The sequence below is a fragment of the Neofelis nebulosa genome, chromosome 15 (assembly GCF_028018385.1).
Source record: "Neofelis nebulosa isolate mNeoNeb1 chromosome 15, mNeoNeb1.pri, whole genome shotgun sequence".
NCBI lineage: Eukaryota > Metazoa > Chordata > Mammalia > Carnivora > Felidae > Neofelis > Neofelis nebulosa.
Genome location: NC_080796.1, coordinates 41,308,293 through 41,379,441, shown reverse-complemented (window position 1 = coordinate 41,379,441; position 71,149 = coordinate 41,308,293). Strand labels below are relative to the sequence as shown.

The window sequence follows — 71,149 nt, the reverse complement described above, 5'->3', positions numbered from 1 at the left end:
TGCTCTGTCTCTCTGTGTCTCAAAAATAAATAAAAACATTAAAAAAAAATTTATTTTGAGAGAGAGAGAGAAAGACAGAGAGAGAGAATGCCCAGGGGAGGGGCAGAGAGAGAGAGAGAGAGAGAGAGAGAGAGGGAAGGAGAAAATCCCAAACAGGCTCCGCGCTGTCAGCATGGGGCCCCACTTGGGGCTCAAACCCGCAAACCTAACCATGCGATCATGACCTGAGCCAAAATCAAGAGTCTGCTGCTTTACTGACTGAGCCACCCAGACGCCCCAGCATGCCTTCACTTTGAATTTATTTTTTTATTTTTTATTTTTTTTAATTTTTTTTTTCAACGTTTTTTATTTATTTTTGGGACAGAGAGAGACAGAGCATGAACGGGGGAGGGGCAGAGAGAGAGGGAGACACAGAATCGGAAACAGGCTCCAGGCTCCGAGCCATCGGCCCAGAGCCTGATGCGGGGCTCGAACTCACGGACCGCGAGATCGTGACCTGGCTGAAGTCGGACGCTTAACCGACTGCGCCACCCAGGCGCCCCTTGAATTTAAACATCAACTGTGTTACGATTAAAATTTCGAGGTAATCACCGACGATGATTTACGGATATCACTGTAACTCGCGCTGTCCGCGTAAAATAACCACATGAACACATCATAAGGTCACACTGGTGTATAGAAAAAAAAGAACTCATTTGAATTGAATCAATAGGTGGCCATCAGCTGCGTCAGTGAAACGCTTACAGGTAATACTAGAAACAGGGCACGTGCTCGACATGAACACTCTCAGGTAAGAGGAATGTTTCATGTGTGGTCCTACCAGGGGTCAACTTGTGTGACGAGAAAAATACTTTGCACGACTTCGGTTTTTACATGCAAATTATTACCGTGAAGCAAAATTTAAAAATGCGATGCCGCAGCAGCAGCAGTCACATTTTGAGTGCTCAGTGGACCCCCGTGGCTAGTGGTCACCACCCTGGATGGTGCAGTCTCGGCTTATGTACTAACCATCCCTGGTTAGACTCCTAGCTGAATCTAAAACGCCTCTCTCAAGGGGTTTTGATTCCGTTCCCTTAAGTGAATATTCAAAACCACACATGCAGAGATATTTGAAAAACATAATTATGCTATAATTCAGGTGGCTCCTTTAAACAAGGATGTAATGAAAGAACAATATAAATAAAGATTTTTAAAAAGTTCAACTTTCAGAAATCTAGCTTTTGCAAGTTCCACATTTTTGTTTATTACATATTGTATTAAAAAGGCTATCCCATGTAAACCATTTAACATAATAAAACATAACAAGCAACGCGCCTGTTTGGGTTTTTTTTCCCTGTGTCATCTCATTGCTGGTTATTTTGAGCCAAAAGAAGTTGGTGCTGTTGTCCTTTTGCTGTTGGGGTGGGTCGGGGGGAGGGCCAAAGGTGACTGATGTTGGGGAGTTGAGGCTGGGCTTGGAAGGTAGGAGATGTCCTCGTCAGCATCCCCCTCCCCAGCCCGTGCCCCCATCCCTGATTGGCGGGGAGTGGGGCTCGTTCATCACAGGAGCTCATGATCTCGAGCTGGGGGCTTGCTAGACCCCCTCTTCTCTGACCACAAATACGGGGAAGGCTGGCCACTGAGTGGGGGACCTTACCCAAAGGGGAGCTTAGAGCTCACTTTCATGCACAGCAAGTTCATGCAGCTATTGTTTTGGAAATGAAAAAAAAAAAAAAAGAGAGAGAGAGAGAGAGATCGATCTTCTTCCCTCTCTACCCTGATCCCTGTGTATCCTGAGCAACCTGCAGAAGGAAGGGAGCTGCTATGGGTTGGCCTTGAACTCCTCGTCCACAACCATAGCTGCTTCTGCCTGGCCAGCTGTGCCCATGAAAGATCTTCATATGTTCCAGATGACTGGAGTTTGAGTGAGGCATTATTTACAGGAAGTACAATTAAGGACTCTTTGGTCTTTAGCATTTGGGGAAGATAGCCCATCCCATCTTAAAACATGGAAGCCTATTGTTCAAATTGGGGATACAGGACTTAGAAACACTGTCAGGATATGTTGTCAGGAACACTTAGCATAAATGAGTAAAAGAGAGTTGTTAAGAGTAAAAGCTAGCATTTATTGAAAGCTCGCCATATCCTAACTATCTCATTAATCCTCAAAGCAACCTTTGTTGGGAATATTTTTACCTGTAATTGTGAGATGATGAACCTGAGGCAATGAGATGATAAATAACTCGTCCGAGAACATACAGCTGGTAGAGGATGAAGCTACGATTCAAACCTAGACAGTCTGAGTTATGCATAGAATGCAAAGAATCTGATATCTTTGCATATATATGTCTCTATAAAAATAAGTATGATAGGGGCACCTGCGTGGCTCAGTTGGTTAAGCATCTGACCTCAGCTCGGGTCATGATCTCTTGATTTGTGGCTTTGAGCCCTACGTCGGGCTCTGTGCTGACAGCTCACAGCCTGGAGCCTGCTTCAGATTCTGTGTTTCCCTCTCTCTCTGCCCTTCTGCCACTCGTGCTCTGTCTCTTTCTGTCACTCAAAGATTAATAAAAATACTTAAAAAATTAAAAAATAAGTGTGATATATGAGATATGTATCTACATATCATGCCTGTCTATATATCTATGTATAGGTATATGTCTCTATCTATATATTATATATAAATATATAATATGCGTCTATATTAAACATCTCCAGTATTGGAGCACCCTGGTGGCTCAGTCTGTTGAGTGTCCGACTTCGGCGCAGGTTATGATCTCACAGTTTGTGAGTTCGAGCCCTGCGTCAGGCTCTGTGCTGACAGCTCAGAACCTGGAACCTGCTTTAGATTCTGTGTCTCCCGCTCTCTCTGCCCCATCCCCACTCGTGCTCTGTCTCTCTCTGTCTTAAAAATAAATAAAACATTAACATTAAAAAAATTTTTTAAATCTCTAGTATTTTTTACTTATTGCTTCTATTTAACCCTTTCTGAACAGAAATCTTAAATACTATCCGGTGATTTACTGACACTTATTCATATTTACCTACTATTTTTGCTATTATTGCTATTGTTGAATCAAATGAACTATCTACTTTTTTTCATTTAAGGTTGAAAATTGTACTGCCCTTTGTTCAGAAGCTCAAGATAAGGTAACTAACAGGGGCGCCTGGGTGGCTCAGTCGGTTGAGCGTCCGACTTCGGTTCAGGTCACGATCTCACGGTCCGTGGGCTCAAGCCCCACGTCGGGCTCTGAGCTGACGGCTCAGAGCCCGGAGCCTGTTTCAGATTCTGTGTCTCCCTCTCTCTGTGACCCTCCCCCGTTCATGCTCTGTCTCTCTCTGTCTCAAAAATAAATAAACGTTAAAAAAAAAATTAAAAAAATAAAAAGATAAAGTAACTAACAGAAAGTACACTCGAAGGATGCAAGGAGAGTAAACAATTAGACACTTAAAGGGAACGGATTGGCACATATGGGCAATGAGCTGACTATCAGCTTTCTGACAGTGAGAACAAAAGCCAAACACATTAGATTTCATAGTTTTCATTTTCTGACCATAAGAAGAATGAAATTCAGCTGCAGACAACTCGAGAAGGAATTAATGTATGAACCTTTAAATAAAGGGAGATAGGCAGCACTGTGGAAAATACCTAACTCTGTTTTTTTTTTTTAAGTTTATTTATTTTGAGAGAGAGAGTGTAGTGGAGGGACAGAAAGTGAGAGAGAGAGAGAGAGAGAGAGAGAGAGAGAGAGAGAATCCCAAGCAGGCTCTGTGCTGTCAGGGAGAAGCCTGATGTGGTGCTCGAACTCATGAACCGTGAGATCATGACTTGAGCCGAGATGGAGTGGGACACTTAACTGACTGAGCCTCCCAGGTTTTTATGTGACACAGGAGAGTCAGATAGTTGATTGTCATCTTGAGAGCCGCTACCCTTACATACTAACCTCCTACTTGTTAAAGCATCTCCACAGGCTGAAAAAATGTGATCCTGTATTTCCTTCAAGGCTTAAGAAGATCACATGTGTAGAACCTGGGGAATCTCTGATGGGTGGTTTATATGCTTTGACCCTCTCCAATCCCAGATGCCTAAGCAATCGTTGGGCACATGCTAAACACCTATAAATAACGACCCAAACCTCTAAACGATATAGATTTTTCTGGACTGAATGAGAGCTATCCAATTTTGATACAAGATGGGAAAGCAAGAAACATGTCCTTCTATGTTGCAATATTAAGATCTGGACTTGACAATCCTTTTCAGGGAGGCTACCCACTGCAGAGTTGCAGGAACAACATGGAATGGGGCAGGGGAACAGCTTGGAATAATGCTTGAATGATGTGCTGGGCACCGTTCTAAATAGCTCGATGAAGGAGACACCATTATCATCTACAATCTTCCAAGAGGAAGTTGAAAGCCCAGGGAGATCAAAGGTCACATATAAGCATCCCTGAGTGAGGAGACCCTGTTCTCGACAGAGGGCGACAGTGATAGGACAGACTTAGGAATTCTAGTCCGTACTGCTTGGGAGAACAAGACTTTCATGGGACAACCTGCTTTAGGCGGTGACCACCTGTCTATACCTTCTCAAAGCGAACTCCTCTATTATTCTGTACTTTTTGCTGAGGAAGGCGTCTATTAGGCGCCACAAATAAGTAATAGTGTGGAAAAGTAGCTTAAATAGCAGAATGATTCCATTTAACCAGTGGGAGAAGATTGTATAAAATTGTTCTTTTTAAAATTTTGATGAATGCTTACTTATTTCTGTGATTTAATTATGCTGTAATTTATATTAATTAATGTTCCTTCTGGCAATAGCTAAAGTACAAATTCAATGGTTGCTTCAGACCTTTCCTAGGCAAAGACAATAAAACAATGCCGCTGGTTCAAAGGAGAAAGGCTAGCCTTCCTGTTTCCTAAGGCAGAGGGACATGCCCCTAATTTTCCTAGTATTATGAAGATTAAAAAAAAAGGAGCAGTTCTAGGTCATTGCCCCATTTGGTGCCATTTAAAGTTGGTGCTGTTTCTGCCTTGAGAATCTAACTAGTCTCACAGCGCTGTTTTCCCAAAGGTGCTGGAGAATGAGACACTAGCCTGAAGTCTGTGTTCCGTATTAAATGACGTTGAGTGGCCTGGGTGTCCTTGATGATTTCCCAAAGTGGAGGAAAACACTCTCTAACAGAGCTTTGTTCTTACACAAAGCACTTTTTAAGAGCGATCGTAGGAATGGGAAAGTGGGTGTAGATAGGAGGTCAAATGAGTGCCTGAGGGACTGTGGAGATCTGAGGGGCTATGGGAGAGTCAAGGATGAAAGGATTTTAAGTTTGGTTAGCTCAGGTGATGGGGCCACCACCGGTACAAGTAGGAAAGTTAAGAACCAGGTAGGTTTGGATGGTGGAGGGACTGAAACCACAGGTAGGAATCTATTTGCACATAGACAGTAGGGGCTAGTAAGTTTCTAAAAAACGAACAGTTGCCCACCTCCCTTGTTTAGGATCTGTGCTGTCACTTACTATTTTCCGTTAATATTGACATAACGTCAAGCGTCCATAACGGTCTGATAAAGGTCTGAAAGAGGCCAAAGGCTTACAGAAGCTGATGTCGCCGTCTCACCCCCTGACGCAATTTATAGAACCAATGCCAGGCCATTCTTCCCTCCGTTCAAATTTATTCATCCATTCCACCAGCATGTGTCTCCATGATCCAGGCACTGCAGGGACTACGCTAGGTGCTATGGATAAAAAGGTTGATAGCAGAGGGAGCTTAACAAGAGACGATAAGAAAACAGGCAATAACAGCAGAGTGAGTACGCAGTGGTAAGGGTAGTGGGAAGAGCTCATAGGAGAAGCATCTAACTCAGCCCTGGTGAGCCAGAGAAGCCTGCCTGGAAGAGGTGAGGTCCACGTGTTAACCGAAATGATGGGGAGCAGAGAGCTGGGGCAAGTGGCAAGGTAAGAGCTTTCCAGGCAGGGCAGTAAGCAGGTCTACCCGGTTAGAGCAGAAAGGGGTATTCAGGAGCTGGGACTGAGTTCAAGAGCCGTGAGATGCTCTCTACTGAAAGATTAGAATGATCTCTCTGCCTACAGTAGGAAGGATGGAGTGGGCTTGGGCAGTGCTTCAAGGAGTACTTTGTTGTCTTCTGATCAGCTGGGGACAAGAGCCAAGGGTTCCCACCCCAGGGAGGAGCATCTTGGGAAATCAGAATCGGAACTTTGGCCCCAGCACTGTTAGACTCCCACTCTGATGCTCTCACCTTCCGCTACCAGTGTAGCGGCCCTTGTCAAGGAATCGTAAGAACCTATATTTCAGAAGCACTTTCTTCATCCCAGCCCCGTTGTAAGCATCTCACAGTTTCCTCCAAACAAGCCTACGGGGTAGGGATTATTTTTATCTCCATTTTGCATAGAAGGAAGCTGAAGCTCAAACAATTTGAGCGGCTTGCCCCAGATGGCACAGGTAGTAAGTAACAGAGGGAGGGTTCGAACCCAGGCGAACCGTCTCGAGAGCCCACACTTGTGACTGTAGGGAATAGGAAAAGGCAGGTGGCATTCATCGTTCTAACTGGGATGTTGGCGTATCACAGGAGAAGAGTCTGAAAGATAGAACCACGCTTTTTTGTGGGAAAATTATATATAATTTATTATATATAAAAAATGCCATTTTAACCGTTTCTAAGTATACGATTCAGTAGCATCATTCTTGTTCATACTGGTGTGCAACCATCACCACAATCTGTTTCCAAAAACATTTCCATCATTCCAAATAGAAACTCAGTACCCATTAAGTAATAATTCACCTTTGTTTCTTCCCCCAGCCCATGGTAATCTCTACTTTCTGTTTCTATGAAATTTCCTATGTGTTTCTATGTATTTCATATAAATGGAATCATACAATATTTGTTCTTTTGCCTTTGGCTTATTTCATCTACCATAAAGTCTTCAAGGTTCATCCATGTTGTAACAGGTAACAAAACTTCATTACTCTTTATGGCTGAATAATATTCCATTATATTATGTACCATATTTTGTTTATCCCTTATCTGTTGATGGACACTGGGTTGTTTCCACCTTTTGGCTACTGTAAGAAAATGTTCTAATGAAAAATGCTCTAAGTAACCGTTTAAGTCCCCACTTTGGATTATTTTGAGTAAACACCCGGGACTGGAATTGCTCGATTGTAGGCTGAGTCTATGTTTAGTTTGGTGAGGAACCTCCAAACTATTTTCCACGGCGACCGCACCATTTTATATTCCCATCAAAATGTACAAGGGTAGAACTGTAAGACTTTAAAAGTGGAAAGGATCCTCAGTCTATTTAATGAGCTCCTTTACAGCTGGAGGGGTATTACTGATTTAAAAATTAGTCACCATTTTTGATCGTTGACCATATGTCAGCCATTTATGTGTAATATTCCACTTAGTCCTCTCCAAACCCCTATTATCTCAATTTTACAGACAGAGAAACTGATGCTCAGAGAGGCTGATTTAAATGCTCAGTATCTCCCAAAGGATAAATGTGGAGCTAAGCTTTGAACTCAAGCCTGTTTCTAGTCTCAAGTACACTTAAGATCCTAAACACGGGGCTCCTCTGTGGCATGGGGTTACTTCCTGGAATTGGTTCTCAGTTTTGTCCATTCTCTAGGATGACTGCAACATGTTGTGTGCTAGCGAAAGCTTTTAATTATGCCTGTAAATTTATTTACAGATTTACCTGCGTGCGTACGTATGTGTGTGCTTTCGTATTACCTGGGTTCATGTTTTTCAAATGCAGCTTCATTGTCAATCAACAATGGAACAGGCAGGAAACAAAACACTTTGTTGGTATTGTTGACTAAATATAGCACTGGTGCTGGTTCTTCCTCTTCTGAACCTTCTCCAAAGTATTCCTCTGTGTAGCTATTGTAGTCTGATTTATAATAAACATTCTGCTAATTTGGATGCTGTTAGTAGTGGGAGAACTCATCAGCTTTTTACATCTGTCTTTTTGTCCTTCATGGGCGTGCTTATCACCCATCGCTTGTCTGATTTTCTTTGTTATAGATTGAATTTCCATATGCTGCCACGCCGTGCCTGTAGCCTTTCTTTCCAACCATCTCTTTACCGTGCAAGACGTTTCACACCCTATTGTGAAGCACAGGCGTGTGTTATCTTTAACCAACGATAACATTTCCCCCAAGAAATGTCCTTCTGCTTCTCCTCTGCTTTATAGGTGTTTGATTTCATTCATTTGTTCTGTTTAATGTCCTCATTACGTAACGTATTACAGGGCGGCTTCCTTTTTCTCTTTTGCTCTCTAAACAACTTGGTCAGCCGTTCTGGGAATCATATTACTTTTTTTTTTCATCTAGGATTTTAAACTCTGTTATTAGTGATACCGAGAATTAGTCTAGCCTGCTTCTGAGTCTGTTCTTTTTTTACTTGAAGAATGAAAGCACAGCCAAGAGGAAAAATAGTCCTTGCAAATGGTCCTCCATACTTTCTTCAAGGGGCTCTTCTCATTAATGTTCTCCTATTAGGTGTCTAGAAATTCTAGCTGGGATTTTCACTGTCGCTGGCTCGCCCTGCTGCCCCAGGCATCCTGCTGGTTGCTTTGGCTTTACAGAAGCAATTGCTTACATTTATATAAAGCCTTATACTTCATAAACCACATTGGAATACACCGTGTGAGTTGAGTCTGACTTAAATGCAGTAAGTAAGCTTTATAAACCCTGTTTGTGATGAGAAACTGAGACACAAGGAGGCTAAAAAAATTTTCCGAGGCCACACAAACTAAGTGGCAGAAACAGTATGGACTTTACATTTTTTGCATATTTTTCTTATATATTATCAGCACTTAGGTATATTTAAATTCTTATTGGTTCCTAGTAATCAGATAAGTGAATTAAAAAAAAAAAAAGTATGAAGAAGATAGTGGTAAACAACAGGTGGAAAGAACCAGAGTCGAAACGAGGCAAAGATGGACACATTTCTAAGTCTTCAAGTTTGAACTACGTGTTCTTCATTGACCTGTATTTGCGTCCAACGGTTGCACACAAAATCGTTACAAACTGAACAGCTGAAAACAACACCCACTTATTATCTCCGGATCTGGGTCTGGATCTGACCGGGTCCCCTGCTCAGAGTATCCCAAGGCTAAGGTGAAGGTGTTGACCAGCCTGGGCCCTCATCTGGGGGCCCTGGGAAGGAATCCATTTCCACGCTCATTCTTGCTGTTGGAGAATTCAGCTCCTTGTGGGTGTAGGACTGAGATCCCTCTCTTGTTTCTGGGAGTCAGCAAAGCTACTTTTCTTAGAAGCCACCAAATTTCTTGACAAGTGGCCCCTTCCCTCTTCAAGCCATCAGTAGTGACTTGAGTCCTTCTGCTTGAGATCCCTGACTTCCCCTTCTGCGACGAGCTAGAGGAAATTCTCTGCTTCCAAGGGGCTCTTAGGATGAGGTCCTACCCACCTGGATGACTCTTCCTATTTTAAGGCCGACTGGGCATTTTAATGTAACCTACGGATGGGAGTCAGACCCAGGCTCTTCACGGTTCTGAGGATTTTGCAGGATGTGCAGGGGTGGGGTGGGGGCGGGGTGGAATGAAACACCTTAGACTCTTGTCTTCTGGAAAAAATTGGCCCTGTTCCTCCCCACCATCTTAAATAACACCAGTGTCTGGTACTCCTATCGTGTGGCCTTCAGGGATCCCTAAAATCTCTCCAACACTCACTGCTGATTTCCTCTTTGAGTGTGGCCTCAGGCAGCCATTCCAGACTTCTGAGTGCTCTCAGACGTCTAGTTGACCTTTCTCGATGCTAGGCCCGAGAATTCCTAAACATCTTTATCACTCCCCCGAAGACCCTTTGGCTCCCAAATCCCGAAAAATCCCATTCTTATTCCTGACCCATCTCCTAATGCCCTGAGTGGTTTGCCCTGGCATCATTCACTGACTGGTAACCGTGGCTTCTGATTCTTTCCTCGGAGGCCTAGCTGGTGTCAGGCCCGGGTCCTGTCCCACTTCCCATGTAGCGTAAAATGATGAATGACACCTGGGCTCAGCTCTGGAAGCTACTTTGGCTTCCTCTCCATTTCCTGGTGGGATGAACATGAGCGAAGCTGTCTTCTTCCCAAGATCCCACGATCCACTTGGCACTTTCCAGCCACGGCTCGTTTCTGACATCGCAGGACTCAGTCAATACCACGGTCTAGAGATTCAGACTATCTGAATAGTCTGAATTCAGACTCAAAGTCATCTGATAGCCCACCTGCCCCCGGGAGGGGGTCTTTCGGAATTGCAGCTTTAACATATTATGACGTTAGGTGTTCAACATCTTCTCAGGTGCCTCACTGCATAGAAGGAATACGGCAAGCCTGCGAGGGAAGGAGTATTAGGCGCATTTTACCAACGAAGACATTGAAGCTCAGAAAGTTCAAACAACTCGCCTGAGGATAGAGAACTAACAAGTGACAGAAACACTCAGTTTGCGCCTCTTCCGTTCCTGTGATTGCTTGCTCTCAAGGAAAGAATAACACATGTCCGATCAGGATGCCACAAACACAGCGGAAGCGAGGTCGTGCTCTCACACTTGGGCTCCTTGTTGCCGGTATCCCCTATGCTTTTTTAAAGCGTGGCTTTAGGAAACATTCTGCTGCGGTCGTTTGCTGTCCCTTCTACTCTCAGTTCCGTCAGCGCGGCGGCTGCGGGCACATCCCAGTGCAAGGCGGCACCGCGAAGGCTTTCCTGATGCGGCACACAACAAAGCAACCCTGCAGACAGTTGCCATAAAGTGCCATATGGAAAAATCATGTGTGGTGTGCGCGTTCGGGGCAGGCAGCAAGGGCGCCTCCTTCCTGCGGGGACCCACCCGGGGTGGGGATAGTCTCTGAGCAGTTCGACTGTGCGTCTGGAGGCAGATCGAGGCACCCAGGCACACGTTTTGGCCAGACCCCCCCGGACTGTCGGGTGTATGACAGATCAACAGCGGAGGGGGGTTGTGGTTGGAGTGGATTCCTTTGTTCTGACCCTGGTTGGCTCAGCGCTGCCATTTCATTGTTCCCCGAGAAGGCTGTGGTGGCAAGTCAGTCTCAGTACCTGCCAAGGGCCTTGTTTACTTGTCAGGGAGGCTTCCCAGCCCACGGCCTCTGCCTCGGGCTGAGTGGGGCTGGCCACGTTCCGTATCCACCCTCCTTCCCAGGAGCAGGACCCTGATTCAACGACAGCCAATGCACAGACTGACCAGCGACCCAGGAGGAGGCCCCACATGAGAAGTCCTTCCCCATCAGAAGCTGTGCTGCTCAACGAGGCGAGTCCGTTTCTCATTGTTGAAAATCTGACCTGGAAACCGGCAGAAAGTGGAAACAACAGACACAAAAAGGGACCGACAGCGTGAGCAACAGAGCCGGAAACTCTTGAGACAGACAGATGCGGGACACCAGCCGATCTAAGGCCTAGCGTTGTCAGAGCCTCTGAACGTCCTCCTGATAACCCCTCTGATGCCGCATGGGACTTGCATTTCTGCTTGTGTATCGCAGGGAGATTCTGGTCTCACTCGTTGTACTCGGAAGGTTTGGGCTGCAAAAGAAAACCGCACTTGAAGTGGTCTAGATAAGAAAGATAATCCATCTCATTTAACAGGAAAATCCCAAGACGCGCCCCTCCCCCACCTCTCCAAATCCATGAACCTGGTGGCTGAACAACATCCTGAAGATACCAAGTGTTTCCTAACTCTCTTCTCTGCCACCCTCAATATGCTGCCTGCGCCTCTAGTCCGATGTGTCACTGTCTTTTCAGAAAGACTGTAGTGATTCCGGGCAGTGGCACCTAGAGATAAAAAAGGAAATGCATGTTTCTTGTGACCCTGTCAGACAGGGAGGAAAATTTTCCAACCGCTCCCCAGCAAGCTTCCCTGCTCTGTCACTGGTTGGAATCATACCTGGTACCCATCCCTACATTAAGCACTGGGGAGGAGTGCAGCCTGCCCCCCCTCCCCCCCCCCCTTCCCGGAAGCACAGGCTGGCTCTACCCTTCAACTGAGTCAGGGTCAGCTTCCTGTCAGCCAGGGAGAACAAAACAACGGTGTCCATTTCACGTGTTTCCTCGTACCTAGCAATGCTGTTCCACTGCGTGACATGACCTGGTTGCACCTGTTTCTTCCAACTCAAAGAATCAGTGAACATCCAGATCATCCTTAGCAAGTTGAGGGACTGGTCCACAGCAGGAACACTCGGTGTGTGAGTCGAGTGGGTGTGTGAACGCAGTATTGTGTGGCGCCCTGAAAGACCCCATTTCTTTCCAATCTCTTATGTGGCCCCAAAGGTTTACCCACATATGCACACGCGCACACACACAAACACACACACACACACAGAGTTAACAGAGAATCTGAGGAATGGACCCATCACACTGCTGCCGATCGCCAGACCAGTTCATTTCTTGCCTTCTCGGACCTCCTCAGCAGTGCGGCAGTCAGGCTCTTGGATTCGGAGTCTGCTTCTGCAGAGGTTTTTCTAGAACAGTGGTTCCCAGAACTTCAGCATGTATCACAGAATCCACTGGATGGTTCCTTAAAACAAAATTGCTGGGCTCCGCCTCCAGAGTGTCCGATTCAGGAGGTCTGGGGTGGAGCAGAGGCTGCAAATGGACTTCTTACAAGTTCCTGGGTGGCGCTCCGGCTGCCAGTCTGAGGACTAGACTTTGAGAACTACTTGCCCAGGGCAAGGAGTGCTGATCCTCCTTGCAGCTGGAAGGAAAGCATCAAGAAGGCCACTCACAGAATGTGTCCTGCTGTAAGGAGAACCTGCTTCGTCATCACTTGCTATCACCACCTCTCCAGGCAGCAGAAGACTAGAAGGCCTAATTTCTCAGAGAAATAGAGGCCACCGTCTTCAAGAATGTTGCAGGGGGTGGAAATGTGGCTTCCCGCTGAGGGAAGGAGAAAGAGAGAGAGGGAGAGAGAGAGGGAGAAGGGGGTCAGCCTTTGGTTGACAGAGCTCGGCTGGGCAAATGGGCACAGAAACTCAGGTCTTTCTCACTCCTACGACTTCTCACCTGTAAAATGAATAGGTACCAGCTCTGTCTGCGTCACAGGGTTGCTGTAAGGATAAGGAGGAAAGATGGGTTGAAAGCGCCCAGGTAAAATACAAACCTGTTTATGTTTACAGTCTTGTTAATGACAGTAAGGGGATAACAGGGCTGTGTGAGGCCCCTTTGTGGCTCACGACAGGTGAGTTTCAGGGTCTCAGCACAGCTGAGTTTCAGGGTTCCCCGTTCTTGTCATCTTCCCAAAGCAGGTGCTCACTTTCAGGAAGTTCTGCGCGCAAGCCATCTCAGCGCTGGGCCCCAGGGCTGTCCCGCCTGGGAACATGCGCGGGGCGGGTGGACTGCTTTCGTGGGGAGTGGGCCCGCATTTCCTGTCCTCCCACGATCTGCTCAGGGATCCCCGGCACGCGCCAGAACAGGGAGACCCGAGGGGCCGAGTGGGGTTGGAATCGCCTGCTGCCCGCCCTCGGGGCAGACGCGGCGGTGGCAGGGCCCGCGACGGGAGCGCTCCCGCAGCGGAACGTGCTGCGCGGGCTCGGGGCAGAGGCGCCGAGGGAGGCCGCCCGCCCCTTGCGCGCGTCCCCGCCGAGCCCGGGGGCTGCGCCCGCCGTCCAAACATTATTCAGCACCCCGCGTCAGCCTTGGCTCCTGGCGCTGGCGCGAGCCGGCCGGCTTTTGGCTTCCTTGGCCCCGTCTGAACCCTGCAGGCGGCGGGCCAGGCCCCTCTCCCGTCGCCTCCCGGCCGCCCCGGGCCGACTTCGCGAGGCCTCCCCCGGCCGCCCCGGGTTCCTCCCGCCCGGCCTTCGCGCGAACCCGACACGCTTGCAGAGGGAGAGCTTTGCGGACGGGTTTGCAGATGTGCGTGCGCCCTGGCTCCGTGCGCTCCCGGTTACTCCCCGCTGCCCCAGGCTGCCCCGGCTCGAAGCGCTCGCACCCGGGAGCGGAGGCGCGCGGGGAGCTTCGCCAGCCAGGCTGTGCCTGGCGCCGCTCCGGGGTCCGCCCTGACCGCGGGCTCAGTGCCCCTGTGCTCCGGGGCGGCGGTCGGGACAGCGGCCGGAGGGAGGAGACGCACGCGGCCGCCCTGACGTCTCCCCGCGCAGAGGTTTAGGGTCGCGGCGCCGCCCTTCGGGGATCCAGCCGGGAGGGTTGCCAGTTGTGTGCAGCTGTGCGGCGCTCAGCTTCCAGCGGGTTCTGGGTGGGGGCCGCGCGCAGAAGCAGCCCCTGCTGCTCTCTCTGTGTGAGCCGAGCTGGGAAGATTTGTCTTGGGGGGGGGGGGGGAGGGGGGCGGGGCAGGGTGGTTGTCCCACGCCGGGCCACAGATGGTTGTGGGAAGTGGAGGGCCTTTGGATGAGAAACTGAAGACTTGGGTTGAAAATGGGGTCTTGATTCCGTTTATCAGCTGCCCAACTTTGAGAAATCCACTTCCCCTCTCGGTTTGTTTGGCTGTAAATAATAGAGCTGTCATTTGAGTGCTTCCTATTTTCCATGTATTATTTTTATCCTCCCAGCGATTTGCAGGATAGGTGTTACCCACATTCTGCAGAGGAAGTGCGATCCAGGCAAAGTGACTTGCAAGCTTCAGGGCAAGCTTAGACCCCTGATATATGGGGACCTATGGCCCGAAACCGTCTCTAACCAGAGACACGGCTGTCTCTGGGAGGATGTGGATGGCATGCAAAGAATTATGGGTACCGCTCTCTTCTGACGCTCCCTTCCGCCAGGCCCTGAAACCCGGACCAGAAGCATGCCCATCCCTCCTGCCTGCCTTCACCGTAGAGCCTCTGTAGGACAGTTGGGGATGAGGAGGGGGCTCAGACTGGGGACCCCTGACAGTCAGCCTGGCCTGCCTGCCCTCCCCTGCCCCGAACCAGGGGTTGACCTCTTTTCTTCCTATCCAATTACTCCACGTCCTTGAGAAGAACAGTGAAAAAGGTTTCACCGTGGTGCAGTTCCCCGCCGCCCCCCGCCCCCAAGCTGGGCAAAAGCATTTTTCTTCCAGGTTCAGAGGTTAGAAGCCCAAGGAGTTGCACACAGTAACTCTGGGTGGCCCTGAGCTCACAGTCTCAGGACCCCTCCAGGCCCACAGCACCTCCACATTCTCACCCCTGGCCTAGAGTTCACCTTGCAGAGAAAATGGGTGGGCTACCGGGGACAGAAGGGCCTGGGTGTTGGAGAACTTGCGTGAGACAGTGAAATATATTGGTAACACTACTCGTGGCCTTGCCCGACCCCACGAGAGTTGTGGTAGGGCTCAAAATGGGGAATGGCTGCAGAAAAGCTTGGGGAAGTGGGAGATGCCTCATAAATGCAAGGCGGGGTTATTCATACAAGGCAGAGGAAAGGACCAGGACCTGATGAGGAATGCCATCACGGAAAAGCACAGGCTGGCAGGGGAAATAAAAAGGGCTACACAAATAGTTAATATGGAAGATGCAGCCACAGACAAGTACTGCGCCGTATATCTCCGTGGCGCCAGCTCATACCCATGTTGGAATAAGAAAGAACCTACGTATACATCACACACGTGGGTAGCCTCTGACATTCTTACCCGCGTTGCAGGAGCCCCTTGTCTTCTTAACAGCTCTTGCCCAGTTGTCTCCTCTCCCCAGTTCATCCCTTTCTATGAATGTGGGTCTACAGCAGGATTTTCTTTTTTCCCCGGGAGGGGTCGTGCGTTAATTTCCTATTGTTGCTGTTAACACATTACCGCAACTGTGGCAGCTAGAAATAACACAAATTTACTATCTTACGCTTCTGGAGGTCAGAATTCCAAATGTGACTCCCTGGCCTAGAATCAAGGAATCGGCAGGATTGTGTTCCTTCTGGAAGCTCCAGGGGAGAATCTGTTTCCTTGCCTTTTTCTACCTCTTGGAGGACACCTGCAGTCCTCGGTTTCCAGACCCTTCCTCCAGCCTCAAAGCCATCAGTATTCAGCTAAGTCTTTCTCGCACTGTGTCACTCCAACCTCTGTTTCCACTGACACAGCTCTGACTGACTCTCTTACCTCCTGCTTATAAAACCTTCTTTTGATTACAATAGGCCCATGTGGATAATCCAGGATAATCTCCTGAAGATCTTTAACATAATCACATCTGTAAAATTTCTCTTGCCGTGTAAGGTAACATTCACAGGTTCCAGGGACTAGGACCTGGACATCTTTGGGGGTGGAAGGGGCACTTAAGAAAAAAAAAAAAATTTAGAGCTTTAATCAAAAAAGGTTTTTTTAAAAGAGAAATATGAAATACCCAACTGTCCCTTTTTCTTCAAGTAAGTAACAGAGCAGAGCACTTGGGTGACTCAGTTGGTTGAGCATCTGACTTTTTTCTTTTCTGTAGAGAGAAAGAGAGAGAGAGAATCCCAAGCAAGATCCACACTCAGCACAGAGCCCAACTCAGGGCTCGATCTCAGGACCCTGGGATCATGACCTGAATCAAAATCAAGAGTTGGAGATTGCCTAAGATTCTCTTTGTCTCCTTCTCCCCCTCTCTAAAATAATTAAATCAAAGTAAATAAAATAAAGCGAAAAAGAAAATTACCCGGTGAGCAACTTTCATGTATGGATAGCAAAATCTTTGGAAGCCGAATTTCACTAATTCTTACTTCTCTTGGCCATCAAAGAAAAGTATATATATAAGAACAAAAAATAAATGCCCCAGTAATATAAATAAATAAATAAATAAATAAATAAATAAATAAATAAGAGGGGTGCCTGGGTGACTCAGCCGGTTAAGCATCTGGCTCTTTTTTTTTTTTTTAATGTTTATTTATTTTTGAGAGAGAGAGGGAGAGAGAGAGAGCAAGTGGGAGAGGGGCAGAGAGGGAGGGAGACACAAATCTGAAGTAGGCCCCACGCTTCTGAGCTGTCAGCACAGAGTCTGACATGGGGCTCAAACCCACGAACCGTGATATCATGACCTGAGTGGAAGTCAGATGCCACCGACTGAGCCATCCAGGTGCCCGTGATGCTTGATTTTGGCTCAGGTCATGATCTCACAGTTTGTGAGTTCGAGCCCCAAGTTGGGCTCTGTGCTCACAGCACAGAGCCTACTTGGGGTTCTCTCTCTCCCTGCCCCTCTCCCACTCCCTCTCTCTCAGAATAAACAGATAAGCTTAAAAAATAAAAATAAAGGACACAAAAGAAGTAACATAGCAACTCCTTGTGTAAATCCAACAAAATCTGAAAAAATACCTCCCAGTTCCTTGCTATATCCATTAAACATCAGACTCCCCATTGGGTAGCAGGGAACAGACTCCATATAAAAGGAAAGGAATGGGGCTCGGTGGGTCAATAGGTTGGCAGGTTGGCACGTTGGCTAGTTGTGATACGTACTTTACTGAGAACATAGGCTATAGCCCTTTGAAATGATTAGCTGTTAATGATTGTTCACAGCTTTTGAGCTCCTCTACATCACAATCCTTTGGTGCCGTGGACTCAAAACTTTCATGAAGCATTAAGAGGAATCTTGGCTCTTCCCCCCCCCCACAAGAAAGACCTAAATAAAAATGGTGCTGCTCGGATTGAAGTGGGCACATTGGGCCCCCGGAACACTTCTGCCAAACTGTAGGAACGTGGTTTGAAATCTCTGTTTGGCGACGTCATTTCTCTAAGTAGAATAACCAGAATAGTAAGTTAGAACTGACCATTTGGAATACAGAGATTGGGAGAACATCATGTTCCAACACGCCATTGGAAGTTTTTCTCCTCGCCGCCAAAGCAAAGAACGTGATAATTCTGCCAGGAAGTGACTTTCATTTGGACACTTGGTTTCCCCTCCTGTGCCCTATATCATAGGCCCTTCTATACCATAAATCTGGTTATTTTAGTTACAAGAGTGAAAGGGCCAAAGGGCAATGTAGTGAAAAGTACACAGGTCCAGAGGCTGGGGCCTTAGATAAGCTAGCTCTGGCCCATTCATTCATCACATATTTATGGAGTCCTGATCTTGGGCCCAAGACTGGCCTAGATGCCGGGGACATAATATGAACGTGGACTTACTGTAGGCCTTTCACAATCTGGGCCGAGAAGAGGACTACAGGAGTGAACAAACAGGGTGGTGCGTGGGGTCTACCCCCAGCATGTGCTGTGTAGGGTTCCATGTGAGGAGCACAGGGAAAGCACGGGAAGTTTTCCAGGGGAAATGGCGTGTAAGCCAAAGTCTAAACGTTGAGCAGGAGGCAGCCAGCAGAGGCTGGGGCCCCGGGAGGCTGGGGTCGTGAAGCCGCATGTGCAAAGTCTAAGATGGAGTAGAACCAGTAGAAAGAGGGGGGGTAGGGTGTATTGGAGAATAAGCAGGGGTAGATGGAGCTGGAGGGCCTGGAGACCATCTTCAGGAGCTCCCACTTTCTCCCAAGAGGTAGGGAAACTATTACTGGGTCCTGCGTAGGGAACAGACAAGGTCTGATTTATTCCTCCCTGGCAAATTTCGTGACCTGGACTCATGTACTTCCCTCGTTTCTTCACTGCTGCCTGGCCGATCCTTTAAGTCGTTTCCAGCTCTGACCGTGCAGGTCTTTATGCGCAGTGAGGGCCCGCAGCCCACAGCCCCTTTACTAGGGCTGCCTGTTAACTGGACGTTCCCTGTGGCCCGTGCCCGCTCCCGGGGACCCCTGGCCGGTGCGACCTCCGGAAATGAGAGGCCAAGGCGACCTTGCTCAAAAAACAGAGCCAGACTGGCAGAGGGTGGGCCGCGGGAGGGGCCCTGGGGCTGGTGGGAGAGCGGGAGGCCGGCGGGGGAGGCCTGCGAGCCCCGAGGTCAGCCGGCGCGGAAATTCTAACCCCTGGGCCACGACCGAAGCTCACTCCTCTTATCGCGGCCCGGGGGCCTCGGAGTAAGGCTGGTCGGCCCCGACGGATGAAATCCGCCTATTGTTCCCTCCCGGGACCCAGAACCGCTGCTCCGGCTGGAGGCCCTTCGGCAGCCCGCTCCGCCCCGGCGGCCGGAAGCGCGGGCCGGGCACTGGGCCACAGCGGCCGCCGGTCTGCGCAGGCGCAGGCGAGTCGGCCCGGGAAGACGGGCGCGGTCGGGGGTTCTGCGGCCCGCGGCTGCCCTCTCGTGGAAATTGGGCGCCATGGCGTGGCCGGCGCTGGCCGGCCGCGGACCCGCGAACCCAGCTCTGGGAACTGAGCCAGGCGCTGTGTTTTTCCAGGTCCGCGCGAGGGCCAGGGGAACCCTGCGTGTTTGTTTGGTGAGAATGGCTTACTGGAAAACTAGACGGAAGGTACCCTGCAAATCGGCATGCACTGTATTGTTTGGGAGTCAACAGCCTGTAAAGTAAATGTCAGGTGATAGCAGTGCTGGGAACCACCGCCCGCTCCCTGACCTTGAGCAAGGCGCTGCTGGCAAAACAACTCTGCTGCGCAGGGTAGAGGGAGGGGATGGCAGGGGAGTGGAGACTTAGAAGAAAGAGCCAGCTGGGCCCAGCCCACAAATTCCACTCCTGGACCTTTAAAGGGTGGGGGTGGATACCACTCCCCACCCCCCCACCCCCCCACCCCCTCACCCCCCCTACCCCCCCACCCCCCTACCCCCCCCCACCCCCGCTCTGCCCACCCACAAAGACATAGTATGTATGGAGTAGTCACACTTCCAGGGAGGCAAGCTTTCCGCAAGGTGGGGGTGAGGGCAGAGGGGTCGCTAGAGGCACAACGATGTCTCAAGGGCAACCCCAACAAGGGAGGGTTTAGCTGAGAAGGGTGAAGCCCCAGAGTGGAACGAGAATTACGTGCCCCGGTCTGCTCAGGGAGCCACACTGCCTACAGTTCCCTTGAAATTCACCCTCACTAGCCGCGTGTGCGGAGTCCTCCCCTAATTCCTGATTCTGAGTTGTCCTTCGTCAGCTTGTGTCCCACCCTGTTCTTGTCTCAGGCAGTTACTTTGGAATGTGTTTTCCCTCATCAGAGATAGAAAGATTTGTCCTGAAAATCGTCACTCGCCTCTGCCTCTGTTCACTTCCACCTGCGTTTCTCGGGCTGTCTGCCAGGGAAGAGCTTCGTTAGGGCTTTTCCTCTTTATGGGCTCTTCCAGCTCTCGACTCCGTCCCCACTGATGGACGTGATCCACTGCGGGGAGTTTTGGTGGGAGGAGAGCAACTCGGGGACTGGAGATAGGAACCCTCAAAGGCTGGGCCACTGTTGCAGAAGTCAGGCATTCCATTAGAGGGTGTTTCCTTTCCCCCGCCCTGGCTGCACATACCCGCATTTACTGTGGTTAGCGGGGCACTCTGTGATGGAGGGGTCTGTAAGGATTTCCTGCAGAGGGAGATGCCAGTGACAGAGCATGTGTCTGAAAGGCTCACGGTGTAGACTCTGGGTGGTGACACTGATGTTCAAGAAACGTCGAGACTGGGTGACCTCATGGGAGATCTAAGTCCCCGCCACACAGAGGGGCAAATTAAGACCCAGAGAGGGGAAGTGACTGTCCCAGATCCCCCAGCTGATGCCTCACTGTGTGTGTGGGTGCTATGGGGGACACAGACATATAAGAGGAGGACCTGCCTTCAAAGCTTGCTGCTCAACCGGGCAGGTAAGACGTGCCTCTTAGCATCATCTCTATATGTACGTCCGTGATTTTCATGCACATCGTCTTCCTCTCCAACCTCTTCCAAAAAAGAGGCTTGTAGAAAGCGCCGATTCTGAATTGGTGCAAATCCCTTCTGCAAAAGGCATCCCAAATCCAGTTGCTGCTACTGTCCTATTGATGGACCTCATCCGGTGGCCTTGGAGAGGCAGTGGGCAGCCCGACCACAGCCTGTAACAAGGAAAGAAAACCCAGCATCCACCCTGCAGTGAAAAATAGAAGAAAAAGCCGCAGGTGCCTACAGGATCAAAGCACCGAAGCAGTAGTGTCTCTGGGTTAAACAGCTCATCGGAGCCGGCTAGGGCAGGCGGTGGGTGCCATGGACTTTCCGGAAGGGAGGACTGGGCTATGGAGGAATCTGCAGGTGGAAGGAGGACTTCTGAGCCTTATAAGACACTCTCCTGTGGCCCTCTTGGGTGGGGAGGGGAGTCTTTCCTCTATCCTCCTTCACCACCCTCACCCCCAAAGCCCGAGAGATGGAGTGGGTGGGGCAGGTGAGGAGGAAAGAACGCTGTGCCGGAAAGATCCGGTAGGAGACACTGGGTCCCTGTGCTTCGGCAACGCTGAATTACTTTGTAGGTCTCAGTCTTTCTTTCCGTAAAATGAGGAGGTTGATACGTGGCCTTGAACTGTCTTCCCCCTTTCTTAAACTGCATTTCTTTGAAAGGAGGCAGAGAGACTCTGTGGCTTGGGCGCCCTGTCCAGTGACTTCGAGGCCATGCGGAGTGACATGCCGACCGCCTGCCCCCACTTGCTGGTAGAGAAACTTGCCTCAGCCTTACAGTAACATTTTCGGGATGGATTATTATTGGGATCTTTACCTAATTTTTACCGGGTTTTGAGATGATGATGTTCATGTTTGGGTCTTTAATTTTTTTTTTAACGTTTATTTATTTTTGAGACAGAGAGAGACAGAGCATGAATGGGGGAGGGTCAGAGGGAGAGAGGGAGACACATAATCTGAAACAGGCTCCAGGCTCTGAGCTGTCAGCACAGAGCCCGACGCGGGGCTCGAACTCACGGACCACGAGATCATGACCTGAGCCAAGTCGGTCGCTTAACCGACTGAGCCACCCAGGCGCCCCTATGTTTGGGTCTTTAAATACATATGCAGCTCTGGTAGAAGCCTCTGGTGCCATGAAGTGCTCTGGGGAGTTTTGCAGGTAGGTATCTCGGTCAAGAAGGCCCCCAGGGTCCATCACGCGCTCTGAGAACCACACCCTGACTGCTCCTTGTGAAAGCGTGTGAGTGAGCGTGTGCGTGTGAGCGTGTGTGCCCTGAGTCAGCCTGGGTCCCGGGCCTTTTGTCTCTTCTCCTGAATGAGCCAGGGGCGGACGTAAGTGTATAATTAGAGGAAGGAATGTGTCAGTCAGGAAATAACCGTTTTATTAGTGAGAAGCCGTTGAAAACCCATCGTGTTGCGGGTGAGCGCAGGGGCCCGGAGGCAGGTGAGGAATCTCAGAACGGGCTGGGGAGAAACCCAGCCCGTTGTTAAAGACGGAAACTCCCATGTTTGATATAAACCTGAGACTCCCGCACAGAACCCAGTGCTTGGGGCCACCCGGAAAGAGCATACGGGTGTGCACAGCACGCGTACAGCTCCACACGGGCACTGCACGGACGTGTGAAGGCACGCCTGCACGCACGTGTACGCCGACCATCCTCACAGATACATTCAGTGTGTAGGGCAGAGCCCCGGTGTTATGGGTTGGACTGTGTCCCCCGCAAAGATATGCTCAAGTCCCAACCGCTGGTGCCGGTGAATGGGACCTTATTTGGAAGTAGGGTCTGTTCCGTGCCGTGTAAACAGGCTGAGATGAGGTTAGACTGGAGTTGTTGGAGGGGGGGGATCCGATGTGGTTGCTGTGCTTATATGAAGAGGGAAATATGGGCACAGACAGAGGCACAGAGGGAAGACGGCCGTGCGGGGAATGGAGGCAGAGATTGGAGGGACACCATCAGTCATAAGCCAACGAACGGCTGGGGCTCCCAGAAGCTGGAAGAGGCAAGGAAGGATCCTTCCTGAGAGACGTTGGCCTTCGCCGGCTCTTCTGCTCCCTCCCGCAGCCCGGGCCTCCTGCCTGCTGAGCTCGCTCTCCTGCTCTCCCGGTGGCTTCAGCCCACCATCAGCTGTCACATCAGCAGCCACCGTTTACTGTGCGCAGTCCTCAGGCTCTGTTCTAAATGCTTGAGGCCACTCTGAATCTTTACAACAACTCTGACGTAAAGGCTCCTTGTCCTTGGTTAGACCTGCAGCGTGCTGTTTGATGATGGAACAGCAGGATGGGGGCGGCGTGGGCTCAGGGCTTTCCTCCTCCTCCCCTCGCTTGTTCTGATCGAGAAATAGTTTATTCATCGAGGAATATACCATACCGTGTATACGCGCCCATGTGATGTGTGCAGTTTGATTTGCAGTGACAAGTAAATCCAGTCACGGAACCACTGCTGCCATTAAGCAATGACCCTTTCCATCACGGCGGAAAGCTCCCTTGTTCCCCTTCCTTGTCAGGCTCCCATCTCCACCCCTGGAAATCCTGGACCCCATTTCCGGCGCCGCAGAGTCATGTCGCTTGTTCTCGAACTTCATATGCATAGACATACATAAAATGTCCTTTCTGGTGTATCTGGTTCCTTTTACTCAGCGTATCACTTCTGAGATTGATGCAGGTAGCTATATAGGCCCCCATAGTTCGCTCTTTTCTTCACTGCTAAGTAGTATTCTATTGTATGGACGTACCACAATTTGTTTATCCGTGCACCTGTCGATAGACAGTTAGGTTGTTTCCAGTCGTGGGCTATTGCAAATAAAATTGCTGTGAACATTTGTATACGAATCTTTGTGCGGACACATGTTTTCAATTCCCTTTGGTAAATACGTGATAACTGAAGAGCTGGTGTGTGTCTAACTTTTTAAGAAACTGTGAAACTCACTTCTAAAGTGGTTGTACAGTTTTGCATGCCCGCCAGCAGCGTATGAAAGTTCTAGTTCCTCCACAGCCTTGCCAGTTCTTGGTATCGTCTACTCTTAATATCTGAGTTGCGCTATTGAGTACAAAGTGGTATCTCACTGTGGTTTTAATTTAACTACAGGTGTTGGCCACCTTTTTAGCGTGCTTGTTGGACATTTCTCTACCTTCTTTTGGGAGTGCCGTCTTTTGCCAATGTTAAAACTGAGTTGTTTGTTTTCTTATTATTGAATTACAAACATTCTTCGTATATTCCGGAGGTGAGTCTTGTGTCGGATGTATAAACTGTGAATATTTTCTCCCAGTCTGTGGCTGGCCTTTTCATTTCTTTTTAAGACAGTTATTTTGAATTCTTTGTCAGGCAGCTTGTAGATGTCCATTTCTTTAGGGTCAATCACTACGGCTTTACTTTGTTCCTTTGATGGTGTCATGCTTCCCCGATCCTTCGTGATGCTTGCAGCCTTGCTTTGGTGTCTGCACATTTGAAAATGCAGGCACCTCCTCCAGTTTCTACAGATTGCCTTCACTGGTCAGCTCAGCCAGAGACTCTGGGAGGACGGCAGGTGGTGAAGGGTGGCTACTCGTAAGGTCCCCGAGGGGGCCTGGTGGCAAGGCAGGACACTCACTGAAGGAAGTGAGCATCACATTCATGTCCTCTGATCATAGTTGTAAGTTCCTGTAGCGCTCCCTTAATAGAAGATGGGTCTGAGTAAATGCTAGTGTAAAGCCAGCAAGTGGCAGAGAGTGGCTCCAGTCCCTGAACCTCTCTATCTGGGTAACCAACTGTGGCAACACATCTATGCTTGGAAAGACAAAGGGACAGAGGTGGCCAGAGAGAGCAGGCAATAAGGATTCCAGTCCTGCCACCTCTCTCACCCTGCATGGGATCCGTGACCACCCCCTCGTACCCCAGAACACAAGGATGGGCACACACTGTGTGGCTTCTTTTCCCCCCGCCCACTCCCACCCCAAGCACAAGTGGCAAATAAGATTACAGAGCCGTGGAAGGCAGCATTTGGAAATTTAAAAGATAAGCGTGCACGGGGTAATTGAATAGCATTCTGCTGAAAAACGAGCTCTCAGAGCTCATAATCAAGCCTATGCTTTACCAGAGGGGCTCTCCCCTGCCTCCCGTTGCAAACCCAGCAGGGTTAACCCTTTGGGAGGGCTCTGCTAGGGGAAGGCAGGTTTGGTCTTTATTTGAGGACTCACAGAACTGAGATGGGACTAGCCACCCGCATGGCAGGTAGAAAGCTCCTTGTCCCTGGCAGTGTTCAGGCAGGGGATGGCGGGGTGGGGGGTGGGGTGGGGTGGTGAAGGCTCAGGTTGTTAAGGGGCTTATCAGCACTGAGATTCTGATTCTCCCATTCTGATTTTTCAGACTCAACCATCTGGTATCTATCCAGAGCATACTATATGGTCAGCAGCAGGCTCGGGTCTGTGGGATAAAAATGCAATAGACAGTAGTTTATACAGCGCTCAGTCTGCCCCAAGCACTGGTCTAAGTGCCTTCCATGCAGGAACTGATCTGATCCTAGTAGCAGCCATGGGAGGTAAGTGCCAGTGGTGTCTCCATTTTACAAGCAAAAAAAAAAAAAAAAAAAAAACTGAGGCGCAGAGAGTTGAAGTCATTTGCCCAAGCTCGCTTAGCTAGTAAGGAGACCCTGGGATTCAGACTCAGGTGACAGGAGAAAGTCTATGATGTACACCCTGATAACACCATCCTGGCTCACTTGAATTCGCCATCTTGTTGGGGAGAGCAGAGACTCTGAATGTTGGAAGATGGGGGAAGGGAGATAATGGATGAGACCAGGGGTTGAAGGGTGCCCAGGCCCTTTTTGTCAACCTCCCCCCACCCTAGAGGGGGCTGGGGACAGACGTTGTTGTCCCCTGGAACCATCACTCACAGAGGTGCTGGCAACCCCCACCCCTCCAAGCCCACCTTCCTCTCCCCCTTTTTTCTCTTTCTCCGGTTATCGTAATTATTTGGGAATTTACAGAATAATCCGTCACCGAGTCCTCCAGAACAAATTGAATGTCAGGTTTATAAAACAACCTAATAAAGCAGATGGCATTACCCACTGGTAAATCTCTTCCCCATTTCCTGCCCCACCCCCTACCCACTTCAGTGTCTTGGAAAGCTGACGGATTATCCATTTACAGGCAGATTAATCCTGAACAGTATAAACATGGGGAGAAAATTACACTTTCTTGTCTCCATAATTGATAAGAAGGACGCATTAATCTATAAAGCCCAGAGGAAAGGCCCATCTGTCTGCCCGGGCAGACGTGGGGGTGTCTGGGAAGGAAGGAGTCCCGTTCATCTCTCTGTCTGTCTGACTTTTTATCAGAAAGCACTTTCCCAGGGGCGGCCCTCCCTCTCCCCGGCCCTGACAGCTGGGCACCTGCAACCTTAGGCTCCTTCTATCCCCGTGCATGAGGCAGGCAGGGTTCAAGTTCCCACAGCCCAGGAATCCAGGCCAGGGAGACAGGCTCCGACAGAGGCTCTACTAGCCTCTCTCTGTGGTGATGCCATAAGTTTGCCTCAGGTGTCCACTCTCCGGCCCTTGAGGGGATTCCAAGAGGCATCTGTTCAATGCCTCTGAAGATTTTGATTCAGTTCCCTCGCTATTCTCTACTATGCTTTCAAAACTTTTTGCAAATTTACACACTTGCCTCCCTCCCCGCCTTCCTCCTCTTCCGGCACCTTCCCTAGTAGAGGCAGCTGTGAGGCATTAATTGTCTCCTTGAGGCCTGCCAGAGCTGTCAGGAAATGTCACACCGGCCAAATCCTCTCTGCAGAGGGATGTGGGTGGCGAGAGGGTTTCTGAGGAGACTCTGCTCCAGAAACAACCACCCCCCTCCCCACTTAGAGACATACGGTGACATGGACGACAAACACCCCCATCCTCACCCCTCCAACCTCATCTGAGGAATTTGGGGCAGGCCGCTCTGCCCCTGTGCCTGTGATGTCTCGACGTGGGGATGGAAGGAGCACGGCAGGTGGGTGCGTTTGTCTAGAGTGGGCGAGACAGTGCCGTGGACCGAACTGTCGTCACCCAGGGCCGCTTCCCTCTGTTGGCGATTTGTGCTCCCAGCAAGTGCTCCAGTCTTTGTCTTTGAACTCCAAGCTCTTTGCACAAATGACACATGCTACTCCTGGGGGCGGTTCGAGGATGCCTGTAGCCAGAGTCTCCCAAACTGTGTCCCCGGGAGCACCAGTGGGTGCTCGGCTGTTCTCTCAGCTCCACAGTTGCATACATTTGAAGATGCTGGGTCAACCAAGTTAACGTCATTTCCTCTGTTTTCCTTTTTTTTTTTTTTTTTTTTTTTAAATTGCCCTTCTCTTCTCTACTCTGATTTTTCTCTGGTTCTCTCTGTGTTTTTCTTCTTGCCCTCTGTATTATAAAGCCTTAATTGTGGGTTTGATGCAAGCCCAGTGAAATTGTAAATACTAACTCATTTTTGTTTCATGCTTTCCTTTTTAAAATAAATCATTAAATTCTACATATATATATATATTTTTTAAATTGACAATTACAATTTTAAAGAAGAAAAAACTAAATGGCTCTGACCCTAAGATCCTGAAAGCTTAGAGGTAATATTATTCCATTTTCACTTACTAATTTTAATAAAAACCATTGCAACATGAATTGTAAAGTAATGATATGTAAATTATCTGGAGAAACCAACAAAGCACTTAATTTTAGCCCCTTAAATATAGTAATTAATGCTGGATAAACTTCTAAGGTTTGGAGGGTTAGTTTTAATTGGTATAAGTTTGGGTGAGAAAATGATTTTTTTTTTTTTTTTTTTTACTTATTCTGTTTCTAAGAGTCAAACTGCCTCAACCAATTAACTTGTTACTATCTAAAAAGACAGGTTTTTTAATAGGAAAAACTGAGTTTCTTTGTTCTGCCACTGTATTTTCATAAAGTGACAAACCAGAATTAGTCCCCACATGCTGTCCAAAGCATAGCGGTGTTTCCGTTTTTTTGTTTTTGTTTTGTGTTGTTTGCTTGTTTTAATTTGTGAAGCCCCTTGTTAGACCTCCTCAGAAGATACAGGGAAAAGGAGAAATGCTATTTGTACCCTTGAAAGGCAGGACAGAGTGAGAAGCCATGTCCCTCCTGGAGACTTCGTTAAGAATTTCACAAAACAGGGACACTTGGGTGGCTCAGGTGGTTAAACCTCTGGCCTCAGCTCAGGTCATGATCTCACGGTTCATGGGTTCGAGTCCCGCGTCGGGCTCTGTGCCGACAGCGCAGAGCCTGGCACCTGCTTCAGATTCTGTGTCTCTCTCTCTCTTTCTGACCCTTCCCTGCTCACGCTCTGCCTCTCTCTCTCTCAAAAATAAATAAACATTAAAAAAGAAGAGTTTCACAAAACAAAGCCAGATGGTTATTTAAAGAAAGAAAGAAAGAAAGAAAGAAAGAAAGAAAGAAAGAAAGAACATTTTAAAAAGGTACTGTGAAGTTGAAGAGTCCTGGAGAATGATGAGCTGAGGTCTGCATGGTCACACGGCACGGTGTTGCTCACACTGTCCCTATGTCTAGACCGCCTCTCCCACACTCTGCATGCCTGCTCACATCCATTCCCGGGCATCTCTTTCCCTTCATCAACTTGGTAGAACCGACTGCTTCTCTTCTGGCCCCTCACTGTATCTGCTTCAGGCTCCCATTAATATCTTACTGAATTTTTATTGTATTTCATGTTGATAGATTCAAGACTCAAGAAGTTTAATGAACCCCAAGCAGGATAAAATTAAAGAAAACCACACGTAGACCCATCATAATCGAATTGGTGAAAATTAAGGTGAAGAAAAGCCTTTGAAAGCAGCTAGAGGAAAAACTACACTTTACATACAAAGGAAGAAGAATTCTAATGCCAGGAGATTTTTCATTGGAACCCCGAAGGTCAGAAGACAGTGGAACATCATTTTTAAAGTGCTGAAAGAAAAGCACCATCAACCCAGAATTCTATAGCCAGCAAAAATATCCTCCAGGTATGAAGTCAAAATGAAGCTATTTTCACATGAAGGAAAACTAAGACAGTTTGTCACAAGAATACCTGTATTGTAAGAATTGTTAAAGGAAATTCATCATGTTGAAGGAGAATGATAACAAAAGGCAGCTGGGTCTTGAGGAATGAAGGAAGAAAACCAGAAAGGAACAGAAACAAATAACTGGGTAAGTATAAGAGACCATTTTTTTTTCATTTTAAGTTTTTTAAAACACATGTCATCACCAAAAGCAAAGATTACATGATGATATGATACAAATGACAATGATAACATAAAGATCAGTTGAGGGGAATAATAAGGGAGTCTATATGATTGCAAAACTTCTACATTTTACTCAAATATGAAAGTATATATATTTGTAATCTCCAGAGAAAAAAGTACAAAATAATACAAAGAGATGTAGCCAATATGCCAATGACAAATTAAAATAAAATGCTAGAGATGCCTGGGTGGCTCAGTTGGTTAAGCATCCAACTCTTGACTATTGATTTCGGCTCATGTCATGATCTCATCATGGTGGTGAGATCAAGCCCCACATCAGGCTCCACACTGGATGTGGGACCTGCTTGAGATTCTCTCCCTCCCTCTGCCTTTTCCTCTCCCTCAATTGCACTCCCTCACGTTCTCTCTCTCTCTCTCTCTCTCTCTCTCTCTCTGTAAAAAAGTAATACATACAGGGGCGCCTGGGGGGCTCAGTCGGTTGAGCATCTGACTTCGACTCAGGTCATGATCTTGCACTCATGGGTTCGAGCCCCGCATCTGTGCTGACAGCTCAGAGCCCAGAGCCTGCTTCGGATTCTGTGTCTCCCTCTCTCTCTCTGCACCTCCCCTACTCGCACTCTGTCTCTCTTTCTGTCTCAAAATAAATAGACATAATAAAAAATTAAAAAAAAATAATACATACATAAATAAATAGGTAAGTAAACTGATAAGCTAAAATAGAATGCTAAAAATTATTTAAATAATCCCAAGGAAAACTAGAAAAGGAGGATAAAGTTACAAAAATAAAGGGGAAAACAGAAAACAGATGGTAAAATGCTAGAAGTAAAAGCCAGCAGGGGCGCCTGGGTGGCTCAGTTGGTTAAGCGTCCAACTTCGGCTCAGGTCATGATCTCATGGTCCGTGGGTTCGAGCCCCGCGTCGGGCTCTGTGCTGACAGCTCAGAGCCTGGAACCTGTTTCAGATTCTACGCCTCCCTCTTCCTCTGACCCTCCCCTGTTCATGCTCTCTCTCTGTCTCAAAAATAAATAAATGTTAAAAAAAAATTAAAAAAAAAGCCAGCAATATTAATAATTACATTAATTGCTAATGGTCTAAACCCTTCAATTAAAAGGCAGAAATGGATACAAAGGCAAGTCCCTACGATACACTGCCTTCAGGTGACACATTGTACCTACGAAGATACAGCTGGGTATAAAGTGAATAGATGTCATGCAAATAGTAAGCATAAGAAGGGTAGAAGGGCCATGTTAAGACCAGATAAAATAGGCTTCAAGATAAAGAGTATCCCTAGAAATAAAGATGGACATTTCATAATGACAAAAAGGACAATTCATTAGGAAGGTATAATAATTACAAGCTTATAGGAACATAATAACAGAGCCATTTCAATCTTAGGAATGAAAACTATAAACAGGAATGAGCTTTGATACACAACATGAATGAATCTCAAATCATATTTAAAAAATTTTTTTAATGTTTATTATTTTTGAGAGAGCGACAGAGTGCGAGCAGGGGAGGGGCAGAGAGGGAGGAAGACACAGAATCCGAAGCAGGCTCCGGGCTCTGAGCCGTCCGCACAGAGCCCGACTCGGGGCTCAAACTCACGGGCCGTGAGATCACGACCCAAACCGAAGTCAGATGCTTAACCGACTGAGCCACCCAGGCGTCCCTCAAATCATGTTTAATGAAAGAATCAAAGAAAAAATACATATCCTATCCTCCTATTTCTACAACATTTCAGAAAATGTACTCTATTGTATAATGACAGAAAAAAGATCAGTGGTTTCATGGAGACAGAGATACAGGAGAGATGGATGTTGAAGAGTACAAAGAAACTTTCAGGAATAATGGAAATGTTATCTTTTTGGTAATGATGGTTTTGTTTGAATGTACACTCGTCAAAACTGAACAAATTGCATACTTTAAGTATATGCGGCTAGTGTCCCTCAGTTATATTGCAATAAATTTGAGGAGAAATGAATGCTTAAAAAAAATCATGTATTCAGGGGTGCCTGGGTGGCTCAGTCGGTTAAGTGTCCGACTTCCAGCTCAGGTCATGATCTCACAGTTCGTGAGTTCAAGCCCCACGTCGGGCTCTGTGCTGACAACACAGAGCCTGAAGCCCGCTTCGAGTTCTGTGTCTCTCCCTCTCTCTCTGCCCCTCCCCTGCCCCTGCTCACTCTCTCTGTCTCAAAAATAAACATTAAAAAAAAATCAGATATTCACACCTCTAATTCCAATCTACTACTATAGGAGGATTCTTCCTCTCCTTTTCCTCTTCCTTATGTGTCTCTCATTCTTGCACGGTGATTCTCTCCAACAGGTTTTCAACCGCCCTGGTTCTCAGGAACATCAGTATATTTACTCATTTGCTCATTGTCATAATACGTACAAAATAGTTTTGGAATAGCCATGCCCATACCACCACCAAACAATACTGTTGGATAAAGTTCAAAATTTCTTTGCCGCTCTTATTTTTAGAGAATGTCTCACTGAGAATGTACAGCCCAAATACCATGCCCAAAAGTTAATTGGGTTGAATTTTTTCCCTTCTGTATAGTTAGTTATCTTATCAGTTTAAGATACACGTAGGTTCATTTGTTTCTGTTTACATTCAACTTCAGGGTCGTTCCTCCACGTGCCATGATTTAATGTTATTTTGTGTGTAGTAAAATATTTCCATGGGTCAAAAATCCAAACCATACCAACAGTACATTTGGAGAAGTTTCTGTCCTTCCCTTAGCACTTACTCCTTGCTTTGAATCCCTCCCTGCAGGTAACCAATTTCACCGATTTATCCTTCTTATGTTTCTTTTACAAAAATGGGCATGTATTCTTTCTACACTTTCCTTCTTACAAAAATGTAGCACACTATCCAAGTCTTTTACATAAAAATATCCTGGGAATCACTTCACATCCACATCAAAGCATAAAGATATTTTTCGGTTTTACAGCTGCGTGTTATGCCAAGGTATAGACATACAAAGACATTCTACCGATCTGTTCTGCATGTACATACACAGATTGCCCCCAATAATCTGTTATTATCAATAATGCGGCAATGAATAACCTTGCACACCTCTCGTTTCCTATTTTTTGGAGCTGGAGCTTCAGAGTGAATGAATGTAAATAGGATTAGTGGGTCAAGGTTAAATGCATATGTAGTTGTGTCAGATACTGTCAAATCCCTTTTGTGGGGTTGTACCATTTTGCATTCCTGCCAGTGGTAACTTTGAGTGCCTGTCTTCCCATACCCTTGTCAACAGAATGTTTTATGGCGCTTTTGAAATTTTGCCTATCTTGGAGTTGCAGAATGGCGTCAATGTAGTTTTAATTTACATTTTTCATATTCTAATGATCTTTGAATATATTTAAGGATCCTTCCCCGTCTCCTTCTCACCCCCCAACCCCTTCCCTCTTTCTTTGGTTTAGCCTGGACTTTTTCTCCTTGATGTTTGTGAGTTGTTTACATAATAAGATATTAGCTCTGCATCTGTGCTGTGCATTGCACATATTTTCGCAGTATGTAATGTGTTTTCGGCTTTGTTTATGGTGATTTGGGCCATGTAAAAGGCTTTTTTATGCAGTTGAATTATCTTCCATTGATTTTGAATTTTGAGTCCTCGTGAGAAAGCCTTTGCCCAATCCAAAATGATAAGGCAATTCGCCTGTTTTCCTCTAATACTTGTGCAGTTTCATTGATACATCAAATATGACTGATCCATTTTCAGAGTGTGGGGTATGATTTCAATTTTATCTTCTCCAAATGATTATCCAGTTGCCTCAACATCCTTTATTTAAAATTCCACCTTTTTCTAGTGATTGGAGATGCCACCTTTATCATATAATTAATTGCCTTTTGCACTCAGGCCTGTTTCTATATTATTTCTGCCATGTTATTTCGTATTATCCATTTACTCTATGTTTGTTTTTTAAACATTTTTCTTCTCTTACGGTTTCCATTACAGAGATACATTTTCTTACGCTTATTTAAAAGTTGTATCTTGGGGCGCCTGGGTGGCGCAGTCAGTTAAGCGTCCGACTTCAGCCAGGTCACGATCTCGCGGTCTGTGAGTTCGAGCCCCGCGTCAGGCTCTGGGCTGATGGCTCGGAGCCTGGAGCCTGTTTCTGATTCTGTGTCTCCCTCTCTCTCTGCCCCTCCCCCGTTCATGCTCTGTCTCTCTCTGTCCCAAAAATAAATAAAAAAATGTTGAAAAAAAAAAAATATATAAAAAAAAAAAAAGTTGTATCTTCTATTTTATTATTACGGTGGTTGTCTTCAATTTAAAATCTGCACTTATGTTTATGTGCCTGCTAATATCTAAAACCTTAGTTTTGAGGGTTGTAAATATGTGTTTTCTTTTCTAATCTTCTGTTGATACTTGCTGTTTTAGACAAGCTTTACTAAGGAATTTGATCATTCTTCCGTCAAATTTCTCTTGCAGTGCTTTTCTGGATTTATTTCTCTTTTTATTTGAGTGCACTTTCAAGAGAGTTATCAAAATGGGATTTTGTGTGGCAAACCTCCTATGCCTGAAAATATCTTGGTGGCACTCGTGCACATAAATGACAATGTGGCTATATATAAAATCCTAGGTACAATGTTCTTTTAATACTTTGGAAAAAGTTCTCTGTGTGTTCCTATATCCAACGTACTATTAAGAAATCTGATAAAATCTGAGTCTTTAACTTATTTTTAGAAGACTTGTTTTTCTTTTTGGAAACCTAGACTTTTTTTGTGTGTCTTCGATTTCTTAATTTCACCAAAATATGTCTAGGTGTGCGTGTTTCTTTATTATCCTATTGGGACTCTATAACTCTTTCCAGTCTGTGGTCTTTCATCTTTAAAAAAATTTTTTTTTTACATTTATTTATTTTTGAGAGACAGAGAGAGACAGAGCACAAGCAGGCGAGGGGCAGGGAGAGAGGGAGACACAGAATCCAAAGCAGCCTCCAGGCTCTAGGCTGTCAGCACAGAGCCCAACGCGGGCCTCGAATCCACAAACTGCGAGATCATGACCTGAGCCCAAGTTGGACGCTCAACCGACTGAGCCACCCAGGTGCCCCTCATCTTTTACTCTTATTTCTTCAAATATCTCCTCCCGTCTTTTTTTCCCTACTTTCTTGAAATTCCGTTATCTGGATGTTAGTACTTCTGTGTGCTTACAACTTGTCTTAGAGTTACTTTAAACTTTTCTATCCTCGTATCTTCTTTGCTGCCTTCCAGGAGGATTCCCCAATGGGATCTTCCAACTTACACATTCTGTCTTGTGGATTATCCATCTAGCTATTTATCTCTTCTACTTATTTCGATTATGATTTACACACAATATTTCTATTAGTTTATTTTTTATGGCTTCCAGCTGCTTTATATCTTTTAATAGTGTCTCTTTTGTTCAGAATATTTATTATGCTCATTTTAAGATCTTGGTCCATCTGTCCCAATTATCCTGCTTCACGGGACGTGTGATGCTCAGTTTGTTGTTTTCTTAAAAAAAAAATTTTTAATTTTATGTATTTATGTATTTACTTATTTATTTGTTTGTTTTCAAGAGAGAGAACAAATGGGGGAGGTGCAGAGAGAGAGAGAGACAGAGAGACAGAGGATCTGAAGCAGGCTCTGTGCTGACAGCAGAGAGCCCGCTGTGGAGCTGGAACTCACGAACTGTGAGATCATGACCTGAGCTGAAGTCGGAGGCTTAACGAACTGAACCACCCAGGCGCCCCTGTTATCTCTTTTTTTTTTAAGTGTTATTGTTCCTAAGGGTCAAATTATGTTGACCTGTAAACTTATGTTCCCTTGGGGATACAGTTATTCTGTTGTAATATGTAGGGGGAGGGTCTGAAATCCTAGTCTGTTACCTTCTGGTGAATTTCAAAAAGAGGGGAGGGGATGAGCTCCAAGGCAGAGAGCGCCTGGATGAGGGAGCACCCAAGGGCACCTGGAAGCACACTACTGGCCCCATTAACTCTTACTCCAGCAGAGTTTTAAGATTTCTCTGATAATTTTGGAATCCCAGAGGTCTGGATTGTGATGCTGCTTGTCCTAAGTAGACAATGGTCATCTCAAGGAAGCTCGTGTGTGTGTGTGTGTGTGTGTGTGTGTGTGTGTGTGTGTGATAGAGAGAGAGAGAGAGAGTGGGTGAGGGTGTGGGTGTGGGGGGGGGGGAGGGCATACAGGACCAGAGCTGGAGAACCCACCTAGTCTCCCGATGGGGCTTCTCCCCCTCTGTTCCCTTTCACCCATCCACCTGTGCCTTTCACACACACAACTATTCCCAGTTTTCAGGAGCCTTCTGTCTCCCAGGGATTTCTCACAGTTTTATGTTTAGATCCTCAGATACACGACTTATTTTCTCTGCTCTCGTCTCTCCAACATTAATTTTGGGTGAGGAAGCCAGCAGCTTATGCTAGTTTGCCATCTTTTCAGGAACTGGTGACTCATTCTTTCTGGGTAAATGCCTTCTTTCTTGGAGATGCCTTCTCCTTCTCCTTGGTCCTCTTCATTGTGTTTGATAAGACCCGATGCTGCCATGGAGAGAAGGATGTTCTAGACTCGTGCAATATCATTCCCAATGGCCTGCTCTCTCTTGCGGGATGGCTGATCTGGGCTGGTGCCCGGCCTGATGACCCCTGAGGCCCCAACTAGCTGTTTGGGGCCTCATGCTGGAATTCACCATTAACATCTATGGTCCAGTTTTGTGACTCTGTGTGGGACGCATCTGTAGGTAGCCTTTCCATCAGACCTCAAGGCTCCGCTGGTCCATTAGCCCACCAGGCAGCTCTGAGTTTGTTCACCGGGGCACAGGAAGGTCCTATGTTACCCCTGCAGGCCATGAGAAGACCTAGCAAGGACCCAAGGGTGGCCTCAGGCTCACTGATGTAGCAAGCATCCTCGACAAGGCTGTCCCTGCACTCTGCGTCAGTTGGCTGCCTGGATACTGGGCTTCTCTTAGATTGAGATCTCTAGTCTCCCTGAACCTACTCCCTGAAGAGGGTCCTGCTGTTCTTCTATTATTCTTGATCTCCCCACATCTATCTAGATGTTTCCATAGTGTTGCCTCTAACCATAGCCTATAGAATTTTGTATAAACTTCTTTTATGACCTCTTTCCCTTTGCATCATAAGTATTTATGTTTCTGTCTCCACAGCAAGAGCACACGCTCCCCTAGGGCAGGTACTGTTAAATAGTTTTCCTTGAACTGCTTACTGTCTGGCTTAGGGGTTGGCGTAAATAAGCATTGGATAAATGTATGTTGAGTCGAATTGAATAATACAAGTTAAAAAGAGATAAGTGCCTTAAAAGAGGTGTTTGGGGGAGAAAGACATTATTTATGGTTGGGGAATATGAAAAGTTCTCTTAAGAAGGTGAGTCTGAGGGTTTTGACTGATGGAAAGAGAAGAACACTGGAGGTACAGAGAACATCAGGAGCAAAGGCATAAAGACAGGATTCTTGTTCCTTTTCTTGAGTTTCTTTGCAAACCCCTTGTGCAGTGCCTTGGACATAAGTGGCATTAAGAATAATCCGCACTGAGTGAGATAAAAATCCCTGTCTCCTCTTTCCTTCCTAGGAAGGTGAGCCAGGAGCTGGGGATGCCCAGTGGTCATAGAAGACTTGAGATCAGGGGCGCCTGGGTGGCGCAGTCGGTTAAGCGTCCAACTTCAGCCAGGTCACGATCTCGCGGTCCGTGAGTTTGAGCCCCGCGTCAGGCTCTGGGCTGATGGCTCGGAGCCTGGAGCCTGTTTCCGATTCTGTGTCTCCCTCTCTCTGCACCTCCCCTGTTCATGCTCTGTCTCTCTCTGTCCCAAAAATAAATAAAAAACGTTGAAAAAAAAAAAAAAAAAAAAAAAAAAAAAAAAAAGAAGACTTGAGATCAGAAGGAAAAAATGGGGCGCCTGGGTGGCTCAGTCAGTTAAGCGTCCGACTTCGGCTCAGGTCATGATCTTGCGGTCTGTGGGTTTGCTCCCCGCGTTGGGCTCTGTGCTGACAGCTCAGAGCCTGGAGCCTGCCTCGGATTCTGTGTCTCCCTCTCTCCCTGCCCCTCCCCTGCTCATGCTCTGTCTCTGTCTCTCAAAAATAAATAAACATGGAATTTTTTTTTTGAAAGATAAAAATTTTTAAAAAGAAAGAAAAGGACATTTCTTTGGTATGGACATGTCCTCCATTACCGCATTTCACACCTGGATCTCTCAGTCAAAGTCCCTGCAGGAACTCAATGGCACACCCAGACAATGTAATTGAGAAGAATTTCAGGAAGGAGCTATTTGCAAAGAGGTGAGCTGTTGAAGGAAATCAACAAGGAGTGGTCAGGCACCTCAGGGCCAAAGATGGCCCATCCCGGGGCCTGGAGGACAATGGGAGAAGGAGACGCCCCATGTGAGAGGCTGTCCGACAGGAGCTCTGCCTCCTCTAGGGACACTGCCCAACTGTGGGTGTGCACACATGTGTGCCCCTGTAGGAGGGAGACAAGCCCTCCAGCCTCTTTCTCCGGACGCCCTCTGGCATCCCCCACCAGTGCCTGCCATTGGCCAAACCCAACTGAAAGCCTCCCTCCAGGGGTTCAGCGCAGGGCGTGGAAAGGTGGAGAGCGGGCTCGCAGATGGAGAAATCTAGTATACACTGTCTCACTTAATTTGCACAACGATCTGAGGAGGATGCCTGTAACCATTAACATCTGGGGCTGACGAAAATAAAGCCTGAGAAGTTGACTCTTCCAGGATCAAAGGCTACTCCAAGGAATAATTGGATCTTTATTGTCTATAGGAGCACACATTGTGTGTGTGTGTGTGTGTGTGTGTGTGTGTGTGTGTGAGAGAGAGAGAGAGAGAGAGAGTGTGCAGGGGTAGATGGTGAGGACAAGGGACACACAGAAGGTTGGAGCCCTCATCTGCTACCTTGAAATGGAATCCCTGGGGAGGCAGGGGGTGCATTATGGTCTAGGTCAGACATTATGGATTAGGATCTGGGAGCTGAGGCTTGGAAGCATGGAGAACACTAGGGCCCCAGGCCCAAGGAGAGGTGATAGTGGCGGTGGGGAATAGTGAGGTAGAGCGGGATTCTCTAACTTTCTGGTCTGAGGAGTCCTTCACTCTCTTAAAAAGCATCAAGGGCTCCAAGCAGCATTTGTTTATGCGGGTTGTATTTCTAAGGCAATCTTTTCCTGTACTGGAAACCAAAGCGGACATTTTAAAACACTTATTTTCAATTTATTAAAAATTAACAGTAATACAGCTCTTACGTGTTAATATAAATAACATTGCCTTGTGAAAAATATTTTCCAAAATACAAAGAATTTGTAAGTAGCGTGCCATTGTTTTACATTTTTGCAGATCTCTCTAGTGTCTAAATGGATCCCATCTGCTTTTGCAATCAATCTGTTGGGATATGCTGTTTTGGATGAAATATGTGAAGGAAGTCCAGCTCCATCCACATGTGTAGGTAGGAGTTTTTAATCGTTTTTATCAGAATGTGGCTATTCAGTTTTGATATTACACTAAAACTCAAAAAAGGACAGTCTGTTCTTTTACATTTTTAAAAGTTTATTTATTTATTTTGAGAGAGAGAGAGAGAGAGAGAGAGCAGGGGAGAGGCAGAGAGAGAGAGAGAGAGAGAAAGAGGGAGAATCCCAAGTAGGCTCCACGCTGTCAGCACAGAGCCCGATGTGGGGGTGAACCTTGAGATCATGACCTGAGCAGAAATCAAGAGTCCAAGAGTCAGACACTTAACCATCTGAGCCACCCAGGTGCCCCAATAAAGGGCAGTTTCCTAAAGGTTATTTGCAATGCAGAGTTTTAAACCATATCAATGAACCCTTTGTACTCAATTGTATGTATTGTATGAAAGTACATTGGTGATTCTTCTATTTCCAATGGCCCTTTTATCCATGTGTGATCTTGTAGAATCATGCATTGGACATTTGGAAATTATTATTTCACTGAGTTATGTGGATCTTCCAAATGCTGACACATTTCATTATACAAGATTTAAAAAAACCCCATCAGACTTGTTATTATCACCACTGACCTCATCAGGAAAGATTTCAAATTTGGGGAAGCCGTCCAGTTCATGGTGACAAGGACACGTTTTTCCAAAATTCTAATTTTCACATGAAAGCCAAATTTTATTATCGCGCACAAATTTGTCAATTGGTTTAAGGGACAGGCTCATTTTGTTCCCTTTCGTTTTTTGGTTGTGTAATTAAACCAACAGCTTTGTTTTTTATTAAAAAAATTTTAATGTTTATTTATTTTTGAGAGAAACACAGAGTGCGAGTAGGGGAGGGGCAGAGAGAGAGAGGGAGACACAGAATCCGAAGCAGGCTCCAGGCTCCCAGCTGTCAGCACAGAGCCCGACACGGGGCTCAAACCCATGAACCGTGAGATCATGACCTGAGCTGAGGTCAGATGCTCAACTGACTGAGTCACCCAGGCGCCTCAACAGCTTTTATTTTTAAGTTTTAATTTTAATTCCAGTAGTTTCAGGTGTACAATATAGTGATTCAGTAATTCCATACATCACCCGGTGCTCATCACAACCAGTGTGCTCCTTAATCCCCATCATCCCTTTCCCCCACTCCCCACCCACTTCCCCTCTGTTAATCATCAGCTTGTTCTCTATAGTTAAGAGTCTGATTCTTGATTTCTCTCTCTCTTTTTCCCTTTGTCTATTTGTTTCCTAAATTCCACACACGAGTGAAATCATATGGTACTTGTCTTTCTCTGACTTACTCTGCTTAGCATTATACTCTTTAGTTGTATTCATGTTGTTGTAAATGGCAAGAGCTCATTCTTTTTAATGGCTAAATAATATTCCATTGCGTGTATGCACGCACGTGCGCGCGCACACACACACACACACACACATATATACACACATATGTATTTATTCTTTCCTGCTTTGTTACAGGTTAATTGACCATATACTTGTGGGTTGATTTCTGGGTTTTCTATTCTTTTCTGTTGAGCTACGTGTCTATTTTTGTGTCAGTACCATACTGTTTTGATCACCGCAGCTTTGTCATATAACTTGAAGTCTGGAATTGTGATGCCTCCAGCTTTACTTTTCTTCTCCGAGATTGCTTTGGCTATTCAGGGTCTTTGCGGTTCCATACAAATTTTAGGATTGTCGGTTCCAGTTGCATGAACAATGCTGTTGCTATTTTGATAGGGATTGCATTAAATGTGCAGATTGCTTTGGGTAGTACAGACATTTTAACAATATTTGTTCTTCTAATCCACGAGCATGGAATATCTTTTCCATTGCTTTGTGTTGTCTTCAATTTCTTTCATGAGTCTTTTAAAGTTTTCAGAGTACAGATCTTTCACCTCTTTCGTTAGGTTTATTCCTAGGTGTCTTATTGTTTTTGGTGCTATTGTAAATGGGATTGTTTTCTTAATTTCTCTTTCTGCTGCTTCATTATTGGTGTATAGAAATGCAACTGATTTCTGTATATTGACTTTGAATCCTGTGACTTTCCTGAATTCATTTATCGGTTCTGGCGGCATTTGGGTGGTCTTTCAGGTTTTCTATCTCATTTTGTTCATTTTCGAGAAAATCTCTATGAAAACACAAGTCGGGATAACCATAGCTTGTCAGTTCTTTCAAATAGGAACGGTGTTTCGTGTAAGGAGTAACTAGCTCAGTTCTCCACTTGATCCCACAAATGTGTTTTATTTGAGACGAGGACTGGGCTTCAATATGCAGCAGGAAATGTGTACTTCTCAGTCACACAGAATATTAAGAAGATAAGTACTCAAGGGTGGAGATTTAATAAAATTAATGATTTCCACTGCCTCATAAGAAATGTCCATAAGTAAAATTGGCGCTTTTTTTGTTTTTGTTTTTTTACTGTGAGCATGTGGCGAGGAAAAAAATAAAATGAGTATTAGTTCAATTTGATGCTACTATTTTGGTTCACGTGGCATCAGCAGTTTTGCCCACCGCTGCCTTCGCACCATGGTGCAAATGTCAACCCCCTGAGAAAGACAAATAATGTCTTATTATTATAAAAACATTTTGACCTTAAGGACCCTTCAAAGTGTCTCAGGGAACCCCGGGGGATCTGTGGACCCTACCTGGAGAAGTGCTGGGCCACAGAATCAGGAATAGGGGGCAGCCACGACTGGGAAGGTGTCCCCTGCTGTGGGAGGACCTGCTTCCGGCCACGTCCCCACTCCCTTCACAAGGCTGGGCCTTTGCTGCCCACACAGACGGCAGCATCCAGGCCTGTGGGGGCTGCGGTGGGGGTGCTGGTGGGCCGGGGATAGACACTTGTACTGGAGGCTCAAGTAGCTTTGCCAAGTTAGACAACGCAGCCTTCAGAGAGTGGGGGACGGGAAGTGAAGCAGAAATCACGTGGGCAGCAGTTGCTAAAGAGAAAGATCCCGAAGGGCCCTTGAGTGGGCTTTTTAGCAGACGCTCCCAGGAGACTGGCTACGGGTGTGCTGACATGGCTCTGGGTTCGGGCTCTGGTCCCCGCCTGCCCACCTGGTCCCTCACCCCCCAGCGTCTTGGGGCCGTTTAGGCTCTGTTTTTCCTTCTTTAGGAGCACAGAAGGGGAGAGTCTGCAAATGGAGGGCTAACATCTCCCAATCGAAGCTCGCGGACCTGAAGGGGAGTCAGGAATTTGTCTTGAGGATCTGGATTTGGTTTGACTTCATTTTAAAGTGCTACATACATCTTACTGGTGTATTGAGCCCAAGCCGCATATACGCAACCCCGATTGCTTCTGAAGTCTGATGGCTCACGGTTCTCGCCTCCAAACCTGAGTTTGGTCCATTCCGTTCTGCCTCCCACCAGAAATTCTTGACACCCTCACGTCAATCCGCTTCCCTCCTCTGCTTTAAACTTCGCTCAGAATTCACCTCCCTCAGAAATTGTTCTCCGCTTCTCTAGCCCTCCTCCGCAGAAACTACTCTCTGATTCATTTTTAGTGCCTCAGTGCTCACAAGAAGCAAAGCCACCATCTTGGAGCAGCGGTTCGTGTTGGGTGTTATGCTGACTATTTCACGTATGCTGTTTCTAATTCTACTTTTTAATGTTTATTTATTTATTTTGAGAGAGAAAGAAAGAGAGCGCGTGCGCACAAGCGGGCAGGGGGCAGAGAGAAAGGATCCCAAGCAGGCTCTGTGTTCAGGCGGGAGCCCGATGAGGGGTTTAATCCCACGAATGTGAGATCATGACCTGAGCCAAAATCAAGAGTCCAATGCTTAACTGACTGAGCCACCCAGGCGCCCCTTTCATTCTTATAATAGGGGTCCCTCCCCCCTCCCCTGCCTCTTGTTCTGGTCCTAAAGTTGCAACAATCAGTCAGGTCTGTCAATTTCACCTCTAGTAGGTAACTTGCATTTGTTGTCTCTCCATCCCCACTCCAGCGCCCAATTCCAAGACTTGTCTCCTGCCTGGACTACAGCACAACCCCTTTTTACTCTCTCCCAGACCCCACGCACTAGAACAGAAGCTTCTTAAAATTTTTTTTAATGTTTATTTATTTTTTTTTAGAGGCGGGGGGGAAGAGAAAGAGCGCACTAGTGGAGGAGGGGCAGAGAGACAGAGGGAGACACAGACCCCAAAGCAGGCTCCAGGTTCCCAGCTGTCAGCACAGAGCCGGACGCAGGGGCTCTGAGTTCATGACCTGAGCTCAAGTTGGACACTCAGAACTGACTGAGCCTTGCAGGTGCCCCTAGAACAGAAGCTTCTTGAGGGCAGACCTTTCTTGTCCTGTTCAGAGTTCAGTCTCCAGTGCCCATACAATGCCCTGTACAGTATTTACTTTTGACTAAAAGAACCGGTGGAAAGAGTGGGTAAATGAAGAAATGACGGCTGTTTTACAGATGAATATATTGAAGGTTGTTAAGGAATGTTTCATGATCTCATGATCTTGCTATGAGAAGGGGCCACAATGAGATCCCAGCTGTGTGCATGGGTCACTAAAGCCTGTAAACTCCCACCTGCCTTTCACCCTAGTCAGATATGCACTGTCCATTTTACCTACGTGCATTTTGGATCAGCCCAGGTGGATTATAAACTTCCCAGGGAGGGGAACGAAGGGAAACGTACTCATAAGCCCCTGCACCCAAGAATTGCCCTGATTTTGAGTTGGGGGACTCAGGGTTTTGAATAGTATTAGTCATCCTTAAACAAATAGCTCCACCTCCCAGAACCTAGTTTCCTGGTCTGTAGATTGGGGATGATAATGTGCACGTCGACCACTCAGCGATGCCATAGGGAAGCACGGGGCTATGCCTGGGACCAGGGCACCGGCATTCGGGGTGGAGAGAAGCAGATGGGGCGTAGATGTGTACTGGAGAAGAATCACCGAGCATCGTCGGCGTAAAGGATGGTCATTATCATTCCTGGCTGGGGCATAGGACTGCACTGCAGGCCACAATGAATGTTCCGTCCCTCATTGGCTTTCTTCCCCACCCGGGCTGCCTCCTCTGTCCAAAGGTGTTGAAAACCTCCTCTTTTTTCATGCACAAAGCCTTGCAACCACCCTGTGTCTTCTCTCATCCAGTGTCCGCAAAAGCAGCTGCTCCGGACCGTATGAGGACTCTCTCTCCTTCCGGTTCTCTAGGTTTTACTCTGTTCCTGGACATCTGCATCTCTGTCTCTGTCAGAACGGTGTCTTCAAGGCACAGGGTCCCCTGCCACTCCCAGCTCAGCCGTACAAGGGCTCCCCACTTCTATGGATCTGCCACAATCTGAGCCTGGCCTCACCTCCCACACGTGGCCTTCCATCTGGCCTTAGTGGCCTCTTGCCTTCTCAGGATGCTCCCCGTCAGTCAGACTCAATTACTCTTCAAAATTTGTCCTTGGAAGTCCTAAAATCCTTACTCCGGAAGAAACCTGAATGACATCTAATCCAACCTCTCACTCAACTCAGGACTTCCTTCTAGATTCATCTCTAATAAATTGTTCCCTCTGGATCGAAGTGGTTTCCACCACTTTCCTTCTCCAAGGAGGCCCCAGAAGCTCCTGTGCATTTTCTTTGGTATTTTGCCACTTCCTGTGCCTGAACTCCTGCCAAGGCGGCCCGTCCCTCCCTCAGGGCCCCATTCAAACCTCACGCCTCCAAGCGCTAAGCTCCGGCCACCAAGCCAGCAGTGACCTTTCGTTCTTCTTTATCCCCTTGGGGTGGTAGTTAACAACACGAGCTGTTTTGGGTTTTGTTTGTTTTGTTTTTCCAGTGGTCGTAAAACACACATACCATAAAAGTTACCATCTTGGCCATCGTGAAGGGTGCAGCTCTGTGGCATTAAGTACATTCACGTTGCTGTGTGGCCATCATCACCGTCCACGTCCGGAACTTTCTCATCAACTCATTAAACATGAACTCCCCATTTCTGCCCCCCCCCCACCCCACCGCCCAGCCCCTGGCAACCAGCCTTCCGTGTTCTGTATGAATTCGACGACTCTAGGTACCTCATACAAGCAGAATCACACGGTGTCTGTCCTCTTGGCTTATTTCACATAGCGTAACGTCCTCACGTTCATCCATGTGGCAGCCTGTAGCAACATTGCCTTCCTTTTCAAGGTTGAATAATATTCCATTGTACGTCTAGACCACATGTGGTTTATCCACTCCTCTGTTGGGGGCACATTTGTGTTGCTTCCACTTTTTGGCTTCCGCGAGTGAGTAAGTGACACGAGTTTTGCATCAGACACAACAAAGCTTAAATCTCAGCTCTGTTACCTTTCCGCCTTGGGTGGGACACCTAACCTCCAGGAATCTCCGGTTTCTTCCATGTAAAATATGATAGTGCCGTGTGCCTTTTAGGATTTTCACAGGCAACGAATGAGGTAAGGGACATGGAGTAATAGTGAGCCGTCCTGGCAACTAGGAAGTGCTCAGTGAAGCCGGGAAGCCACTCGTATCACACCGTGTCACTTACCAGCATGACTTGGGTGTATTAGCTGCTTTCTTTTTGAAATCGACAGCAGTTCCATCCCCATAGCTCTTGTTAGAATCTCAGGGGGCCGGGACTCGAACATAATAAGTAGTCGCTGACTCTCGGCTGATTGCTTGACTTGGAAACGGTGTGTGTGCGTGCGTAAAAACACGCGTGCGAGTGTGATCATGTGTGTGTAAGTATGCCTGCGTGCGTGTGTGCGCACATGGGTCACCGGGGAGCACGAGAGAGGCTGTGAGGATGTGTGCCTGTAGAAGACAGGGTCAACCATAAACATTGCCTCTGCTGTATATGACTCCCATGCAGCATATGAAGGGGGGGGGGTGCAGCTCCAGGTCACTGGTGAATGTTTTGTGCTTGCTTCCTCTGTGTTTGCTCACCCCCACCCCTTAGATCTTGTGCTGCTCCCCCAGGGGGTGGAGTGTGTATGGAGTGCATAAGTGAGCTGGGAGTTGCGAAACAGAGTAGGAGGGTACCCAAGGAGGATGTAGAATGGCGGATCCTTTGTTCTGCCCAATGGTCCCCTGCCCCCACTCTATGCACACCCTGAAGGGCTGTTTTCTGTGCCAACCTGGCCTGCCCATTCCCGCAGCCCAACAGAAGGCCTGTCCCCACTTGGCTTTTGCACACTCTGGCCTTGTGACAACGCAGTCACCCTCCCCGCGCCTCCCCCTCCCCTGGCCACTTTGCTTTGGCAGGTGTGAAATATTAATTGCCTCACTGGGGACTGGGCTCTTTCTGTCTGTCGTGTCTGACCAGAATATCATTCTCTTCTGCAAATATAATTACCAGGGTTGGGGGGGGGGGGTGGGGGGGTGCTGCAAGGTAAGGAGTAGGGGAGGGGTGTGTGGGAGGGGTGTTGAGAGGGGCGGCAGCTTTTTTTCTTAATCGCCTCTTGCCTGTCTGTTAATTAGGAGCCGTGCTTTGCTACATGCTGAGATATTTTGGTTAATTATGAAAGAGAAAAGGACAAATTTGTCACGTCTTTTGTTTTCGTTCCGCCACGTCTCATGGTGACAGCGGTGTGAGGCTGACGGACTGCTCAGGCGGCACTGCCAGATGCTGAGGAGCCCCTCCTCGGGAGGCGGGAGGGGCCGGGGGACCGAGGTGGGCAGGGGGCCATCTGCGCTGTGCCTCAGGGGTCTGAGGGACAGAGTCACATTCTTACACGTGAATGTGCAGCGGATGCCAGGGAGGAGCCCACAGGAAAGAAGAGGTGGCGGAGACACTCTGTCCGCTCTGCCTTGCTGGCTTTAGGCGGATACCCAGTGGAGCAAGCCTGAACTTGCCGTTAGCATTCAGGGCGGACGGGTGGCTTGCCCAGCCTCCTAGGGTCTTGAGGAAGTGGGGGGCATGCTCATGTTGGAGTGTGGGGGTGAGTACAATACAGTGCAGTACTCTGCGGGCATGTCATGGGATAGACCACACAGGGGACGTGGAAAGATGTGCTAGTTCTCTGTGCCGTTGTTCACCGGGCTCAGAATTTAGTCTCTGCTTGTACCTTATTCCCTAGAGCAGGATAAGAGCCCCACCTTTGGGCTTTAGGGCTCACTGAGCTTCTGTTACGTGATGGTTAATTTTATATGCTGTCTTGGCTAGGCTGTGGAGCCCAGTTGTTGGCTCAAAGACCAGTCTAGATGTTGCTGCAAAGATATTTTTTAGATGTGATTGATATGTAAAACCAGTAGACTTTGAGAGAACTAGATTAACCTCCATAATGTGGTTGGGCCTCATCCAATCAATTGAAGGCCTGAAGAGCAAAGACTGAGGTTTCCCAAAGAAGAAGAAATTCTCCCTTAAGACCACAGTATAAAAAATTCCTGAAGCTTCTCACCTTCTAGCTGGCCTGCAGGGTTTTCTCTTTAATGTTTGTTTATTTTTGAGAGAGAGAGAGAGTGAGAGAGAGGACAGAGAGAGAGGGAGACAAATGATCCGAAGCGGGATCTGTGCTGACTGCAGAGAGCCCGATGCAGGGCTTGAACTCACGAACCGTGAGATCATGACCTGAGCCTAAGTCTGACGCTTAACCGACGGAGCTAGACGGGTGCCCCAGATTTCAGACTCTAGACGGCATCAACTTTTACCTAGCCTGCCCACCTTCCTTCCAGATTTCAGATTTGCCAGCTTCCACGATAACATAAGTCAATTCCTTAAAATAATCCTCTCGCTCTCTCAGTACATGTGTTATAGATAGATATCTGTATCCGTACCTATACATGATATATGATGTTCATGATACGTATATATCCTATAAATGTTTCTCTGGTGAACCCTAATACATACCGCCCCTCCCCCCTGCCCCCGCAGCCTTTACCTTCAACCTGGTCTTGGATCTGGTTCAAGGTCTAGGGGACCTGGTTCCCTTTCTGCGATGGCAGGAATTGACTGGGTCCCCCAGTATCCCCTGGGCCTAGAATAGGGCCTTCCTGTAATAGGTCTTAATATGTATTTGTTGCACACTGAATGAGTTCATTTGGAAAACAAGAAAGACCTACCCCCCCCCAAACCAATCAAATAACCATCCAAGGCAGCACAGGCAGTTCCTGACTTATAAATGTGTTGAGTTCCAAAAATTCATTTGAATTAGTTGTCTGAAGCTTTTTCCCATAACAACAAAGATATCAGTGCTGGCATGGCTCCAGGGCTGGCTGCCAAAAACCTATTTAACCCGTAGTATAGATTAAGTACTGTGCATTTGCCATGAAAAATAGTAGAAAACAATACTCTTGCAAGGCTAGTAATTAAAAGAGAAATATGATAGTATTGAATAAAAATAGATGAAATTTTTCATTTTGAACATTGGAGTGTGAGGAAAAATAGGAAAGGATGAGCAAGTAGAGAGAGACTTATGGAAAATCTGGATGGAGTTTCTGAGTGGTTTCGAAGGTTTTAGAAGCCGATGGGGCCGAGTCTTTATTTGATCTAATTTCTGCTCGGTACTCACGGTTATTCTTCCCCTTCCCCGTTTGCTATATAATGAGGCTCCTTCTTATTGGTCTCAATTAAAACCGTTAGTTTGTCCACAAAGGTAACAAAAAGAGGAAGTAAAGGCACCCGGGGCTGCGGGAGCAAAAGCTAGAGAGAGAAAGCCCGCAAACCATTGAGAAAAGGTGTGCACCGAAATGGGAAAGGGCAAAGGAGGCCAGGGTCAGCTGTGAGCCCAGCTCCAAAGCTGTGCAGGGAATGCGGAGCTGCGGACTCTGCAGTGCCCCGCGCCGGTCACCAGGAGGCACTGTTGTGCTGTCCTCACCCAAGGCCGGGGGTGAGGTGCCTTTGAGGAGTAGGTGGGGAAAGCGGGAGGGAGAGCATGTGGTGGACCTTTCCAAGCTGAGTGTTCCTCCTGCAAAGGCATTCTCCAGTTCTAAAGATGGAGATGAGTGTTGCAGACCAAAAGACGCCCAACATCCAGAGTGGGGAGTGTGGACTGTGGGAGACTCACGGGGAAGTTGAGCCCGGGACTGACCCTTCTGCACCAGCATTACAGGGCCGGCGGCAGGAAGGCAGGGGGCAAGTTTCAAAAAGAGCCATTGGGAGCAAAGTTCCTGAAGCAAGAGGGGGCCCGGTGTGTTCTGGGAAGGGAAATAACCCTGCGACATGGACTTTGTGAAATAAAGCAACATAAATGGGGATGTGAGTAAATGGGGATGTGAGGATAGAGAGGTCTCGTCGGTTTGTTTTTTTTTTTTTTTTTTTTTTTTTAACGTGGGGAGGGAGGAACAAGACGATGAGTTCTTTTGTAAAAACCAAAAGCTTTTGATTTTGAAGTTTTTTCAGATTTGCCGAAAAGTTGCAAAGATAGTACGGAGTTCCATGTACCCTTCACCCAGCTTCCCCTAATGTTAACCTCTTACACAATCACGGCACATGTATCCAAACTAAGAGATTAACACCGGTACAATGCTAGTATATGGAAACTAGATTTATTTCACTTTTGCCAGCTTTCCCACTGAGCGTCTTCCGTTCCGGGATCGCGTCGAGGATACCGTGTTCCATTCAGTCCTCTGTCTTCTCCAGCCTGTGACCATTTCTCAGCTTTCCCCCATGTTTTTGGTTTTTAGGAAGAATACCACAGGGGAGGAGGATCCTTCCCATTGAATTATATCAGGAGGCACATGATCTCACTATGACTTATTACTGGGGACACGAGCTCTTCTTGAAGGCTCGCTCGCTCTCTCTTTCAGCCTAATTTTCCAGGATAATCTAGTATTCCTGCCTCTACGTACCTTAGTATCCAGATGAACTAGAAAATCTTTCCTGCCCCTGGGAAACTGCGTGCTTTATCCTCTGTGGATAATTGATCATCAGGATTTTCTGTGGAAACATTACTAGCTCACTCTTCCCATGCTTTGTTAGAAGCGGGTCACTAAGTCCATACCCAAGGAGATGGAAATGAAGCTCCACCTTCTGGAGGAAAGAGCAGCGAAGGATTTTTGGAGATTTGGCAAAACCACCAGGTAATAATGCCCCTTTGGGGGGGGGGGGAGGTGATTTGAAGCTATGCGACTATTCTATTTCGATGAGTTCATGATTGGGAATGTTGACTCGCTGTAACTGTAGGACAGAGGACGTACTTAGGAGGGAGCTAGAGACATAGGATGAGGCCTCTCGGGGTCGCTAAGACCGGGGATTTGTGTGTGAGAGCCAGAGAAGGTCATTCTTTTGTGTGTGGTCAGCGCCCAGCGCCTTGTTGCCAGGGCTGGGAGTAGCTGAGTGTTGAGAACCTGGATGGGGCCTCTACAGACGAGGTCAAAATAGTGGTGGAGGGGCGCAGGCGTGGGAGGAGAAAGGTGCAATCAACATGGATTCCTAGTAATGGATCCATCTTTTGCAGGGGACAGGGCTCAGGAACCCGCCTGGCTGTAAGAATTCAGTCCCTCTAGTCTCCTGGCCCTTCCTGCCGGCCCTGGGACGGACAGGAGTGGAGGAGGTGGCCTCCAGCTTCTTTGAGGGCCTTCCCTCCGAGTTGTGACAGCAGCCTGCTTCCCGGTCCGCTCGGGAGCTGTGGGTAACCTCCTCTTTAAGGCTGCAGCCTGACACAGCCCGGCTTGCCGGTCCGCTGAGTGTCGTCTAATCTCGATCAGCCTCCCCTGCCCCACCATCTCCCCAGATCTGGGGGCAGTCTGTAACTGGGACTCCTTTTAGCTCTGCTGATATGCAGATAGCAGCAAGGCACCCATATGGGAGCTGGTGTCCTAGCATCAGGACCCTTGAGGTTTTTGCCCCTTTCTGTTTTTTCCTTCACAACCTGGCTTTAAAAGACGGTTGCCTGAATTAGGGAGCTGTTTGTTCCTGCAGAGGTGGCGTTTGGATCAGCTGCAGGGTGCCTCATGGGCTGGTTGGGACTTCCTTTCTCTTTTACTCAGTCATCTCTGTCACTGTCCAGCCATTGAGAGACAGGCTGGCTTGGTGGGGTTCAAAGAGCATTATCCCAAAATATCTCCCGGGAGTGATCGAGCCTGGATCCTGATGTCCTGGCTTGAATCACTTGTTGCTTCAGGTACACAGCCAGTTCTCACCACGTGTATGTGTGTGTGTACATGTGTGCACACGAGCACATGGGCGTTAAATGAACTGTCTCTTTCGCATCTTCAGCCTGTCTTTGATTTATTGGATTTCATGGATCTGTGACCCGGTCTATCTCACCTCTTTCAAAAAGCCTTCCTGGATTAACTTTACATCAACCCAATTTTAATTTAGCTAATTTAACCTCAGTTCTGTGCTATCTCTGTAAATTTAAATGTGAACGTTCAGCGTTTTCTTGTAGAATGTAAGCTCCTTGAGGGTATCTCCTGCCTCCCTAAGTCTGTATTATTGGTAGGCAGGCTAAAAGATGAAAACGGAAGTTCTTTGATCAAAAAGACAAAACGGAAGTTCTTTCATCATATATGGTCTCTAGTGACTTGTGACTCAGCCTGTCCTCTGGAATGGTTGAAGACCTGGATCAAACTTCCAGGAACCTGGGGATGTCACGTCCATTCTCCTGCTTGTGTGCATGTGCGTGCATGCGTGTGTGTGTGCTTGTGTGTGTGTGTGTGTGTGTGTGTGTGTGTAAATGCCTCTTATTCCAACCTTGTGGCTAGGCCTCTCTAGTTCCCAAAATAAACTACCAAGAGGGTTCAAAGAATTGCCCCTACCCTGAGGCAGCAAGCCCTCCTTGTCCCCGCGGAGAAAGGGCCCAGTGCTTAGAATAATGAAAACGCGGACACCTTGCATCCGTCAAGAAGTGGGGAAGCGTGCTGTTTCTATCCAGGTCTTTTATTCTTCTCCTTGTCTCCTTATTTGCATTCAGTGAGGAGGTGACACATTCTAGAACATAACCTCCCGTTTTCATTCCAGGAACCTAATTGTTATTTCTGTGTTTGTGAAAGATAAAGGATTAGCAAGAATGCTTTGCATTAAGGCACCATTTGTAAATGCTTTATAATTATTTATGAAATTATCCCACATTTTATAGCATGGGAGATAATAACTTAAATTGATGTATTAAACATGCACAATCATTATTTTAACAATATTAAATGCACCTCTGTAGAATAATCATTTCATAAATACGAAGAAAGCATTCAGAAGTGGCACCTTAATTTAAGACATTACAGGATTCGTGACACCCAAATCCACGACCCTTTTTCTTGAAGACAGATGGAGTTTCTTATCTGGCTGCAGTGTTCCTCTTTCGTGAAGTGAAAATGAATTCTTAAATTAAAAAATATATTATCGAGGTAATTTTGGCAATGTGATGAAGCAATGGGAGAGGAGATAAGCAGAATTTCCAGGGACCAGAACAAATTGGACAAACCTTATCTGTGCTTGTCTCTAGCCTCCCCACGCCCAGGGTACTGGAGGAGTCATCCGGTCTCTGGGTATCCTGCAGGGTCCTGGGGAGGAGGTAAGAACGGGCTAATGGTGGAGACAGTTGCATGATTCCCCTCTAATGCCAGGGCTTGGGGGGGGCTGTTTTGAGCAAGAGAAACCCTAAGATAGGAGATCCATTTTTCACAGCGGTAGATCTCGGCAGTGAGGGGATATAAATCTAAATCCCAGCCTGTTATTTGTGGGAAGCTAGTCTATTTTTTCACCGGGTTAGCGGATCCAAGGCAAATAAGCCAGTCTCCCTGGCAGCGCAGCGCTACTGTCTTTTGCTGGCGGTGCCCTCTGCTGGCCGCTGCCAGAATTTCAACACCACATCTTCCACCTCTCCACCAGGAACGAAGCTTTCTAGGCTCTGTGCCTATGCCCTGTGCTAAATATTTTATTAACGTGGTCTCATTCCATTTTTGCAACAATCACTGGATGACAAGACTGAGCCTCAGTGAGTTTAAGTGCAGGCCCAACCTCTTAACCACTGGACTATCCTGAGTTAGCAGGCTAGGCCTTGAGTAGCTCGTTCTCCAGCCCTGGGCCCAGGGAGGAGTACAAATCTGCTCTGCGCTTAACGACCATGCTCCACAGCCTTAATGGGCTTATTTGGAAGTGCACCTTAGGACTCCAGCTTAAACCTAGCAATCTCTCAAGTGCAAGTCCTTTGAGGGTGCACTGGGTCTTTGAAATGTATAGTATTTATTCTAAGATCTCGTCGTGGCCCCTGCGCATTCAAATACTGGAAGTTACACCAGCTCTTCTTTCTTTCTCACCTCATACCCAGGAAAATCTGTTGGCCTCACCTTCAAAATATATCCAGAATCCGGCTTCTTGTTTTTGTTGAATATTTATTTTTGAGAGAGAGAGGGGGGGAGCGTGCCCGTGCGTGCGCGCGTGCACGCACACGCACGCGGGTGGGGGAGGGGCAGAGAGAGAGTGGGGAACAGAGGTTCTGAAGCAGGTTCTGGGCTGACAGCAGACGGCCTGATTCGGAGCTCGAACTCACAAACCATGAGATCATGACCTGAGCCAAAGTGGGCCGCTTAACCGACTGAGCCACCCCGGCGCCCCGATCCAGCTTCTTTTTAACCACTTCTACCCTTATCATCTTGGTCTAAGGCCTGCCATTGCTTACTCGTGTTATGGCAACAGCCTCCTGATGGACTTCTATAGCAGTCAGAACGAGTCTATGAGGACACAAATCAGAGTGTGTTCTTTCTCCTTCTCATTCCAGGTAAAAGTCAAATGGTCTCCCAGTGATCTATAGAGCCCTACAAGGCTTGGTGTCTGGCCATAGTTTCCACCTCTCTCCTGCCCTTCCCTTTTGCTCACTCTGCTCCAGCCGATGGGCCTCTGTGGAATTCCTTGAATATGTGAGCCAAGCTCAGCCTCTGAGCCCTTGCACTGGCCGATCCCTTTGTCTGGAATGCCCTTCCCCCAGATATCCTCATAACTTGCTTCCACACCCCCTTCCCACTTGGCTCAAATGCCACCAACTTAGTGAAGCCCACCCTGATCACCATATTTAAGATGGCCACCTCCCACACCTCCCTGCCAATCTTCCTTCCCTGTTTTGCTTTCCTCCATCCATTTCTAGTATGTTCTATAACGTACTTACTTATATGTTTATTGTTTATCTCTCCACTAGAATGCAAGTTTCCTGAGGGCAAGTGTTCGGTTGTTGGCATCTGCCTGTTTCCCAGCCATCTGGAAAGTGTCTGGCATGCTGTAGGTACTTAACAAATACTTGTTAAATGCACAATGTTGCTTTCTTGTCCCCAGTGGGTGGAAGATAGAGTCACCAACTGTCCTGGTTTGCCCAGTGCTGACCTGGATTTAGCACTGGAAGTCCAGCATCTTGGAAAACCCCTTAGTCCCGGGCGAAAAGGGACAGTTGGTCCCCCGGATGACAGGCAAGGAGAGTATCAAGAAGAAGGGACAGCCGTCCCCAGGAGCCAGTCAGGCCTTCCCCCCGCCTGGGAGTCTGGAGAGGGCGCCTGTCCTCACCACATCACTGGAGGATGGCTCTGTCTCAGAAAAAGCCTTTAGAGTTATTGAAATTGCGGCTTATTAAGAAGAAGAAAGTGAGTTTCTATTTCCCTGTAAGTGGCACAGGAGTAGAAAAACGATAGTGTAATGATGTTCCAGTGGAACAATTATTTTCCTGAGACGGAGGAACATAAAATATCACTTTGATTACACTCTCTGCCTTCTTACCCCACGCCCTCCGGCTGAGTTCAGTGGCCAATAAATCTTCCTCGAGCCTCCCTGACCTGTGGTTGCCACCTCCGCAGGGACTCGCTGGCTGGCTCGGTCCTCACTTTCCCCACCGACCCCTGCTTCTCCTGACTGTGCTTTAGGGTGATTGATCGGGGCCAGAGCCGAGGGCAGAGGTGAAGGGAGACTGAGGCAGAGGAAACGGGGGCAGCTGGGACGCTCGGGACATGACCTTGAACCAGAGATGAAGGCTTGCCCTGGGGCAGGGCAGGGGCTGTGGCAGAGAACAGGAGAGAGGAGCGGAGATGAGAAAGAGCTTTTAAAGTCCTCCTCGTTAGGATTGTGCGAGAATGCAGGCAACGGAGAAAGTTGGGTCAGAGGTGAGGGTGGGTCTGGACGAGCAGAAACCATAGGTGGGCTCGTCCGTGCGGCCAGCTCGGGAGGTGTACGTGCAGACCTTTCTCTCTCTTTCTACAAAGTCTCAGTATTTACTCGCGTTGTTTGGTCTCTGAGTCTGCTGACTGAGTCCGCTTGCGTGGCCATGGCGGAACACCCCAGACTGGGGGCTGAAATAACACACTTGTATTTCTCACAGTTCTGGACGCTGGAAGTCCGAGATCAAAGTGCTGGTGAGAGCCCTTCCTGGCTTCCAGATGGCCTTCTTGTTGTGTCCTCACAAGGGAGAGGGGTGGAGGGGAAGGAGAGGGAACGTGCGTTCTGGTGTCTCTTCCTCTTCTTATAAATGCACCAACCCTGTTGGATTAGGGCATCCCGCCCATGACCTCATTTAACCTTTATCACCTCCTCACAGCCCGGTCTCCAAATACAGTCACATTTGGAGTGAGGGCTTCAACACACGAATTTGGGAGGTGTGGAAGGGACAGGAGAATACACACGTTCAGGGTACAACATTACCTTGGGTGATTTCCTCTTGGCTCCTGGGTTGTCACTCACTTTCAGCCTGAGGATTATATCTTGTCCCCAGATATTTAAAGCAGTGGTTCTCAAAGCGTGGTCCTTGGACCAACAACATCAGCATCCCCTGGGAACTACCCAGAAATACAGATTCTCAGCGCTCCCCCCACCCCTAGACCTCCTGAATCAAGGACTCCAGCACTCTGTGTGTGTGTGTGTGTGTGTGTGTGTGTGTGTGTGTGTGTGTTTAAATGTTTATTTTTCAGAGAGAGAGATGGAGTGTGAGTGGGAAAGGGGCAGAGAGAGAGGAAGAACAGACAGAATCCAAAGCAGTCTTCAGGTTCTTAGCTGCCAGCACAAAGCCCGTCACAGGGCTCGTACTCACGAACCACGAGATCATGACCTGAGCCGAAGCCGGACGCTTAACGGGCTGAGCCACCCAGGCGCCCTCCGCAGTCTGTGTTTTAACAAGCCCTCTGCGCAATTCCGTGCAAGGCAGAGTTGGAGAACAGTGTAGGGCCCTGTAGCCAGGATCACAAGTTGGTTCTCTGCCCCTGGCCAGGTCTCTTTTATCACCCATATTTCTGGACCTAAGCCGGACCCTCATCAGGGCGTCCACATCCCACATCTGATCTCGGCCAGGTACCTGCGCTGCTGGTGGAGCCTTGCCTAACCTGTGTTTTGATCTCCTTCCCTAGCACCCAGGTCTTGTACGTCTCTGGGTCCTTGTTTTAATTTCTGTCCCTGAACCTAGATGCTCAAGCCAGGGCCCTCCTACTGACTTCCAGGCCTTACTGCTGGCTTTTACTCCTGCTTTTCCTGACTTTTCTGAGTATGGCCTCCTGGGAGTTGTCCACCTGGGACTTCCTTCCTCTGTGTTTCCTGAAGACCTGGGCCGCGAGCTGCTGCCATCCCCTCCACACCACCCCTTCCCCCCCCGCACCCCCCCCCCCCCCAGCATCCACACCAGCCCCAGGCCTCACGGGGCTGGCCCACCCCCGGGGCAGTCCTGGCCGCAAGTCCGCTCACCTCTTAGCCCGCCCGCCAGCTGCATTATTCTTCCGGGCTGGATCATGTCGTGGGCCGTGACGGGCCCCAGGTTGTTCCCGGGGTGATGCTGGCACTGGGAATGCAGCATTGCGCAACTCCACGTTGCTGTGGCCACGGAGGGGTGGGCCGAGGTATTGGCCGGGCTCCCAAGTCCTTAGGAGTAAGGACAGGTGGTGGGGTTTTATTTCATTGTCATCAATTATAGGGGTCCTTCAGCAATTGCTGGCTGGGAATGAGAGGGATGAAGAAGCCTATGGTTTTTGTCCTAATTTGTTTGGTTTGGGGCTGGACCCCAAGCTCGGGAACCACAGTAATTAGCCCAGCTGCAGAATTGGGCAAATGTAGCACACGGCTGTCACTGCTCCAAGGGGCGGGGCTGGCACCAGACCCCTTGGCTCTGACAAGGCCTTTTGTCAGCTGGGGGTGGGCTGTGATTGCAGCAGCGGATGTGGAGGGGGCCGGGGCTCTGCGTTCCCAGCCTCCCCTCCCTGCTCCCTCTCCCCCACCCCTTTTGGCTTGTGGAGCCGGCCCCCCCCCCCCCTTTGCTGAGTCTGAGGGTGGGGATCAGGGAGGGAGACCACCCTGGGGTTGGGGGGCAGAGGAGAAGGGGCGGCCCAGCCTCTGAGCATCATGGAGGCTCATTTGATGGAGGAGTTGGCGTCTGGCGCTGGATGAGCAGGAGAGAGCTAAGAGAAGGGGCATTGCAGCCACGTGCACATGGAGGCCGTGCAGAGGCCCGGAGCTCTGGGAGAGGGTGTCTGCAACTTGCCAAGCCAACCAGGAGGGCCAAAAGATGGCTCGCCATGCAGAGCCTTGGTGGGAGAGGGGAGGCAAGAGTCAGAGAAGCGAGGGGGGTGCTGGGCTACGGAGAGGGGCTCCATGTCAAGCACTGGCAGGGCTGGGCCAGGGAGCTCCCATCGTGGAGAATGCCACTTTCACCCGGAAGCGCATTCACGTGGCCTGTCCACGCGGCTACGGGCTGTTGGGAGATGTGTTCACTGACACGCATCCCTCAGCTTTCCTGGAGGCCCAGGGCCTCTGGCGGGGTTTCCCCCCACCCTGGCTTTCCTTCTGTCCCCCCGAAGTCCTACTCGACAGGCCACATCCTCAGCTTTCCAGTGTGAACGGTTAACGCCTTCAGGCTCTTGACCTCTGTGTGCTGCAGAGTGTCCAGAAGCTGTGACCTTATGCTGACTCCCGTTCTTTGCCTTTAATTGTAGAAGGAGATAAGAGCGGGAGGGATTTAGGGTGGAGACATTGGGAAGAAAGTCTTACTCATAAAAGTAGGTGAGGAATGGAAAAAATGGGGGTTATCTCAACAGTCTACTCCAGAGCTGTGATAGCTGACCTCTCCAGAGGCTGTGGAGGAGACCAGCAACCACAGACGTCTCGGGTTCTCTGAGCAGACTTAAAGCCAGATGCCTACCTGGGAGCTAAAGACTCACCAGCTACCATTTTCTGCCATAGCTGAGTTGTCTTCCTTGTAGTATGCCCGGAGGGTCAGCCCTCCTAGTACCACAAGCGAGCGCAGTGCCATTAAGAGAGGAGTAGGGGAGAGGGGATGCTCGGCCTCTGCTTATCTTTGGCCAGATGCCCCTCGACCAGATGCCCATGTAGAGTTCTCTCAGACCTACCTCCTTCCTTTGTCTGTCAGCAAGACTGGAGGACATAGCCTTTCACAAACCCATGGCAAATGACAGCCGTTGGCTTCTTCTCTTGCTCTTGCCATTCCCAAAGATTCTGGGTGGGCAAGGAAGAGGCAGGGAAAGGATGAAAAGGCCCATATCCTGAGAGATGGTCAGTGTAGGGAGAGGCCAAGGGAGAAATGAGGTGAGTTAGGGCGGGAGCCCAACACTACATTTTGGGGGTTGTGGCCCAAAGCCAGGGCCCATGCTTGGGGTGAGAAAAGTTTGGAGGGGCGTTTTCCTCAGGCGGGGTCCCCTATAGATGGGCTACAAACCAGAAGGCCACCGACTCTGCTGTGCTGGTGGGGTAGCCTCGATATGTCTGTCGGTACAGTTTCATCCTAAGGGCCTGATGTCCTCCTTGTGAGCCTCATTGTCCTGCCTCTATTTCCGTTTCCCCTCCAGAGTGAACTTTGATTGAGTAGCAGTGGTGTCCATTTTGTTCATCCTTGTGTCCTCTGGGCCTAGAACTTAGCAGGAAGTCACTAACATTGGTTACATGAATTTGCCCATGAGAGAGGGATGGCTGCTGGGCCCGGAGCTGGGCGTGGTGGCATTCAGACAGTTCTGCTGTGGGCTCTCCCATCTAGTTTCTTTCTCTTCTTGTACGTCCTCCCTTCTTCATACTCTAGTGCTGTCAGCTATTCTTTTCTCATTTTCTCTGTATCTTCTCCATAAACTTGACCTAGTCCCTGGCTGTTATAACCATATGGGCAGATGTATTTGTAGCGTGCCTTCTCAATAGGGACTTCCCTGAAAGCCCAGTCCCAGTGTGAAAACATGGAGCCAGGGTCCCACTGTGCACTCCTCTCAGGGTCCTTCCAAGGATCCACCTGTCACTTCTCTCTCCAAGGCATTCGGAGGAGTCACACTTTATCCAGCCGGGCTGGGCAGGCCCAGAATATGACTTGGTTAGGTTACTCTGACCACACGTCATATCCCAAGGTCCCACTCAACCTGTTGGTGTCACACTCCTTTAGAAGAGCGGAAGCCTTTCACGCACCACCATCAGAAATAGACTTCGTCCTCCCGATGCAACTGACTAGGTATTGGAGCTCGGCTCCCAGATTTATCAATCAAGGCAGCACTGTGAGAAAATACAGACAATTAGAGGTTAGTGCCTTTTAGAGAAGACGCTAATTTGTAGCACAGACAATAGGAATTTTTGAGGAGGGATCGACGCTATGAGAAGGCAAGTGTCAGAATGACGTCAATGAGTTGGGCAAAAGTCGACTTCTCGAGAATATCTGGAAATCGCTAAATAGTTACCTTAGCTATCTATACCTTCTATCTCAACATCTGCTGCCATGGAAAACAATAACCAATATGGATGATGAAGAAGCCAGAAATTTTGCAATATTCTCATCCATCAAAGAAATTGTCTGCTCCACACGCTGGTGTCCAGCCTGTAAAGTCCCTTTAAATGAACCAGGCTTGGGAATCTTTATGATGGCCCCCAGAGGTCCCTGCCTCTTGGTTTTCACCTCCTTGTATAATCCCTTCCCCTTTGGCATGGGCTGGATTCTTGATTTGCCTCTAATGAATAGAACATGTCACTTCCAAGATTAGGTTATAAAAAGACTGTGATCTTCATCTTGGGGGTTTGCTGTCTCCTAATTTAATCTCTCAGTTTCTGGTTTCTGTCTCTCTCTTTCTCCAGTCATCAGCGACCATGTTTTGCGGATGCTTAGGCAGCCTATGGAGAGGCCCATGGGAGGAGGAATTGAGGCCTGCCAGCAACCACAGGAGGGAGTTTAGAAGTGGATCCTCCCCACTGTCCTAAGAAAGCCTTTAGAGGAAGCCACAGCTCGGGTCTTCAGCTTGACTCCAACCTCGTAAGAGGCTTTGAACCCCAGTCATCCGGCAGAGACATGCTCGGATTCGTGATGCACAGAAACTCTGAGATAGCAAATGTTTGCTGTTTTAGGCTACTGAGTTTTGGGGTTTCTTGTTACACGGAACGATAGATAACTAATAAACCTGTATATCACCAATCCTTGATCTCGGGGATTCCTTCAGACTCCCTCATTCACCACTGTCTCCACTCACCATTCTCTAGCACCTTGACTCTGGCTCCCTAACCCCCTAACCTCTCACTTTGACCCTTTCTGTCTTTGGCCTCTTGCCTGGCTTCTTGGGTTGATGGTCAGGTCTTGGCCTTATCATGTAGCTTTGACCTTGGTTCTTCTTCAGACACAGCATTGAGGATCTGCCTTCTGGCACCATGCTTTATAATCTTGTGTAAGAAACTATAAACTCCTAAACTCTACTCTGGCCAGGCTCACCTCTCACCTGCTCCAGGTCTATGCAGAAGCAGGATCAGAAAATCAGCTTGACTTAGTAGAACAGGAAAGCCTAACCAGACACTCTGGAAAGATTTTCAGTGAGGGCTGAAACAACCTTCTTATCATGAGAAAATCCATACATTGTAGCCCTTCGTCCCCATTCTGCTAGCGTTCCTATCAATCCGGACTTTCCTGCATTTGTTAGCTGATGGATGGCAAATGACTGGTCCATTGCTTTGTAAAAACAAGATGTTGTTTTCAGATATTTATCTTTCCTCCCTCTCCCTCCCTCCTCCGCTTTCCTGAAAAGCTTTCATTTGTTAAGTCTAGTCGGTATTTCATTCATTATTATTATTATCTTTGAAATTTAGACGTTAAAATGATCGGGTCTGGGTTCCATTATGGGGCTCTGGTGACTTAGGGTAAATATGTAAATACGCTCTGAGACTGAGAGAGTCTGTGGCTACTTTTTCTCAGTCACCCTGCTTTCATGATTTACTCTCAGGCCTCAGAGTAAACCCACGGCTGACTCAACGTTGGGTGCAGAACCAGAATTTGATCCACATTCACTGGATTGCCTATGATAGATACTAGTGATTCAAAATAAATTCGACGTGGGGTGCCTGGGTGGCTCAGTTTGTTGAGCATCCAACTCTTGATTTCAGCTCAGGTCATGATCTCACAGTTCTGGGGATCAAGCCCTGTTCTGATGGCACAGAACCTGCTTGAGATTCTCTCTCTCTGCTCACCACCCCCCCCCCACACACACACGCACACACACACAGTCTCTCTCTCTCTCTCTCTCTCTCAAAATAACATTTAACATTAAAAAATAATAAATTTGACATTTCTGTGGGGGTTGGGGGACACCTAGCCTAGGTTGGAAGTTCCTCACCTCTTGTCATCAAGGACATAGTATACTAATAGATAGAAATGTCTGGTAACAAGACGTGAGTGCCTTGCCCAGAGAAGATGCATGGTGTTTGATGAGAGGATGAACAAAGCCCACTGAGGACTTGTCTGGCCCCTCTTGCCACTCCCCCTGGATGATTTCATCTGTGGCCACACAGGAACCGAATGCGCCTTACGTCTTTCACCCAGAGCAGCTTCTCATCCTCTCTTTCCCATCTTCTAGCATCCCTCCACGTTGCTCAAGCCAGAAAACCGGGGTCGGATGTGACTCCTCCCACTTCCTGACGCAGCCCCCGTGTTCAGTCGCTGACCACATAGCTGTTGAATGGAGCCGCTCCTGTCCCTCCTGCACTGTCCCTAACTGGTCCTTCGCTTCCAGGATAGACTGTAGCCAGGTAATCTCCACATTCCTGCCGGAGACATGAACACAAAACGCGGTTCTGTTCACAGCACTTTCTGCTTAAAATGATTCAAAGATGTTTCAGTTGCCCTTGGGTAAGCTGTGCCCAAGTTCTGAGGAGAGGCAGCAAGGCCTCACCTGATGTGATCTGGCCCTGCTTCTCTCTTCAGCCTTACCCGGTTTTTCATTACACTCCTTGAATGTTACCTTCCAGGCGCAGCTCCTCCCTCACACCTTTGGACACGGGATTTCCTGGCCTGGGTATCTCCTCCCCCTTGTCTCGCTACTTGGCCTGGGTTTCTTCCAAGCTCAGCTTAGATGCCGTGTCCCCCGAGAAATCTCCGCTATCCCCCAAGTCCGGGTTGGCTATTTCCTGGTGGGGTCCTACGGCACCCTCTGCTTTCTCCGCCATCACGAACGCCTGCTCTCCTCCCCAGCGCGGGGCCAGCCACGTGGCCCGGGCGTCAGACAGTGCCTGGTCCACAGCACAGGACTAATCAACAAGTCGCGGGGCCACAAAGGAATGTGCCAGACCTACGGAGGGCAAGTTTTCCACCTTCCAGGTACGGATACATTGTGAAAAACCTCCACCCGCCCCACCCAGCCAGCCAGGAAAATCAGCTCGTGTAAAGTGACGAGTGCCAGCCTCCGGGTCCTGAGGCTGCAGGTTTGAATCCCGCCCTGCCTCTTCTCAGGGGAAGTTACTGAACATCGAAGCCTCGGTTGGCTCAACTGGGAAGCAGGAACCATGACGAAACCCAGACAGGGCTGGTGGGAGGAGCACACAGGCAGTGTATGCCAAGGTGCCCGGCTCGGTAAGTGCCTGGCGAGAACGGAGTCTTCCCCTCTGTTCCCGTAGGAGCCTGCACCCAGGGCAATGAACTTGTGCTTTCAAGAGCAAGGCTGACAGAGCAGACTTGATAAGCAGCCTGGTTGTCGGATATGATAATAACAGTCTCATTTATTAATATAAAGGCCCGCTAATAGAGGCGGCACTTTTAATTAGCCAACACCGCCACGATATTAATTTTTATCCACAGTTATTTAAGTCCGGGAGCCTTCCTCCCCTCTTCTGTTAGCACTTAGCTGCAGGGCGATTGAGAACATTTGTAATTGGATTTCTGTGCAGGACTTAATTATAAGGAGACAATAAAGCCCCTGAAATGCGCAGGTTCTACCCTGCTAACTATTATTTTCCAGAGACACGCTCAGGCCAATGAATGCACAGATTTATCTAAATTATAATTTTTAAACTTAACAAAGCTTTCCTCTCCCCGCCCCCCCAGGACCGAGAGGAATCTGCCGGGAGTACAGATTTGCAGGGAGGAGGGCACAGAGGCGGCATGCTTCATTCCTGTAATCAAGTGCCTCGCTCCATGGGCCACTGAGCTGCTTCCCCGGGCCCCTCGGGATCTCGGAAGTGTATTTTCTTCCCTTGGCCAAATGGCTTATTAATAGAATTGGCTTATTTATATCTCACCCAGAAAATCCCAAAGTGATACAGCAACAGGGAGATATCGAGCCAATTAGTTGTGGGACTTGTTGTCGTGGGGGGAAATCTAGTTATTAATTTACTGCCCTTCACCAGCGGCAGAATCGATTCGCAGGAAACCAAAAGGCAAAGAAGAAGAAGAGGAAGAAAGCCACGTGTTTCGGACCATCTGGGAAAACTCAAAGAGACGAGGCGAAACCATTTATACCTTCAGCAAAGCTCTCTCGCTGCAGGTGAGCAGGGAGCCGGGGGCCCCGCGTGTGGCCAGCTCGGTGCGGGGTGAGCACCGGGGTCTGAAGAGCGTCCGCTGGGCGGGCCTGTCACCCACGTGAGTGCATTTGCTTCTCGCAACACTCCGCGAAATGGGTTGATTTCCCGCACTTCACAGAAGAAACGCCCTTTGGCTCACTCATTCGTTCAGGAGGAATCCCGAATCTTTGGAGACACAATAGCGGACGGGAAAGAGCCTGCCTCCCTGGAGCGTACTTTTGGGTTCAGATGGCGAGCTGCCCAAGGTCATCAGCCAGCATTCGTACGTAGGTAGTAGGACTGAGATAATAGGTTCTGCCAAGGGCAAAGTCTGAAGCATTACTTTGCCGTCTCTTGGGGTCTGGGTCCCGTGGGTGGCTTGGCTGGCCACAAAGCAGACTGCGTGAGGGTCTATCTGCCCTCCTAACGTCAGAGGAGGAACAGAGGTCACCAAGGAGTGCAGTTTAGGACCTGGAAGAAGAGAGTCTGCTGGGAGGAGGGTCTGGGAGTACCTTCTGCTACCCTATGAGAGGGGAAGATGAGTCCAGAAATACAGTACTTTCTTTAAAAGAAAATGAAAACCGGGGCATCTGGGTGGCTCAGTTGGTTGAGCGTTCGACTTCGGCTCAGGTCATGATCTTGCGGTTTGTGGGTTTGAGCCCCGCGTTGGGCTCTGTGCTGACAGCTCAGAGCCTGGAGCCTGCTTCTGATTCTGTGTCTCCCTCTCTCTTTCTCTGCTTCTCCCCCGCTCACACTCTGTCTCTCTCTCTCTCTCTCTCGAAAATAAATAAACATTAAAAAAAATTTTTTAAACGACAATCATCATTATGCTTGTAGAAACTGTTCAGATCACATTGTAACATATTATGAACACTTTTCTAAATCATAAAAACATTTTTGTGGCTATAATTTTATTTTATTTTGATTTTTTTAGTGTTTATTATTTTTGAGAGACAGAGACAGAACATGAGCGGGGGAGGAGCAGACAGAGAAAGGGAGGCGCAGAATCCAAAGCAGGCTCCAGTCTCTGAGCTGTCAGCACAGAGCCTGATGCGGGGCTTGAACTCACAGACTGTGAGATCATGACCTGAGTGGAAGTTGGATGCTTAACCAACTGAGCCACCCAGGCACCCCTAATTTTATTTTAATTAATTAAAAAAAATTTTATGTTTATTTAGTTTTTGAGAGAGAAAGACAGAGTGCAAGTGGGAGAGGGGCAAAGAGAGAGGGAGACACAGAATCTGAAGCAGGCTCCAGGCTCTGAGCTGTCAGCACAGAGCCTGATGCGGGGCTCGAACTCATGAACCATGAGATCATGACCTGAGCCAAAGTCTGATCCCTTAACTGACTGAGCCACCCAGGAGTCCCTATTTTAATTTAAAAAAATATGCTTATTTATTTATTTTGAGAGAGAGTGTGTGAGCAGGAGAAGGGCAGAGAGAGAAGGAGACTCCCTGGCGGGCTTCACATTGTCAGCACAGAGCCTGATGAGGGGCTGCATCTCTCCAACCATGAGATCATGACCTGATCCGAAATCAAGAGTTAGACGCTTAACCGACTGAGCCACCCAGGCACCCCTGTGGCTGTAGTTTTAAACGATAATATAATATTCCATCTTGCAGGTATACTATAATTTATATAACTTTCCAAAACTTGTGAATATCCAAACCTTGGTGAATATTTGTTTGTATTTATTATTATAAATAAAAGAGATGAACACGTATATGTGTGTCCTTATTTTTTACTTGCTCGAAATTGAATAATAGAATTATTCCAATAAAATTAGAATAAAATATTCCAATAAAATGGAAATATTGCAACAACGAGAATGAATATTTTAAAGCCCCTTGAGGCTTATTATATTGCATTATATTGCATTCCAGAAACATTGTATAAATTTCTACAGTGCTAGCAAAGTGTGAGAGGACCTATCGTTGCACCCTGGCTTCCTCGATACTCTGCATCGACTTTTACAAGTATTTGCTAATCTGGTAGGGCAAAAAAAAAAAAAAAATGTATTTCATTACTGTGTTTTCTTCCTGTGTATTGATTGCCAGTGAGGCTCAACGTTTCTTTGTGTGCTTAACCATTATTTGTATATCTTCTGCAAATAGCCTATTCTTGTTCTTTGCACATTTTTCTTTGGGGTTTAGTGGTTTTTGTCATGTATAAATGCTACTTTATATTTTAAGAACATTAATTTTTTGATGTTTTTGTTGCAGACATTTTTCTCAGGTTGATTTTGCTGTTTATTTTTATTTTCTATGATTTTTTTATGGAGATGGTTTGAATTTTTATGCAGCCAAATATATCTGGGTTTTTTTCCTTTGTGATTTCTCCAATTGCTTTTGTGCTTAGACATTCCATCTCCACACTGAGATAGAAATAGTAATCTATATTTTATTCGAAGTATTTTATGGTTCTATTTTATTTACCTTTAACCCTTTAATTCATCTGACATTTATTTTGTTCTATCTTGTGTGATAAGGGTTTAAATAGATTTCCCCCCTAAATAGTTAACCATTAATCCCAGCATCATGTATTAAAGAATGTTTTCTTTCCCCATTGGCTTGGATGCCACCTTTATCCCATGCTGAATTTTTTTTTTTTTTAATATACAGTTCACTGTTCTGAGCTGTCTTATTCTGTTCCGTTAGTTATTCCATTGTAATCACACTGTTTTAATTATTGTATCTTTATACATTCACATATTTTAAAATATGACATATTTGTATATGAAATGTAGCATTTTATTATCTGGTGGAACAAATCTCCCACAATTACTCTGTTGAAAAAAAAAAATTGGCTTTTCTTGCTCATTTTCCAGATGAATTTTAGAATCATGCTGTCTAGCTCCAGAAAAAAAAAAAAAATCCCATTTGGGACTTGGAAAGGGATTAGATTCAACATATATCTCAATTCATGAACTGTTTGCATCTTCGTACTATTCAGTCTTGCCATTCGGGAAAATGACATGTTCTGTTTCCCCCTCCCTGCCTCCCCCCCCCCCACCCCCGCTTTTCTTTGTTTTTGCAGGTTTAACTCTTTGATCTGAGTGAGATTTTAGTGTACACTGTGAGATGAAGATCAAAACTGATTCCTTTTCAAATAGCCAATTTCCCACAAGCCCAGCATTTGCTTCACTCACACTTTCTCCGGTGAATTGCAAAGCTCTGTTCTCATTTATTAAGTCCTTAAATATATATTAGGGTCTGTTTCGAAGCTGCCTAATCCCGTTGATCTGTCTGTTCTTGGGCTAATGCCACGCCATTTCGATTCTTGTCTGGTCTTTCCCAGGACGAGTTGGAAACACTACCACCTTCCAGATGGCTCTTGGAGTCTCCTCCCGCTTCTCCCAAACCAGGATTCATTTCCTGAATACAGAGTCAGCCCCTTGATCTGGGCCTCTGGTCAGAAGCTTTTCAGTGCCCAGGGGACTGGGATGGGGCAGTGTGAGGCCAGGTTTTTGGTTTTTAGTTGAGAAAACACTGAGGACGGTGGTGACCAAGGCCTGATCCCTGCTCTTGTCCTTCCCACAGTTCAGCTCGGCCAGATGTCGGCTGTGGGGGAGTTCCAGTCTCCAGGGCGGACGAGGGAGAAAGAAGGGCCAGAACGTTGCAGGGAGGTGGTGCGAGTTAAGACTGCCACAGGAGAGCGAGCCCTCCTCATTCCTCAAGGGCCTGCTATGTGCCCGGCCTGGGCTAAGGACATTACATACGCTTGTCTAATTTTTCGCCAGAACCACCTTAGCTAATACCGCATTTTCCACATTAGAAGTTGGGCTCTGGGGGAGTAAGAAACTCCTCACGTCACCCAGCTACTAAGTGGCAAAGCCTATGTTTCGCCCCCATCGTGCCTACCTTCTGTGCTGTGGTTGACTCAGCAGAGCTAGACTCTTTTGACTGGGGAACGTATCACCCGGAGAAAATGGTTGAGGCTACCTTGAGCTTTGAGGGGTCTCTAACACAGGGGGTCATGGTGATAGAATTTGGTCATGCGAGGTCCAGGCGTTTGAAGTTGGTTACCTGAGTGCAGACTCAACAGTCAGCTCTCCATCCAGGCTAGTGGGGTCCCCTTAGGGTCCATGCCATTGGCAGCCATGGCAGAAGCTGGACTTCCGGTCCTGCCTCCCCTCCCTCCCTCTTCCCAGCCAGGCAGGCAAGTTTGCCTTTTCAGCTGCTGATTTCTAAGACTCAGTGTGTGCAGGGCAGAGCCTGTGTGCCCACTGAGGGTGGGAAGCAGAGGTCTGGGGCATGGGGACAAAGCTGGGAGAAGGGGGCGGGGTGGGGGAGCAGAGAACCTGTTGCTTACCAGAGGGTTCTGGGGCCCTGATCACATTCTGTCCGAACCAGTGGCTGAGGTGGCTAAAATTTAATAGCAAGCATTCATTCATTTAATCTGTATAAATAAAATACTGTAATCTAAACTTGCCTCTAACCTTGGTCAACACGGTCACTTTACCACTCGCGTGGTCAGTACTCGCCTGTCCCCGCGGAACCTCCCCTTTTCCACTTCCATGCACCGATCCAAGTATCGATATATTTCCCACATTTAGTTTAGTATGGCCTGTCGCATTCCAGCATGCCAACGATCCATATTTTAGCAAAACATATTTCAAATGCTGTCTGGAATAGGCAATGCACGAACAGACGTAGTGTTCATGATAGTGAAGGGTCTGGTCACAAGGAGATAAAACACATTTGCTTCGTGGGGGATTTCACCTTTCGGGGGGCATGGGGAATGTCATAACGTGGATTATTATTCTGAAGACCTTCCTTTGAAGCGGGCAGAGCTCTGGGCTAGGAGTCTAGGTACCGAGGTTCTGAGCCTGGCCTTTCCTGGTATTTACTTTGTGCATCTTTGATACTTTCTTCCCCCGGTTCTCAGATTTTACTTGTTCCCTTGTGACAGTCACAGCAATCAAGAAGCCACAGAGATGGAAGCACATTACAGATGACTCCGTCGAATCCTCTTGTTTTACAGATGAGACAAAATGAGCCCAGAAGGTCAAGTGACTTGCTCAAGATCACAGAGTCAGCCATGGGCCTTGCAGACGCACCCCCGCCAGCCTCGAGGCTCTGGGAACCGCGTCAGAGACGGAAGGCTTGGCACCTCCTTGAAGAAAGACCCTTCATCATTACTCACGCCAGCTCTCCGCACCCGCCCCCCGGGGAACCTTTGGAGTGTTTTTCCATCTGAGCTGTTGGCATGTACCTCCTGGACTTCTGTCTCTTGTTCTGGACACCTCGTGGGGCTGACTTGACCAGACTTGATGGAAAAGGAGACAAGGGCCATGAGGTTTCCACTTGAGCCCCGGGGCTCCCTTGTTTCCTTACAGGACCCCCCCCCCCCCAGTCTCACGGCTCTTGTCTTTTCCATGCGTATGAGCCGTCCTCCAAGCTGCTTTTGGAACAGCCCAAAGCAGCCGCAGCATTGCTATTCTGCACTGGCAGAGCCTGTGAACTATTTGGCTTGTCATAATTATCTCACCATCTTGCTATGTTTCTATCTCGGTTCACAGAAAGCTCAAAGTGAACAAAGACACAGGCACAGCGGGCGAGGGGGACGGGGACAGGGTGGGGTTTGAGTGCCGGCAGATCCGGTTGGATCAGAAAATCGAAAGCTGGGAAGTCTCGGGTTCTGGTGGAGCCTCCCCTAGGGAAACTGTTCTGCTGTGTGGAAGGGACCGGAACAAGGCCCTAGGAGCAGGTCTCGTCCATGTAACGTGTTCATAGAACAAGACCAAGTCAGTGATGCTGCTGAACCAGGGATAGGGCGGCTCCAGAAAGGAGTGAGACCAGGTCAAGGCTGAGGAGGAGGGAAGCATGGCCGTCGGTGGTAGGTGGGTCCGTGTCCCTTTCCATCGCCTACAGGGACCAAAGGAAGGAGCCCCTGAAAGGAGATGTGGGCATCCTGGGGGGAGTGAAGGTGGGGCACCGAGAGAATAGAGAAGCACATCACAGCTTTCCAAGTTCATAATTTTCTAAAGACTGAGATCAGAGAACATCAGAGGAGGTTTCCTCAAAGGGGATGTTTTGGACGAGAGCTCTCTGAGCTGGGCACTCTGTCCACTGTCCTCCTGGCTCTTTTTTGTGTCTCAGATAAAATGTGGTTTTAGTTCAGGGCAAAGACACACAGAGGAGGGGGGGAAAGGGTAACAGGAGCATAAGAATAGGGGGCGGGCAGTGGTGATGGGCAGGCTGGGCTGGTGGGAGGGGACTGGAGTCCAGCCTCCCCAACACTGAGTGCAGGGCTATGTTCTGACTCCATCCTGCCCAGCGTTCCTTAAGATGGTGACATGGAGGCATTGTCCCTGGAGGTTTCTCATTGCCTGGGTGGACAGAGAGGTGGAAGGGGGATAAAAAGAAAAGGGAAGTGCCTCGTTTAGTGCCCCCCGTGGCCACCCGCCATCACACATGCTCCTGTGTGTCTTTCTGGTCCTTTCTCTCTTGGTTTTAGAGGAGGAACTTGGCCGGCTCCTCTGTCTCGTTACCAGCTGTCCTGTTTGCAGGTCAGCTCTGGTTGGGAGCCTGGCTCTCGCCAGCACAGTCCCCATGCATTCTTAAGACCCTCTCAGCTCTTCACCAGATGAAAACAGGCAGGGTTTACAAGAGAACAAACCGGGGGCCAGTAACAGTTAAATAAATCTCAAAACCCTTCCTCATGGGTCTTCATTCAAGTGTAAACAGATTGGGTGCACCAACCTGGGAGTCCGAGTCTCTCCTTCTTCCTCCTCGGGTGGTGCCTCAGGGTCTCTCTCAACCTCCCCCCACACCTAGAACCACCCCCCCCCCCCAGGCCTCTCCCTTGTTCTCTGTCTCCTCGTTTAGCAGGAATCTTGTTGGTTCTCTGGAGATAGGAAACAAGTGCCCCAGGACTCAGTGACTTTTGTTTCTTTGCTCAGAAGGCTTAAGGGACTCTGCCCCTGTGCTCTATGGACCACTTCCTGACACGGGGACACTACTGAGGATTTGGAGAAAAGAGCCGAGGCTGGATTCGGGAACGTGGATGCTTGCCCGTGGAAGCTCCTTGCAGGAACGCAGAATTCCCCTCCTGGGGGGCTGGAAGTCTATCGAAAGCAACTTCATCCTTCACTCTCAACTCTGGAGTTGTTCCAAGCCCCTTGGACTGTTGTCTCTTGGCTATTCCAGCTTTACCCTATCTGAAATCACTATCTCCATGTTGGCTCCGTATTTGGCCTTTGCTCTCCTCACAGTTCCTTGGATCTGAGGTTGAGGTTTGAATCTGGATTCTGCTTTGTGTCTCAGACCTGGTCTACACCTGGTCTACACCTGGTCTACACCTCGGTTGTGGGTCAGAGGCACCTCTGTCTGGTAGGGAGGAGGGTGGCCCCTTGGTGGCCACCTTCTTCCTTGGAGTCCTTCCAGTTTGCTCAGGGGGCAATTCAGGGTGCGACGTGGGAGGCGGAGGTGGGGGGAGACCTGGGGCAGGAAGAGGAGGTGCAGGGGGGTGGGGCTTTGGCTCCCTGTCTCTATCTCCACCAGGGGCACTCCACTTGGATCTGGATTCTGTATGAGCCTTTCTTTGGTAAAAAGTTGAAAACGACTGATCTTTTCTAAGCCCCTTCAATTTATAAAGGAGAAAGCTGAGATGGAACAAAGGCAAAGGATTTGTCAAGGTCACCCAAGTGAGTTAGCAGTGGATTAGGGATTTAGGAGGGGACAGGCCCAGTGGCTGGGGCGGACCCCTGAGCACACTGACTCGGTGGCCTGACCCACCCCTCCAGAAGTCTTGTGGGTTGCTGTGGGTTGCCCTCGCTTGGCTGGCACAGGACTGAGGACCCAGAAAACTTGAGTGCTGTTGTCACAGGCTGGGTCTGAGCGCTCTGTGCTGGAACAGATGAGGCCCCTTTAATAAGCCCTGAAGACCACTAATGTCACAGCTTGTGAAGACCTGGCGTCAAGTCCCAAGGATGCCACTAACCTCAGCGCGATTCTGGATTTGTTATGTATTCTCTCTGAGCCTCCATTTAGCTCGCCCGTGTGTGCACGTCTCCTCCCCTTGTATCTTACCTTACCACATTCAACAAGGTTGACGAAGAACTCGGGACCCCAACACTGGGGGAACTGGCCGAGAGGAGTGATGACGTCTGCTTCTGTTCTCTGTCTGTGTCCTTACCCTCCTTACAGGGACACTGAGTTGAGATAGAGGCTAAGAGCTGCCTCTAATGTAAAAGAAGAGGAGGAGAGTTCCTGTAGTTCCCGAAGCTCGAGGTTTGCTGTTGTCAGCTGGGATTTAGCTCCCATTGTGGTTTGGGGCCCTTTAGAACCACTGTGGGTCGTCCCGGGTGGGGGTGGAGGCAGACTGTGGCAGCGCATGGATGGAGGGCTCCCTTCCTACCCTCCTGGGCCCGCCCCCTGGGGTTCCCCTC

General features: G+C 48.1%; 3 long non-coding RNA genes across 3 annotated transcripts in view; 2 read left to right on the top strand and 1 right to left on the bottom strand.

The window, feature by feature from the left end:
* Positions 1-10,801: 10,801 nt before the first annotated feature.
* LOC131495496 (uncharacterized) lies at positions 10,802-14,247 on the bottom strand. Its single transcript, XR_009253985.1, has 3 exons — positions 12,058-14,247; positions 11,666-11,775; positions 10,802-11,526 (listed from the first exon to the last, which is right to left on the bottom strand). It is a non-coding gene; the product is annotated as an uncharacterized LOC131495496 (long non-coding RNA).
* Positions 14,248-24,923: 10,676 nt separating this feature from the next.
* Positions 24,924-59,974, top strand: LOC131495672 (uncharacterized). The gene is made up of 3 exons (XR_009254060.1): positions 24,924-25,089; positions 28,258-28,725; positions 59,080-59,974. It is a non-coding gene; the product is annotated as an uncharacterized LOC131495672 (long non-coding RNA).
* Positions 59,975-70,241: 10,267 nt separating this feature from the next.
* LOC131495842 (uncharacterized) overlaps positions 70,242-71,149 on the top strand; it is a 1,125-nt gene continuing 217 nt past the window's right edge. The window contains exon 1 of the long non-coding RNA XR_009254153.1: positions 70,242-70,991. This is a non-coding gene — a long non-coding RNA (uncharacterized LOC131495842). The remainder of the gene's footprint in view (positions 70,992-71,149) is intronic.